At 37.9% G+C, this 72,089-nt stretch overlaps 1 long non-coding RNA gene across 1 annotated transcript; it reads left to right on the top strand.

Annotated features, from left to right (window-relative positions):
• Window positions 1-38,122: 38,122 nt before the first annotated feature.
• On the top strand, window positions 38,123-45,457 carry LOC131383508 (uncharacterized). Its single transcript, XR_009213590.1, has 2 exons — window positions 38,123-38,246; window positions 45,192-45,457. It is a non-coding gene; the product is annotated as an uncharacterized LOC131383508 (long non-coding RNA).
• The last annotated feature ends 26,632 nt before the right edge of the window (window positions 45,458-72,089 follow it).

The raw sequence follows: 72,089 nt of genomic DNA on the forward strand, positions 1-72,089 counted from the left end.
AAATATCTCAGATTAGGATGCAAATCCTATGAAATTTGAATAAAAACATGAACATTTAGATAAATATTTTCTTCCTGCAGGAGACGCCTTGAGCAAAGCCCCAGAGCCCTTGAGCTGTCTGTTCCCCTCCTCTGACATGATGGGTAATCTGATGGAAGCTCTGAGAGGCACTGCCTAGAATTAAGCCCTATATGTAAACAAAGCAAGGAAGAAAGAACATGTGCTATCAAATATGATTCATGATTCGAATCTATTTTAATATCTTATTCTTTTCACACTCTGAGAAACTATTCTGATAATGTGATTGTTTTGTAAAGGAGTGTATCTTTGGATAATATACAGATTTTATAGCTATTGCACAGTTTTAATAAGCAAAAGACTTGCTAGGTTGAACTGGGTTCAACCCAAACCACTGTACAATTTAATTCAACACAATATTCCTCTGTTTAAAGTGCATGTAATTGCCAATTTATACAGTCACCAAGACCAAAGGTTTGCTAAATAGAGTTCTGCAAACATAGTATGGAATGCTTTATCCCCAAGTGCCATAAACGAAGAATGAATGAAACTAATCATTAATCAATCGTGTATCTAATTCATTTCAAGGGCTTCTTTCAACTGTACAATTATCCAATGAATAAATTCAAATCCACCTGTGTCAGTGTTTTTCTAGACCTTATCACCGTAAGTTTTTAAAAATCCTTAGAAACTCAAGGAAATGTGTAAAATGAGATTGACATTATCTTAAACAGTATTAGATTGTTATTCCCTCTTCTTTCATAAAGATTTTCTTTATGGAGAGTTATTCTTAAATAGCACTGATATTTCTGAAAGTTTCCCCAAGTGCTCCATTCTTAAAGAAACTTTTATTTAAAGGATGAACAATACGTAACACTGCTTAGTGTGTGTGTGTTTCAGTGAAAATCATTATACTGTAAAAACTCATTCTACAACTTTTTTTCCCTCTAAATTGTAATTTTCGAGATGTAGCAAATATATTGCTGGGTGTAAATAGATCTAATTCTATTAACTGGAAAAAACGCTCAACACTCATGACAGAGGTTATTTCTAGGGACCTAGGGAGGGGAATGAGGCTTGGAATGCCAGACAAAAGGCATGTGAACTTTATATATAATGTATTATTTCTTGTATTAAATATTGAAGTAAATCTGGCAAAATGGCAATAATCATTGGATGTTTTCTTTGTGCTTTTCTGCAATTTTAATTTTTTTCTAAATTAAGTAAATATATTAAGGATTTGAAAATATAGTCTTATTTTCTCACTCAAGTAAACAAAGACAAATTGTCCTTTTATATGGGAAGAACTTGTTATAAAATTCACAAAGAAAGATTTCTGCTGGCTGTTTAATGTCTCCTTTGCTCTTCACTCTGCTTTGAGGGCTCTGGCCCCCATGCTCATCTGCACAGCAACATGGGTCCAGTTAGCTTCCCAGAAACCTGCACTGGACATTGATGCATATCTTAGCAGGCTCTTCAGGCACCCTGTTCTGTTCTCTGCATCCTTTCATCCCATGCAACCCCTCCTTAGTCACCCTGGGAAGAGGATGATCTTTCTGAAACTCGTGACTATGGACATGCACACTCTGGTATTATCAAGTGCTCTTTGTGGGCCCTTGATCAACAAGCGACCTTGAATAAGATCTTTCCCTGTGAGGGATGAAACTCCAAAGTAAAAGCAAGAAATCTGTTTACAAGATGGCAAAGCCCCTGATTCTATGTGCTTCTTCCCTCCATTCATTCAGTAACTCTTTTTAAGAGGCCGCTTTATGGCAGACACTGTCCTAGATGCTGGGGATACAGTGAAAAGATGAAGATCTGTCCTTGGAGATCCCCCCCTTACTGGGGAGTTGGTAGACAGGCAATGGACAAATTAAGTAAGTATCTGGTATACGAGAAGGTGGAAAATACTATGGAAAGTAATCACAGATACAAAGCACTTAGGGGTTGGGTGATGGAGGAAGGCTTCACTGCAAAGGCAACATGTGAGCATGTTGAAGGAAAAAGAAAGTTGTGATGCATGTGGATATCTAGGGATAAAAACATTGCAGGCAGAAGAAAAAGCAAGAGCAAAGGCCCTGAGGTAGGAGTATGCATGGAGTGCTCAAAAAACAGCATCCCAGTATATGAGGAATGCAGGGGAATGGCTAGAGAGATACCCAATTGCCAAATTTGCTCTCCTCTCTATGTGAATGCTGCTCAAAGTGTAGTTATCAGAACAGCAGCATTGGTCTCACCTGAGAATCTGTTAGAAATGCAGATTCTTGTGTGTCACCCCAGACCTACTGGGTCAGAATCTCTGCATTGTTTGTTTGTTTGTTTGTTTGTTTGTTTGTTTGTTTGTTTTGAGACAGACTTTCACTCTTGTTGCCCAGGCTGGAGTGCAATGGCACAATCTCTGCTCACTGCAACCTCCACCTCCCAGGTTCAAGAGATTCTCCTGCCTCAGGCTCCCAAGTAGCTCGGATTACAGGCATGTGCCACCATGCCTGGCTAATTTTTGTATTTTTAGTAGAGACAGGGTTTCTCCATGTTGGTCATGCTGGTCTCGAACTCCCAACCTCAGGTGATCCACCCACTTTGGCCTCCCAAAGTGCTGGGATTACAGGTGTGAGCCACTGCACCCGGCCCTGAATCTCTGGGGATATTTTAACTCTCCACCTGATTCTTATTCATGCTAAACTTCCCCAACACTCCTAATAACAAAAAGAAAAAAGCATCAATTTTTGGCTTCAAAAATCCTAAGATGAAAATGTAATTCTGTCCCTTACCAATACTCTAACATTGGATTCATTGCACAATTTGTCTAGGCCTCAGCTTCCTTGTATATAAAGCAGACAAATCCATGCCTGCTCATTTTAACCAAGAGAGTTGCTTTAGAGAATTTAAATATCAAATGTGATGGCAAATGTTAAAGGAATGAGGTGACTGTAAATCTCTTGACAAATGTGGGTTTTTATCATTGTGAACATAAGCCCCCAAGCCCATCCACTCTCAGGCATTTGTACTTTTCTGTACCCTCTACCCCCACCCCCTCATCCCCTACAACTACCACCAATGCTATTGGGCTGGTAAAGACTTGCCCACGGAAAGCTTACAAGTGAGTCTGATCTGGTTTTGTTCAATTTGGCACAGAGCCTTGGCATCAGAGACCGCAGCTGGTGTAGTGCTGTCATGATATATATGATACCTGTCCTCGCTTTGGCAGGCAAGACTCTTGCCACCAAGCGTTTCAGACTAGGATAATGGCACAACAGAGATGCTTATGGCACTTAGCCCAGAACACTTCCATCACTCTTTCTATCCCAAAGTATTTGTTATGTTTTATGCAAACGATACATGTTTGCTTGGTGTAGGCAGTGGAGAGGACATTGGATTTGCAGTCAGAAGAAAAGGGTTCCAGCCCCCAAGTTCACTAGATGACCCAGAGAGCTCACATTACCATTCAGAGCTTGCCTTTGCTATCTACTTCCTAAGTGGGTGAGAGTTATGGAAAATAACATACATGAAAGCTCTTTGTAAAAAATAAAGCACCACGTAAGAGAATAGGACAATGTCATCATAATCCAGTTCCTCAGTAGGTCAGTCACTCAGTAAACAGCTGACAAATGTTTACTGAACCCACAAAGTACCTGGCTCTGTGCCAGGCTCTGGGACACAGCAGTAAATGACAGAAGAAAACCACACCGTATGTGGCACTTATATTCTAATAGAAGAACAGAGAAAAAAACAGCAGCAAAAGTAAAATATGTAGTCTGTCCAATGGTAATAAGTGCTTTAGAGAACGATAAAGAAGAGGAAGCTGGAATGCAGGAGGACAGGGATTATAAGGTCAGAAAGGGTAGCTAGGAAAGACACTGCTGAGAAGGTGCATTTAACCAAAGACCGAAGGCAGGGATCGAGTCCGCCTCAGTGTCCCAAGCTCAAATCATGCTCAGAACATATTCAGACCAGTTCTAAGTCTGTTTGGCCTCTGGATCTGTGATCCAGAACACTTGCAGAATTTTCCTTATTTCTAGCCTTTTGTGCCATATTTGGGATAATTCGCTGAATATCATCGGTGCCATGGATAACTCATACAAAGGCACAAACCCAAGCCATGTGAATGGCATTATTTGAAAACTTTTTTTTTTTTACTGAGGCATCTGGGACAGTAGCTGTTGAATGAACTCCTCTTCTACCAACGCCAGAATCCAGTGACGTTTCACCACTATGAAGATGGGAACCACATGCTATACTTATAGACTAGAGATAAACTTCATGTCCTTCTTATTTTTATTGTTAACATTACTGTTTTGATTCTATCATTCACTCCTATTTGCTGAGCATCTATTATGGGCTTAGTATTTTGCAGCTATAATGAGAAGAGGAATTTAAAAAAAAAATGACTATGGCACTCTCACATTGTAGAGGTTCAGGATTCATATTTAGATATCTAGGTGAATTTTTCATTTCTGCAAAGGTGGACTCCAGAACCTAGTGTGAAATGGGAATATTGAGTATGCTATGTAATCAAGTAAGAGAATGTTTTTATTTTCCAGTGGCAGATGTGGGGGTTGGGGTTCAGGGAACCTGGAAATAGAAGGATCTAAGAGAAGGTGACAGGGACTATGGGGGCTGGTCCCAAGAGATGGAGGGCAGCCAGAGTTGAAAGAGTAGGAGAGTAGTGAGAATTCCCTGGTGCCAGAATGGGCAAGAAGTTTAGAAACAGTAAAAACTAACATTTTGTTTTAAATGTATTTTCTATTCCATGCTGTAGCTCTCCTCCATCATCAAAACCCTCAGCAAAATCTGCTGTATACAACAACTTTCCTATTATCTTTAGGGAATGAAGGAGAATGGAGCTAGATCTGTAATAGGAGCTACAGAAAACAAGATGGCAAACAAGGTCCCAGCCGAACCCAAAGTTGAAAACAAGAGAACCAGGCAAATGTGAGCACCCACCAGACCAGAGAATCCCAGGGACTGAAGTCATTTTATGTTTGCCTTCAACTTAAGATAAGTCCCAGATAATTGGAGGATGTGGGGACCAGGATGCCTCATTGCACAACTCCAGGAGGCACATTACAGTAGGTGTGCAAGAGGGCATGACACTCAAGTTACAAACACATCATTTCATTTAATCTTCACAACAGTCCTGGAAGAAAGGCATTATTATCCTTGTCTTACAGATAAAGAAACTGAGACTCCAAGAATATGTCCTATGTCAAAGTCATTATGTGTCTAACAAGTAGGGGGAATCAGTGTTAAGACTCAGTTCGTTCCAACCTCAAAATCCATTCCAATTTGTATATGACCTATTTCTATGAAGTGGTGAATGCAAGCGGGTGCCCCACAGACAGTGCTTCGCACAGTCTCTTACCTCTTCTCTAAGATCCTCATGGTTCTAGGTTCCCTACACCTCAATCTCCATATCTGCCATTAGAAAATGGAAACTATTTCATTTTATTTTATTTTATTTTATTTTATGGCATATTCAATACTTCCATTTCACACTAGGTTCTGGAGTCCACCTTTGCAGAAATAAATGTAGTTCTGCGACTTCAGAACTATACTTCTCCACCTCAATTCAGGCAGCAAGAACCTACAGAAACTTAAAAGGACCCCAAAATCCAGTAATTTTGAAACACCACATCATAGCTTACCCAAAAACTTTGCCTGTTTTTTATTCAGACCTATATGCATGCAAATGTATACACATAGGTCTGAATAAAAAACAGGCAAAATTAAGCAGACGTGTAGAGTTCATAAGTGAAGGGAAATTATGGTGCATGAAATACTCTGTTTGCTTCTTTCAGCCTTAGTCTCAAATCCAGACCCCACTCCATTTTAAATATATAATTCGGTTTTCTAAGACAACTCCAAAAGATCATTGTACTCTCCTGTTTCCCCTTCCCCTATGAAAGCTACAAATGCAATCAATTTAAATTATCACCAAGGCTGTAGACTGACTGTAGCCAATCAACTGTCAGCACCAGAGGAGTCCTGAAACCAAGTCTTATTTCCCTGGAGCTTCTCCACCTTCTCCATTATCTTCTTCTCTCCCCAATAACATCCTCGATATCTTCCATTCTGCTCGCAGTCAGTGCATGTGCTCCAGGCATCCAATACTAGCCTTCTCGACATTTTCATTTTCATGTTTATATCTTCGTTTCCATTCAGTCCTTAGACCCCTCTCTATGTGACTCAACCTTCAATCAGGACAAATGTTTCTTTGCTTCTTTGATGCTGTGAGTCCAGTGGAAATCAAGTGGCTGCAAACAAGTGTTCTATGGCTTGTCACTCTGACCAACCAACAAGGAATTTAGGCTTGTGACAAGTTGATTTGTTAAGATAAATCAAATCCCACCATGTGCCAGAGTACTCACTCTGAAGGACTCCCTGTCATTAGTTCCAGAGAAGCTTGTCCAGGCTTTAGTCATGATCTAAAATACTCTTCATCAAGCAAAGACAGAGGATGCTATTAGTGGTAACTGAGAAGGTGGACACATCCTTCTTCTTGCTAGGCTACCTCAGTTATTCTTAGACCACTCAAATAAAAGTACCAGATCCTTTATAAGCCCTGATACCTGTTCTCTGGAGGGAAATCTGTTTTTGATAGTTCACGTTTCCCCAGTTAAAATTTGCACATAAAAACAAGCAAGTGGAAGGAGGAGAAAAGAATGCTTTTTTTTCACACAATGCTGTTGACAATCTAGTTATTTCTGTGCTATAATAATCCAAGCCATGATGTATCTCCCACACCATGGTGGCATTACTGCAAGGCCCATCACCTTGATCACCTGCATAGATCTTTTCTATTTTATTTCAGGTTGACAGGAAAGTCATTATGCCACTTCTTTAAAGAAGCTGCATAATGAAAAATACACGAAGCACTTTGGAAGCTGAAAGAGTTTCTGTCTCCAAAATTTACTGGCCCTCTCTTCTGTGGACTGCAATCATCCCAGAGCTAATCAGAAGTCCTGAGGAGCTGATCTGTTAGAAACCAAACTACTTAAGGCAAAAAGGAAATATATTGGTTCATGATAGTGAAAAGCCTAAGGTAGCTCTAGACTGGCAAGACTGGATTCAGGTGTTCCAACACTGCTGTCAGAAAGCTATCTCTCTCCAATTCCATCTCACCATTGCACAGTGAGAAGGCTGCCAACAGCTCCACATCCATTTTCATCATCTCATAAAACCTACTGGAAAGAGAGCCCCTTCCCAGAAGTTCCAAAGAAAATCTTAGGATTGTCTGTCATTGCCATAGCTTGAGGAGGTGAAATGGCTAGACATGTGCTCATTCAGGAGCTGACAGAGAGGTTGTAGACTGAATCACATCAGCTGCAAATCACAGAGAAATGTTCCCAAATGTAATCGAGTTGTTGTTACCAGAAATGAGTGAACAGGTACTAGGCAAACAAAGACATAAATGAAGGTAGACAACCGGCCAGCCAACAGGCACTCGCTCATTTCCAGCTGACCCTAGAATTTGTCAAGTGTTCCATGCTTGGTGTTTTAGAGGCTCTGCAGAACCAGATCACTAAAGAGAGGAAGGAAACAGTGTATGCTACCAGCTGTGATAGAAAAGAATGGCATCTTTTGTTGAGGAGCAAAATTGCACACCCAGCCCCAAACCCCACCTCCATTCCACTGCCTTTTCTCCTCTTCCCTCCCTCCAGTTCACTCTCCAGCTCACCCTCATTCATCCCAAAGCTGCCAAGTCAGGTCTTTTTTTGTTGCTCTTTTCTTTTTCCTTCCAATGTGTCCTTGAAAATCATCTAAATCTAACATTCTTTTAAAGTAAGTAGCCTCTTATGGATGACTGCTGGTGAGTTCAGCTATACCAATAACTAACAGAATTTTACATTCCCAAGTATAAAACAATACACATCTGAAACCAGTCACGTCAAAATAAAGTTTTACATGCAGTAACACCAGAGCAAGGATCAAGAATCAATGGGACAAGCCAGATTTCTAACTGTATAAAATTGGAAGAGGCAGGAAAAAAACGCAGCAATTTGCTTCAGATGCTATATCTCCTTAAAGAGGACCCTAGATCTCACACTCCCTGGAGGATGATCCCAATGGCCTCCTGTGTTGGATACAAAAGAATCAGAATGTTCCTTCCTTCAAGGAAGGCAATCATATACTTGTTGAATGGTTATTAAGAAAGTCCAAACCCTAAATGACAAAAAATAGAGTTGGCTATTATGGTGAAGATTCTAGCTACTATAGCCAGTTAAAGAAGGAAGCTATATCACAGGACTACTCAAAGTTATTCAGCAAGGTCTGTCTCCCAATATGGGACAAATGTCAGTGTTATTAGTTATAGCTGATAGGATTCTTTGAGGACAAACTACTGAAATCCACAATGGTTAACTTAACCATAAAGGGGGTTATCAGAAAAGCTACAGTGTGGCCCACAGAATTGAAAGAATAGCTAAAGAATGAATGAACGTAACAAGGGCAAGACCTCTCCAAGGATCAAGGCAGCAGCAGAAAATTGATATCCTAGCAGGGTGCAGCTTTTCCATCCAGATATTACTGCTCAAGAGTTTAGTGCCCCAGAAGAGAAACTGATTGGCCCAGACTGGGTCACATCCACTACCTGGTTGTCAGGGGTGGTAGTATGTGGGATGTGGAGAAGAAGACACTTAGACACCTTGATTGACTGTTCAACCAAGGCTGCACCCAATATGGAGAAGGGATTCCAAATGATATTGGAGTACTATTACTTGAAGAAAAGGGCAATGGTGCTCAATAGAGAAGGAAAGAAGAGGGAAGGAAAGGTGCAACGAAGGAAAGAAGGGAGGAAAGAAGGATGGAAGGAAGGAAGGAAGGAAGAAAGAAGGAAGGAAGGAAAGAAGGAAGGGAGGGAGGGAGGAAAGGAGGGAGGAGAAATGGGAAAAAGGAAGAAAAAAGAAAAAAGGAGAGAGGGAGGGAGAGAAGAAGCAGGGAGAGATGAGAAGGATGGGAGGAAGGGAAGGAAATTACTTAATCTCTCTATATTTTAGTTTCCTTTCTATAAAATGGATGTAATTACTGCATCTACTTCCTAGAAGTGTTATGAATACCACGTAAAGCACTTAGCACAGGGCCTGGAACATAGGAAATGCTCAATAATTTTAGGCATTTATCCTAGATGGGAAGCCACAGAAGGGACACTTGTCAAAAAGAAACAAACTACGTGCTGCTCTGAAATAATTTCCAAATTATTTGTTTATTATGAACTTACTGAAAATCATCAAATGATTAATTATCCAAGATATACAGCAGAGCAATAGAAAGAGATACATAGCGCAGTGTGTCTCCAAACTGGAGAAACTCAAGAGCATCATGGCATATAAGAAATGTAAGTTGATAGAGTTGTCTACCCATGAAAGTGGGGTTGTTATCTGAGTTTTCACCAAGTATTTTAATGCATTGGTGAGTACTTAGTCCAGGGAGAAAGTCCTAGATGACAGACATCCCTGACATATCCAAAGAATAGCTGCACATGTAATCCCTCAGCCTCCTTGCATTACCCATTAACATGCCTGCTCTGCTACACCAGCACAAAGTTCCAAGTCTGTCACACTTGGCTTCTGCTTAAGTCTGTTTGGAGTGATGACAATCAGGGTCCCATACTGGCTGGCAATCCTTCCACACAGCTGCACTAAAGGAAACCTCCAACAGAGTAGGAGTGTTATTAGAGGCGAACCAGCCCTCAGTTTGCTCTTTTGTTAGGTCCCAATTAGGCACAGGCAAGAGTCAATTATGATGGTGTGGGGAGGAGAAATATTTCAGGTAAGAACTCCGAATTACATATAACCTCCATTGAGGCAAGCTGACCTTCTAGGAACAGTGTTCCTGTGCTGGTACCTCAGCCACGCAGACTGTCAACTAGCCAGTCCTTCCTATGCACAAAACTATGCATATACATGATATTCATCTGATGACCGTTTCTCAGCAAACAAGTGTATTATTGAAAATGGAGAACTGGGTTGAGGTGAAATGAGAAAGGGGGAGACATCCCCATCAGCCTGCTATGTTTCCATCACTGGTATTGGCTGTTCTGTTCCATCGGAAAGGGGAACTGCTCTCTTCCACATCATCATGTCATTTTTATTATGCCAGCAAATGATAAGGCAAAAACCCATCATCACAGACCAGCCTGTGAAAAACTAACAATATGAAGTTGAAAATGAAGAAGAAAGTCTTGCATTTCCTTTCACCTGTAGGGGAAAAAAATGATGAAGCCCAAGGCAAGCTCCTCACCATTGAGCAGTCCATCTTACTTTAAAATGTACGCATACAGACTGAACAGGAAGATTTCTGCTATGCACGGCAATTGTTCCATTTTCTGTATTTCATAACCTGCAATTTTGAAGCCATGCTTGGTACACACGCTTGTAAAATAGTCATATCAGATAAAAGCAGAGGGATGCTAAACTATTGGAAAATAAATCAAATTCTCAGCAAGCCGTTATATCCATCATGGTGCAGCAAGCGCACGTATACTTTAAGCTCTGCGCGCACAGTCTATCCATTGTAATGATTTGGGGTCAGGATCCTGCCACATGCATTTAGCATTCACTAAGAAGTAAACCCAGGAGTGTAGCAGGGAAAAGTGCCGAGCTGTAGCTTCTGGTCCTGGAAGTTGCCCTCGATGTATTTGTTTGAGTATAGCCATTGTATCTAAATAGCAAGGCAGAGGAGAATTAACACATGCATAGAACGTGACTATTTACAAGGAGCTTGCATGAGCATTATCTCACTTGATCCCCAAAAGACACTCAGAAGGTGAATGGAGAAAAGCACTCGCATGTTACAGTAGCACAAAGACATTTGGAAACATCTGTGAAATGTTGAGTAAAAAATCTGAAAACCCATCCACACCCACCCCCATTCAAAACTAGGGTGGGAGTGTTAGAATGATGTTTCAGCAGCGTCTTGTCCTAGAACCAACATATTCACATTTGACCACAACAAATATTCCATGTCTTTGTTTTTTTTCTTTTAACACAAACATAAGACTAGTTTATTAGACAATTGCACAGGACTTTGTGAAGCCTTATGTAAGCACCAAATATGAAAATTATTCAGAGAGAGAAATCAAAACTTATAAATATCATTAAACAAAAGAACTACACATGACACTGTATACTAATATGGAGTATTAAAAATATTTCAAAATGTTCAACGTAAAAAAGTGGAAAAATTTAAAAACCACAGATTTTACTTAAAAAAAAAAAAACATGAAGCTTCAAATTCCATGCCTGAATGTCACAGAAAAGCCAGTTTGTTCACAAGGCTACGTAATAAGTCTTAACCACAGCAATATAGCACTCTCCCAGAAATGAATGTCCAACAATTAGCCTCCAATTCCCTCAAACCTCCACTTCCTCGCAGGATGAATTCTTCCTTTTTTCTTGCTGCTTGCCAAGACCCCAAATTGGATCATCCAAGGCATTTTCTTTCCCCTGCTTTCCACTCCATAGTATTTGTCCTTCCCCTTTACTATTAATTGAAAACTCAACCTTGGAACCATGCTGTAAACCACGCATTTCACCGCTGGAGAGGATCACAGGATTCCATAATCTGACCCCTGTATTAATCAGCTTGACTGCTACAACAAAATATCATACACTGGGTGGTTTAAACAGCCAACATGTATTTCTCACAGTTCTAGAGGCTGGAAGTCCAAGATTGAGGTGCCAGCATGACCGGGCTCCTGGCAAGGGCTATCTTTCTGCCTTGCAGATGGCTGCCTTCTACCTGTGTCCTCATGGCCACAGAGAGGAAGCTCTGGTGTCTCTTTCTTTTCTTACAAGGGCACTAATCCCATCATGGGGAAATCCACCCTTGTGACCCTATCTAAACCTAATTGTTTCCCCAAGGCCCCATATCCAAACACCATCACACTGTGGGTAGAGCTTCAACACATGAGCCTTGAGAGGACAGAATTCAGTCCTTAGCAGCCCCATTTCCAATTCCTGATGTCATCCTCTAAATGGCCTTCAATGCTAGACAGCAGTTCTTCTACTAATTCCTGTCATATACTCACTCTCCTAAATTTATATATGAAACCAAAGAATTGCCCTGGCCGTAGCTGAGGTTATATAAATACAATGTTACTAATACACTTGTATGAAAGAATAGAACATCAAAAGTCAACGTATTAAAGAGCCCACACAACAAACTCTTTTCATGATTCTGAAAATCCCTTCAGGGGCTCTCCTAAAGTTCCAAAAATTCTCCTATAATTAAAATTGTTTTTCCCCAAATCTAGCATTTAATATAAATAAATATTGACTTCCTTTTCTGTTTTTACAATTTTGTTCTTGTTTGCTATTTTAGCAACTGCTTTTCTGTCTACCTTACAATATAAATGTAAAATAGTTCAGGTACATTATGGATGAAAAAAATTGTTTAGAAATATAACCATATTCATAGTATTTCTTTTAAGTGCTTTCTGAGTTTCAAATGAGCAAGTTTTGAAATAAACTTATAAGAAATAAATAATCTGTAAGTTGGAGACTATTCTATAGGAAGCATCATATTTTCCCACATAATATTTAAGATTTGAGGCAATATAATTAAATTTAGAAAATATTTTCAAATTTCATAAGGGGAAGGGAAATATATACAAGGATCAGATGACAACAAATACCAATGTGTCATTACTGATTCTTTATGAAAGTGGAAACTTCGCTGTAATACCAGGCTTCCAAATATGAATTAAAGAATGAACCTGTTCAACTTACTAGAAAAGTTGACACTAGCTCAAAACAACTTTTTAAAAAGTGTGTTCTAAGAACAAACTTAATATTTCTGTAGCATTTTGAACCAAGAAAGACAATCAATCAAAAAGAGAAGTATAACAAACACACCAGAAAGATCTAGAGATCATGTTCCCTTAAAGCATAGATGTGATCTGGCGGAAAACTTCCAGTTATCAGTCTGAAACTGCAGGACAATTCCAACAAATTTTACTGTCTTGTAGACCTCCTCTTGCCCAGAGCTAGCCAAGATAAGCCATGGGCTCACCTGTCACATTAACCTTAAGAGACACATCAGGTCCTGCTGAAGAGGATATTCAAATCAATCCACTACTGCTTCCTACACCCTGCTCCTTCCGACCCACTGTCAGGTTCTAAGAAATGACTAGAAGATCCAAAGTCATCTTGGGAAGGAGTGCTCTCAGCACTGGTTAACAAGTGATACCTGATCACCATTCACCTGGTCTTTTATTTCTACAAATTTCAACTCCAGTCCTTAGAAAGAAGCAGAACCGGGGGATGAACACCATGAACTGAGTTTTTCTGAATCCTGATAAATTTTCATTATCCATTTTGAAATCATTTTGCTTCAAACCTCAGGTACATATCAAACTAGGAGACTGAACTGAGAAGGAGACAAATGGAAAGAAAAGGTCTGAGACACAGGGCAGGCAAGAGATGCTTGGACGCTTTCAGCTGCTCCATCCCTTGAAAGCTTTGGCCCCACTGGGCTAGCAGCACTCTTACCTTCCTGGAGAAAAGTGCTTTTGATCCATTATTTTAGAGAATAAGAATATCACTTGTCATGTCCCTTTTTAAAAAGTCATTTATAAGTTAGTAAATTAATAAGTAGTTAATACAGCAACTTTAGTCAAATGGGTTTCACATCATATAACAAGTCTTTGAATTTTAGAATTTGAGAATTTTTGAATATGTCCTCTTTGCGATTATTGTAGTCAAATGTAAAATATTTTCCCTACACACTTAAAAATATGTCATGTAAATTATGTTAAATGCTTATGGTAAATATCTGCACTGGAAGGAAAAATCTGTTCTCAAAGAAATTAGGGCCTGAAACTTCATACAGATTCAATAAATACATGCCAAATGAATAAAGTGAAAGTGTGTATTAATTTGTGCTAAACCTAATGCTACATCTATACACATTTTCTCATTATGATATGATTTTGCTGTGTCCCCACTCAAAATCTCGTCTTGAATTTTAATTCCCATAATCCCCACGTGTCAAGGGAGAGACCAGGTGGAGGTAAGTGAATCATGAAGACGGTTTCCGCCTTGCTGTTCTCATGATAGTGAGTAAGTTCTCACGAGATCTGGTGGTTTTATACGTGTTTGGTAGTTCCTCCTGCATTCCTTCTCCTTCCTGCTGCCTTGTGAATAAGGGGCCTTGCTTCTCCTTTGCCTTCCGCCATGATTGTAAATTTCCTGAGGCTTCACCAGCCATACTGAACTGTGAGTCAATTAAACCTCTTTCCTTTATAAATTACCCACTCTTGGGCAGCTCTTTATAGTGTATGAAAATGGACTAATACAAATCATTTGGGTGCTGTTCTTATTTTATGAATGAGGAAAGAGTTATTTGTCCAAGGTTACAAAGCTGATCAATGATGTCACAAAAACTCAAGAAGAAACTATATGTAGTTGGGATGTCAACACAAGACCAATGTCCAGGAACATAGGTTCTAGCTCTGGCCAGGCCACCAGTTTTCTATAATCTTGAATATGATTCTTGATTTTTCTTATCCTCACTTTCTTTATCTAAGGTTCTCTTCCAGTTCTAAAATTCTCTAATTCTATAAATTTATGCCATCTTGCACCTGCATTTCAGTTAAAGATCTTTTCAGACAAGTGGCTGGATGAAATCCTCCCAGATGTGGTGTAAAACCACACAGTTCTTCTATCGTGCAACACTCTCGTATTAGTCATGCCTTGAGTGCACTACCTCGATTTTCTAATCCATGCAAGTGCTTAATTTGTTGTATGTAATTTGTTCTCTTTCAAGTTAATATCCCTGTATTATAAAAATCAATAAACACACATTGAAAATAATTACAAAGATATAAACCTCTTAGTTTGCAAAAATACGTTGTAATGCATGCATTTTTTCTACTCAGCTACATTTACTATGTGTTAAAAATGATGCTCTGTGCAATCTTAGACAGGAGAAAATGTTTCCTAGAGAAATTTCAAACATCTACACAAAAAAAAGAGAATACACATAATCAACATAACGATCTCAAGAATGGAATCAACAGAAATAAAATCACCTCCTTTGATTCTTCTGGGAAAATAGCTAGTTGAAGATAAAATCAATGGTAGCAAGAGGGGCGGCTTTGTCAGCCAGCATCAACTAACTGCTGTTCAGTGGGTGCATTTGTTTATGGCTTTATTACTAAAGCAATGCAGGATTAATAAAATTGTTTGAGGGCCTTGAATTTCTTACTCTATATAACTACTGACGCCAACCCAGGGTAGACTAGTAAGGTGGGCAGTTTGGCAAAACAGGCCCATTTAACTGGAGCTTTTCTCACAAGCTCTGACCACTGCCTCTAAGGAGACCTTAAAGTAAGACCCCAGTGGATTCAGGCATCCGCATTACAAATTGTACTTCGTGAGACACTCATTCAGGTCAATTAACTGTGAGAAATATTGCATATCTATCCTTTTCTGAATATGTACAAAGCAGATGAGCTTATTAAAGTCTTTAAGAAGTCCTTTGTAAAGATATATGCTTAAATTTGTTTATATCACATTCTCCAAATCCATTGCCCATAGGACCCCTCTTATCCAATATCTATTAACACCTGACAAAGTATTCCAGGGAACATGTTCTCTTTAGCCACTGCTAGGGCTACTGATTTCATAACATGAAGGCTGAACAAGAGAAAGGAGAAAAGGGACTACCATTCATGGATCACTTACAAGAGGCCTCACTCTGCTCTCAGGGTTTTGAATGCACAATTTCATATAATCCTCACAATAATCCTGTGAAATAATATAATATTATCTTCATTTGACAGTTAAGGGAACTGAAAATATATGTGAAATTGACTGGGAAAAGTACTTACAATTAAGTGAAAAAAATCAGATTATAAATATGTTTATAAATATATGCATGTATCTGTTATATATAGTCTAAATATTGTTAACTAGCAGCGTGTAGGGATTTTTAATTAAAAGACATTGGTTTCCCACATTTAAAACTGAGGAAGTTTCCAATATTTTTAAAAACCAAAGCTTTAGCAATGAGGGGACCCTTCTTTTGGGGAACCTCCCTCTAATGCTAAACAGTAGCTGTCTCTTTAAGTGAGGTTTGAAATCTCCACTTGCCCAAATTCCATCTGGCTCGCTTAACTCACACATGCCAGCTGTCTAGTCCACACAAACATTCAGGTGTCTAGTCTAAATAGAGATATGCCAAAATGCTCTGAGAAAAGCACTGTGGTTTGGCCCTAGGTTACAGCACATCAGAACAGCTCCTACCCTAACAGAGCTCAGACTATAGCAGGAAATACAGACAATTCCGCAAGCAATTTCATAATTGCTTGGAAAGTATTAAGTTGTAAAGTATTGAGAAAATGAAGGAATAACAGGAGGTCAGAATGGGAGCACCCAAAGAAAGTGATTTTTGAGCAGAGACTTGAAAAATTAATAAGAATTGTCTAAGAAAACAAAGCGGGTAAAGAGTATTACAGGAGGTAGAGAGTATTGTCGATGGACCCCACAAATACACTTTTTTTGAGCACTGTTACACATATGGAGTAAATGCAACCTCTACAAGCTTGTAATCATTTGGAGAGACAAGACAACAGGCCGTCAGAAAGAGGGCACACAATGTCGTTGATGAGTGTGTGGGTTCATAATTTCAACTTGGGACTCTGGCAAGGAGGTCTGCCATAGCAAAGTCACTCAGATCATCAAGAAAAGGGCTGAGAAAACAATATAATATGATAATAAGAGCAGACTGTCCCAAATGCACAGCAAATTCTGGTTCCCCTCATTCATGGCATTCTTGTGACTGAGGAAGTATGAGTGCCCAAGGCTCATACCCCCCAGGGAGTGCACCCACAAGGTGAGCTTGCGGAGACAGAATGTGTTTCAGTGAGCATGAGTGTGGGAAGTCACAGAGCCCACAGGAACGAAGGTCGGCCAGGGAGGTTTGATATGTTAGCGAGTGATGTATCTGTCACACTACAGCTTCTGAGAAGTTGGATCACCTGATCTTTCGGTCATGTCAGTACTTATCTTCCCAATCAAAAAGAAGGTTTGAATCCTTTTGATTTATGACCACTTAAAACGTTGCAAGAAACATGCCTGGCCATTTATGTTATTGTCTCATTTAATTTAATCACAAAATAGATCATTAGGCAGAAATTAGTATCCCATGTTATAAAAGAAGTAACTGAGGCTCAGTGGTTATACATCTTGCTGAATGTGCCATGGCAGTAGTAAGTGGCAGAACCAGACTGAACTTAGGCATTCCAAACCCAAAGCTCATACCCTTAGTCAGTGTTTTGCAAACTGTAGATAAAGACCCATTACTTAATAATAACACCTATTGAGTGGCTTACAATATAAGAATTTATGAGTGAAAAATGTAAGATAAAACACATTAAGTATCATGTTTCACATATAATAAATAATACTAAGTTCACTTGACCCTTGAAAAATATGGGTTTGATCCATGTGGGTCCACTTATACACAGACTTTTTTCAATAAATATATTGGAAATTTTGGGGGAGACTTGCACCAATTTGGAAAAACTTACAGTTGAACTATGTAGCCTAGAAATATTTTTTAAATTAAGAAAAAGTTAAGCATGTAACAAGCAAATAAAATATATGTAGATACTAGCCTATTTTATCAAATACTACCGTAAAATATACACAAATCTATTATAAAAAGTTAAACATTTATCAAAATTTACAAGATTTCATGACCAAGAACCCAAAAGCAAATGCAACACAAACAAAGATAAATAGATGGGACTTAATTAAACTAAATGGCTTCTGCCCAGCAAAAGAAACACAGCAAGCACCTAAGTTAAAATCAGATTTATTTCTCAAAATCACTACATGCCCGGTGTTCTAACTCATACTCACTCAGGACACCTGGCTGATGGAGGCTCTGCCTTGAAAAGCACTTTTACAATCAATATGGTACTGAGGAAGACACATAGAGAATGATACATAGTCTCTTAAAGCTTCCACATTGATATGACACATGTCACTTATATTTTATTAAGCAAAGCAAGCGATATGGTCACATCTAATTTCAAAAGTATAGCAAGTACCACTCTTCCATGTGTCTGGAAAGCAGAAACCCGGAAGTATTGGTCAAACAGCACTGTATCAGTCCATTTCCACATTGTTGATAAAGACATACCTGAGACTGGGTAATTTGTTTTAAAACAAGAGGTTTAATGGACTCACAGTTCCACATGGCTAGGGAGGCATCACCATCATGGCGGAAAGTGAAATGCACGTCTTACATGGCGACAGGCAAGAGAGGGAATGAGAACCAAGCAATAGGGGTTTCCCCTTATAAAACCATCAGATCTTGTGAGACTTATTCACTACCACGAGAACAGTATAGGGGAAACCACCCCCATGATTCAGTTATCTCCTACCAGGTCCCTCCCACAACATGTGAGAATTATGGGATCTACAATTCAGGATGAGATTTGGGTGGGGGCACAGCAAACCGTATTAAACACTAATGACTATCATAGGAATCTCTATCATGTAGGCAATAGTTGAGGCCATGAAGATGAATTAGATCTTATTCTATTCCCAGGGAAGAAAATGCCAACACATGTTTTAATAATATAGTGCCTATATTCACATTTCCAAACGTCCTACTCGTAGCTTAAATACAAAATATCCTAAACCAAACTATTTATCCTCCCTACAAAAATGAGTTCCCTGTACTCGTTTGGATATAATTTTGATTAATATCATCTCTATTCACTCAACTGCCCAGGTGAATCACTTTGGATTCATCTTTAACTCCTCCTTGGCCTTCAGTGGCAGACCTAATCAATCACAGTTCTGTCTACCCAGTAAACAGCTCATGAATCCATCCTTACTTCCTCATTTCCACTCTCACTACCTTGGTACCAGCCCACATCATCTCAACCAATGCCAACTATCCTAAATAAGGCTGTACTGATTTTATACAATTAACAAACTTGGAGATCTGTCTTATAAAAATTGGCTGTTATTGTGCCATAAATAGTTTCTATAATCTTTTTCTTAGTATCTTCTTGAGATTTGGCAAATATCTGTTCTTGAAAATGCCTCTTATATTGGAAAAAAATCCAGGTATAGTGATTGAAGAGGAAGAAAATATTTAGAGAATTCTTGACAAGAAAAAACAGGAAAAGAGGGGCAAGAAGAGTCAAGGATACTTATATGACTGCCCTGTCTCATGAGAATAGTCACCTTTCAAAGTTCTCTCTGCCTCTAACTTAGAGGGTTTATAGCTTTATTTTTAAGAGAGAAGCTGATTCCTTGTAGAAAATCTTTTATAGTGCTGTAGGAGTTGAAATCACAAGTCTGAATAGAATCTCCAAGGAAGATAATGAAAAAAAAAAAAAAAAACAGAAAGATGAGGAGTAAACTTGGAAGTGTGATGTACTGATGAGGGAGGAATAAGAAGAAAGCAGAGCCAGAGCAGGGCAGGAAAGGAACGACAGAAAGGTGGGAGAAGCAGGACAGTGAGGTGTGTGTTACAAGAAGGGTAATCGGCAGAGCTAAATGCAGGTGCAGTCCTGAAGAAAGAGCAGCTCTAAAGCTTTTGATTCGGTCACTGGGTGGTTGCATCCTTGAAGTCAACATTTACAATTGGAGGATGGAGTGCTGGGATACAGGCAGCAAGGAATAAGTGGATGGTCCCATGGCAGCAAAGGTAGCATACTCCGCCAAAAGTTTGGTAGTGTGTTAAGAAAGAACGACAGCTCTATGAGGCAACAAGTTCTAAAAAAGATGTCTTCAAAGGCAAGGAATATAAGTAGCATATGTTTCATGAAGGGGAAAGAAAGAGAAGAGGGATGAGAATGAAAATGACAGAAAGAAAATACTAATGAAAAAAAGATTAATTTCCTCTCATCTAGACATTCTCCTCAGCTACAACATAACTCACTGGTATGACAGCAGCTAAGGATGGGTAAAATCATATTTTTATCATTTCATTTTTTTCTGCCATAGCCCTTTAAATGTTTCCATTACTTCACTTAAAATTATTGCATATAATAACTTCAAAAAGAAACCAGTTCACATTAACAAGAAAGATCTATAAGGGAAATTTTGGAAAAGATCCCAAACCTCCTCCTATCCCCCCTCAAAAACTTCTACTGTTTTATTAAGAGTAGAGTTGTGTACTATTAATGATAATAATAGTATCATTATATACTATTAATGATAATAATAGTAGTTAACATTTATTCTTATTATGTATCAAAACCTCTGCTAATTCTTAACACCAACTTATGAAGCAGGTGTTATTAGATGAGAAATCTGAGACTACCACCCCATGTTTTCTTCTAGTACTTTCATAACTTCCTTTTTTAGCTTAATTCATTGAACCCTTTGGAATGTACTCCACCATAATTGGTGAGAAGAAAATCTAACTACATTTTTCAAATATCTACACAGGTGGTCCAAAGCTAATTCCAAAACTAATCTTTGAATAGTCCACTTGTACCACGTACTAAAAGCCCATATGTATTTAGACCTATTTCTGTGTATACCTGATTGTTTCTAGATTTTTAAATTTTGTTTAATTGATCTGTCTCCATTCATTTACCTACAACACTGTTTTATCTACTTAAGTTTTAAAATATGTTTTGATATATGGTAATGCTTTTCTCATTTCCTTACCATCATTATCAATATTGTTCTTGTTCTGAGTTTTGTTAGTCTTTATTTTTCATGTGAACTTTTTTTTTTTTTTGAGTCAAGGTCTCACTCTGTCACCCAGGTTGGAGTGCAATGGCATAATCTCGGCTCATTGCAGCCTCTGCTTTCCAGGTTCAAGCAGTTCTCCAGCTTCAGCCTTCCAAGTAGCTGGGACTTTAGGTGCGAGCCATTAACATCTGGCTAATTTCTGTATTTTTTGTAGAGAGGGGGTTTTGCCATGTTGTCCAGGCTGGTCTCAAACTCCTAGGCTCAAAGGGATCTGCCCACTTTGGCCTCCCAAAGTGCAGGGATTACAGGCGTGAGCCACTGCACCAGGCCTGAACTTTATAATTGAATTGTCTAGTTTAAAAAACAAATTCTTATTTTTGTTGCAATTAACTTAGAAAAAAATTGACATCTTTATGATTATTTCTATCTATCTGTTCAAGGTTTTTCAATATACTTATTGGCATTTCATGGAAGTGTTTTAAAGTTTATTTTGCTATTTTTTAATAGACCTCTCACATTTCTTCTAGCATGTACTCTTAGGCATTTCAGTATTTTGGGTTGCTACTGTAAATAACATATCTTCTCTTATTCTATCCATAAGCTATTAATTTATTTGTATTAATTTCTTCTCATTAATTACCAAATTTTTTCATTGTAGTGTTTTTTCAACTAATTCCCTTGGGAATTCCAGGTAAAATCTCACATTATCTACAAATAATATTAATTTTATTCCCTCCTTTTCACGTATCTGCTTTGGCTCATACTTAAATAATGTAAAATAATATAAGTGATAATGGACATCCTTAACATTTTTTTCCCTTTAAAAGGAATGTCTCTATTGTGTGCCATTAAGCTTGATTCTGGCTTTTCTACTGAGCCCTATCATATTAAGGAAAATTCATCTATTCCTATTTTATTAAATACATAGATATTAATAACTGCTTTTTTAGACTATAATTTAGATCCCTTAGCATTGTGGCAGATCTAAAACATGGTCACAAATTATTTGTCCCCTAGAGAAGTAAGATCTTTGCCACCTCTCCTGAATCTCTGCCAGCCTGTGACTACTTCAACCAATAGAGCACATGTACAGTGATGCTATGTGATTCTGAGGCTAGGTCTGGTCTGAATGTTTTTGTCCCCTTTAAATTTATAGGTTAAAATCCTAACCCCCAAAGTGACGGTATTAGGAGATGGGGCCTCTGGAAGATAATTAGGTCATGAGGACAGAGCCCTCAGGAATGGGACTAGTAACCTTTTAAAAGAGGCTCTAGAGAGCTAGCTAGCCCCTTCCACCATATGAGAACACAGTAGGAAACTGCCATCTTGCAAACAGAAAGTAGGCCCTCATCTGACATCAAATCTGCCAGCACCTTGATCTGGGACTTCCCAGCCTTCAGAACTGTGAGAAGTCAATTTCTGTTGTTTATGGCCAGCCAGTTTACGTATTTTGTTATAGTAACCTGAATATACTAAGACTGAAATTTGGTATTGAGAAAATGGATATGGGGCACTGTAACAAATAACTAAAATATAGAAGTGGCTTGGGAGGCCATGGAGGGCGGATCATGAGGTCAAGAGATTGAGACCATCCTGGCCAACATTGTGAAACCTCACCTCTACTAAAAATACAAAAATTAGCCTGGTATGGTGGTGCATGCCAGTAGTCCCAGTTACTCGGGAGGCTGAAGCAGGAGAATCACTTGAACCCAGGAGGCGGAGGTTGCAGTGAGCCAAGATCATGCCACTGCACTCCAGCCTTGGCAACAGAGTAAGACTGTATCAAAAAAAGAAAAAAAAGAAGTGGCTTTGAAACTGGGTAAAGATTAGATGCTGGAAACATTTTGAGGTGCATGCAAGAAAACGCCTCATTGCCATGAACAGACTATTAATGGCAACTCTGTGAGGGCCCAGAAAGCAACGAGGAGAACTGTAGAGAAAGCCTCAGTCTTCTTAGGGAACACTTAAGTAACCCTGAACAGAATATTATTGGAAACATAAATGGTAAGATCCTTCTGATAAGGTCTCAGCTGGAAATGAGGAACATGTTTTTGGACAATGAAGGAAAGGTCACCCTTGTTACAAAGTGGTAAAGAACTTGACTGAATTGTGTTCATGTCCTAGTGTTTTCTGAAGGTAGAACTTGTGAGACTAATCTCCTTATCAGGTGATTGTTTGGTCACACCTTTGGTGTTCTCTCTCACCATTCTATCTTATTCTTTACAATATCATAGGCTGAGAATACTTCAAATCTTTAGCTTTTTGCTTCCCTTTTGATTAATGTTAGGATGGCAGTCTTATGTGTAGTCTTTTGACCTCCACTTGGCCACACAAGAATGGGTATGGAAACTGAAACACTTCCTAACCAAGAGGTAAAGTGCTCACACAGCCTTTGTCAGGCTCATCACCTTGTGTGGAAAGATATTTTCCTGTTTCATACTCAGTAAGTATTCTTGTGTTCTGTTTCAGCATGTGTGTCCATGGTATGCAGGCCTATCCTCAGCTTTCACTATTTCAGGCTCCACAGAGGAGAGGTCTGTCCTCTGTGGCATAAGAGGGTGTGTTTAGGCAAATGGCCCTGCGCTGGCTGCCAGAAGAGACTCACTGACCCTGGGGTATCAATGCACATTATTGAAGCTGACCTTGCTCTATATCTTGTCTATGTAAGTAAAGCATTGCTATATCCAGTGCTTGACTGCACTGTGCTTTCCTTAGCAATTCCTATAGCAAGATGCAAGGGGCAGAAGTGTTTACAGTCCTCCTCTAGGATGCACAGTGTTCTAACATGCACAATATTCTTCTCCCCTGGAATTGATAACCGGTACACAGTGTTCTGTACAGAGTGTTCTGCCCAGTGATTGACAATTCCATCTTTAAATCATTTCTCTCATCTCAAATTTTACTAGAAACAGTCAAGAAGAACCAGGCTACTCCTTCAGCATTTTGATTAAATATTTTCTCAGCCAAATATTCAATCTTCCACTGCCTTGATCTTGGACTTCCCAGTCTCCAGAACTATAAGTAATAAGTTTCTTTCTTTTATAAACTACTCCATTTGTGGCATTTTGTTATAACCACACAAATCAACTAAGACAATGTATTTGTCTGTTCTCACGCTAGTATAAAAAACTGCCCAAGACTGGGTAATTCATGAAGGAAAGAGGTTTAATTGACTCACAGTTCCACATGGCTGGGGAGGCCTCAGGAAACTTATAATCATGGTGGAAGGCACTACTTCACAGAGCATCAGGAGAGAAAACGAGTGCCAGCTCGGGAAATGCCAGATGCTTATAAAACCATCAGATCTTGACAGGGCACGGTGGCTCACGCCTGCAATCCCAGCACTTTGGGAGGCTGACGTGGGCGGATCATGAGGTCAGGAGATCAAGACCATCCTGGCCAACATGGTGAAACCCCATCTCTACCAAAAATACAAAAATTAGTAGGGCGTGGTTGTGGGTGCCTGTAATCCCAGCTACTCGGGAGGCTGAGGCAGGAAAATTGCTTGAACCCAGGAGGTGGAGACTGCAGTGAGCCAAGTTGGTGCCACTGCACTCCAGCCTGGGTGACAGAGCGAGACTTCGTCTCAAAAAAAAAAAAAATCAGATCTCATGAGACTCACTGACTATCAAGAGAACAGCATGGGGGAAACTGCCTTCATGATCCGATTACCTCCACCTGTTCCTGCCCTTGATAAGTGGGGGTTATGGGGATTAAAATTCAAGATAAGATTTTGGGTGGGGACACAGCCAAACCATATCCAACAATTATAAAAGGCCATGAAGCTTCCTCCTTGTTCCCTGTGGACATTTGCTGTTGGATTGCCAATGTAAGAAGTCTGGCTGGGCACAGCAGCTCACGCCTGTAATCCCAGCACTTTGGGAGGGCAAGGTGGGTGGATCACTTGAGGCCAGGAGTTCAAAACCAGCTTGCCAACATGGCAAAACCCCATCTCTACTAAAAATACAGAAGCTGGGCATGATGGCACATACCTGCAATCCTAGCTACTTGGGTGGCTGAAGCAGAAGAACTGCTTGAGCCCAGAAGGCAGAGGTTACAGTGAGCCAAGATCCTTGCCACTGCACTCCAACCTGGGTGACAGCATGAGACTCTGTCTCAAAACATAAAAATTAAAAAAAAAAAAAAAAAAGAAGTCTGACAATCCTGAAGCCAACATGCTGTGAGGAAGCCCAAGCCACATGAAGAAATCATGCTCAGGGGCTCTGGTTGACAGCCCCAGATGAACCAAGGCTTCAGTCATCCTAGCCCGTGCACCAGCCATGTGAGTGAAGCATCTACAAGATGTTTCTAGTCCTCATCTATTTGTATCTTCCCAAAAGAGGTCTCAGATATTGTGCAGCAAAGACAAGTCATCTCTACTATACCCTGTCTGAATTTCCACAAAATCTGATAATTTGATAAAATGGTTGTTATTTGCCACTAAGTTTACAACAGTTAGTTTTGAAACAATTGAAAATCAAAACACATGTAATAAAACACTTTGTCTCATTTAATGATTTTTGACCTGAATTCTACTTTGTCTGATATTTAGATTGCAATCCTTAAGTTCTTTTTCTTTGAATTTGCCTCGTTTGCCTTTTACAACTTTTCTAAATCATTTTGTTTTAAGTCTTTCTTTGGAATATGGCTGTTAGGTGTTTCTTTAGAATCTAATCTGAAGGTCTTTCTCATGTAATAGTTGAGTCGGGCTCATTTATAATTTTTAATGTGATAGATATATTTTATTTCAGTTCACTTGCATTATTTTATATTTTTTAAGCTTAGTTTGGTCAACTTTGAGAAGGAAAAAAAAGAGGGAGGGATGGTGTGTCTTTTTGTGTGTATAGTCATTCTGCTCTTTGAGGAAGTTTGTATTTTTATTCTATTGGTTGCATTTATAGTTTTAACTTTTTAAAAAATCCTCAGTTTTTAAAAATTTTTAGATAACATCTATTGGTTTCTTACTCTCTCTCTCCGCTCTCTCCTCATCATCTCTCTCTTTCCCCTCTACCACCCAATGACGTATTATCTTTGTCCTTTGAAATAAGCATTTCACTTTTATTACTTCACTTATCAATAAAATAGTTTGATTGTCAGCTTTGCCAATGAGGACTCGGCAAACTTAATCTACCTCCCAACTTCTTTGTCTCTTTCTTTTTTTCATTGTAGTTAGTTGTTCATGTAGGAATGACATTCCTACATTGTCGTTTATATAAGATTTGTATTCTGTTCTGTTACCCTAATTTCCACAGTTGTCTTCGTCTTGGCTCTACTTTCAAATACAGTTAGCTTCATGGTCATAAAAGAATAAAGTTGGATTTGTATCTTATACCACATGGAAAAAATAACTTAAAACAGATCAAAGACCTGAGTGTGAGAGCTGAAACCATAAAACTCTTAGTTAAAAACACAGGGGGAAAGTATCATGACGTTGGCTTGGCAATAATTTTTGTATGTGACACCAAAAGCACAAACAACAAAAGAAAAAATAGATAAATTGGACTACATTAAAATTAAAAATTTCTGTGCATCAAAGAGAACAATCAACAGAGTGAAAAGATAGCCCACAGAATAGGAGAAAATATTCACAAATCATATATATGATAAGAGGCTGATATCCAGAATATATAAAGAACTCCTACAACTCAACAACAGCAGAAAAAAAGAAACCCAAATTTAAAATGGGCAAAGGATTTGAATAGACATTTCTTCTAAAAAGATATATAAATAGCCAATACACACATGAAAAGATATTCAACATCACTAATCATTAGGGAAATGCAAATCAAAACCACAATGAGTTACCCCCTGGCACCCATTAAGATGGCTACTATCAAAAAAAAAAAACCAAAATAAAAAAACAAAAAATAACAAGGGCTAACATAGCCAGAATGTAGAGAAACTGGAATCCTTCTGCATTTGTTGGTGGAAATGTAAAGTTTTGCAATTGCTGTGGAAAAAAAAACAGTATGGTGATTCCTAAAAAAATTAAAAATAGAACTATTATATGATCCAGCAATTCCACTTCTGGGTATATGCTTGAGTCTTGAAGAGATATTTGTACATCCATGTTTATAGCAGCATTATTCACAGTAGTTGAAAGGTAGAAGGAACCCAAGTGTCCATCAGTGGATAAATGGATAAGCAAAATTGTGGCATATACATACAATCGAATATTATTCAGCCTTAAAAAGGAAAGAAATTCTGAAACATGCCACAACATGGATAAATCTTGAGGACACTATGCTAAGTAAAATAACCAAGTCACAAAATGATTCTACTTATATGAGGTACCTACAGTAGTTAAATGTATAGCAGCTGAAAGTAGGATGGTGGTTGCCAGGGGGTAGAGAAAGGGGGATGAGGAATTATTGTTTAATATAATCGAGTTTTAGTTTTGAAAGATGAAGAGCCCAAGAGATTGGTTGCACAACTGTGTAAACATACTTAACACTACTGACCTGTACACTTAAAGATGATTACAATCATAATTTTTTGTTATGGGTTGCTATGGTTTGACTATGTCCCACAAAGTACATATGTTGGGAACTTAATTCCCAGTGCAACAGCATTGAGAAGTGGGATCTTTAAGAGATGAGTAGGTCATGATGGCTCCACCCTCATGAATAAATCATTGTTCTTATCACCGGAGTGGGTTCATGATCACAGGAGTGGGTTATGAAAGTGAGTTTGGCTTCCTCTTAGAGGAACTCACAAGTGTTCTCTCTCTGTGTGATACCTTCGGCCATGTGAAGATGCAGCAAGAAGGCCCTGATCGGGTGCAGCCCCTCAGTCTCGGACTGCCCAGCTTCCAGACAGTGAACCAAATAAATTTCTGTTCATTATCAATTACCCAGTCTGTGGTATTCTGTTATAGCAACACAAAATAGACTAAAATATGTATATTTTTCCACAATTAAAAATAAAATTTAAAAAGAGAGAGAAAAAACATATACACTAAAAGAAACTCAAAGATGTAATCAATTGCAATGTATGGCCTTTATTTTTAGCTCTTTTTAAACAAATTAACTTTTTAAAAAAATTATTTTTAAAAATTATTTAAAAAATTTTTTAATTATGAGGCAATCACAGAAATACAACCACTAACTGGATATTTTATGGGATTAAAGAATTGCTATCATTTATTTTTAGGTGTGATAATGGTATTGGCATTGTGTTTCAAAAAATATTTTTCTGTAATAGAGATACATACTAAAATAGTTATGGAAGAAATAAAATGAGGGATTATTATCCACAGGAGAATGGGGAGAGAATGACGAGATACAGATGAATCAAGATTGGCCATGCAAACTGTTGAAGCTGTATAATGGGTACATGAGATTTTATTACACTATTTACTTTTGTATATTTTCATTTTTCTCCTGATAAAAATTCCAGTTCCAGAAAGAAAAATAAAAAGCTCACTGCCAGTTCTTTTGCCACAGTTATACTCGATGGCAGAACTTCTCCCTTGAGTTGCTTATTCACAAAAGGATCCTAGCAACAGAGTTCCCTGAAATCTTCTGTGCACATGGGTGGATATAACACCCTTTACTCACACTTTCTTTCTCTGAGAATTTGAAAGGTACCACTTTTCCACCCTCTAGTGTTGAATATGGCCATGGATATGAAGATGAACTTAGCTGACTGTTTTCCCTTTCCAAGTTACTTCATCCATTTACTGCCCAAAGAATTCTTCCTTCATTTCTTAGAGTTCAATAATTTCACTAGGGTATTCCTTGTTGATGATGATCTGGGTCACTTTTCCCTGGGACACGCAGTGCCTTTTCAGTGTGTAGAGTCACATACTTTATTATCAGAAGTTTTTCTTGAATCATATCTTTAAACATTTGGGTTTTGTTTCATTGATTGTGTTTCTCATCTACAACTTCAATTGCATGTATCTGGGATCTCCTTTTCTTTTCTCTTATGTTCATTATTTCCATCACTGGGTTTTTATCACATCTCTCTTCTTCATGTTTCTTTCAGTTGTGTCATCATTCTGGAATTATTTATTTCCTGAATTTCAGCACATGTTTCGTATTTTTCATTGACTACTCACTTCTCTGTGTTCTTGTGTTTCTGCTTTGGTGTCTTCCTTCAACAGTAATTGCTCAATTATGACTATTCTTGCAGGAGTAAGATGGCATTGCATTGTGGTTTTGATCTGCATTTCCTCCATCATTAGTGATGCTCAGCATTTTTTATAATAGATGTTGGCATGGATGCGGTGAAAAGGGAGCATTTCTACACTGCTGGTGGGAATGTAAAGTAGCACAAGCACTATGGAAAACAGTGTGGAGATTTCTTTAAAAACTAAAGAGTAGATCTACCATTTGATCCAGCAATCCCACTACTGGGTATCTACCCAGAGGAAAATAAGTCATTCTACAAAAAAGATACCTGCACATGTATGTTTATAGCAGCACAGTTTGCAATTGCAAAAATATGGAACCAGCCCAAATGCTATATATATATGTAGCTATATATATATATAGCTACATATATATATATGATGGAATACTACTTAGCCATAAAAAGGAATGAACTAATGACATTCACAGTAACCTGGATGGAACTGGAGACCAGTATTCTAAGTAAAGTAACTCGGGAATGGAAAACCAAGCATTGTATGTTCTCACTCATAAATGGAAGCTAAGCTATGAGGATGCAAAGGCAAAAGAATGATACAATGGACTTTGGGGACTTGGGGGAAAGCCGAGGAGAGGGTTGCGGGATAAAAGACTACAAATTGGGTTCAGTGTATACTGCTCGGGTGATGGGTGCACCAAAATCTCACAAGTCACCACTAAAGAACATACTAATGTAACCAAATACCACCTGTTCCCCAAAAACCTATGGAAATAAAAAATTAAAAATAAATAAACAATGATGTCTGTAAAGTCTTATAAAGCACAGCACAAAGTGGATGATCAATAAATGAATACATTTTTTAAAAAGGAATTGCTCAAGGGAATTGCCTCATTGCATATGTTTTTATTTTAATTCATGGCAAATAGGACATGATTTTCATCCATTTATGAATGTCCTCCAGCTGCCAGTGATTTCACTGCTCTTTCCCACCATTTTTCATATAGGATCTTTTTATCAATGCCCTTTTTTAAAAACTTTTCACCACTGAATGAGTTACATTTTCCCAAACAAACTATTTTCAAGAGGTGTTTTACTGGTGAGGGGCCAGGTGGCCTTTCAGGCTTCATTCCCCTTCCTGTTGCCCCAGAAATAAACTGCTTCCTTCAAATACAGCTCATCTTTGGTTTCTTTGTTCAGCCCTCTCCTGTATTTCTCAGAGCCAAACCAGGATAGGAACACTTTTGCACCAACCCTGCAAACCTCAATTCCAGAACAGCTATGTTAATGTTAGCACTTCAGGTGAGTCTTGCCCCTTCAGGGTGAGTATTTTTGCTGGCGCTTCCTCCAATTGCCACCCCTGGGCTCTCTTGGTGTTGCCTCCTTCTGTTTCCTCCTTGGCGGCCACCACACAATTTCGGTGTCTCCTGGCAGCCTTTACAGATGTTGCAGAGTCTATGGTTTATATTTGCCTTTGAGCTTTTCCTTTTCAGTTTGTTTTTTGGTTTTTCTTTTGCATAATTTCTAGGACAGGAAGGGGGAAATGCTGCCATGCATAGCCTGGTTTATATCAGAAATCCGACAGCATTTTTAGGAATATACTCTTGAGAAGCTTTCTGCTTCCCATTTTATCATGGTTGACTTTAGTTTTGTTACCCTGATTTTAATGAATTTACCCTCTATAAAAATAGTTCGCTTTTTTCTCACATTATGTGTGTATAAAACTTGCTTTGTCCATTGGAGGCTTTCTTAGCAAGAGTAAAACATCTCATCTGGGAAAGCATAAAAATAATGTAAAGGGAATGATAAGCCCAGATGCAATAGAATTCTTCCACTCAGTCAATCCTGAAACGGGGGCAGGATTATTGCAAACCAACTTATGATGCCTTACCAGCTGCTGAATTGGATCTCGCTTTAACTCTGCAAGATGACGGGATGAACTTATTTTCTTTCATGTAATGAAACCAGGATCTTTCATGGTCAGTAAGAGTAGGGAAGCATCTGGATTCATTGACTGCAACAGACCTTAATAGTGTGTAACTCGCTGGGGGAAAATTGTGTGTATCATATTGTCATTTTGCATCTGTTACTCTGATTAGGATCACTGTAATACATTCAAATTCATTAATGGCGGCTACTTTGGATCCCTAAATAATTAATGGAATCATAGGTGTCTCCCTAAGCAACAACCCAATGGCACTGTGTATTAGGCAGCACTGTGAGCTCGGAATAAACAGCTCTGACACAGCGACATCTGTTTTGTCAGGCACCTCCTCTTGCACCAGCTTTCCTTAGCTGAGCTTGGGAAAATGGGCAGAAGCAAGAGTAGAAATCAAAGGAGAGAATCAAGTAGACTCTGTGCAGTGGTTTGACGTGAAATGCAGGATGCCAGGTCCCAACTTATCCCATGAATTAGAATCCCTGGATGGTGGAACCTGGGAATCAGCCTTTTAATAGACACCCCAATGATTCTTATGTGCCCTATAGTCTGAGAAGCTCTGGATAGACACCTCTCTCCCAAAGGAAAAAAAGACAGCAAGACAGGGAAAATGTTACGTTGTGGATCCTAGCCCACTGGGGTACTGTAATATAGTGTGTGAATTTTTCTTACCCTATATGCTTAATATGGTTCTAAGGCTTGAAGGAAAGAATTTCTCCTACTTCTGAAATATAAATAAAACATCCCCATGCCCACTCAATTTTGTTGATTTCTGCATGCACTCTGAGGATGAGCAGATGTCCCCATGTGAAGCAAAAATGTTAATATTCTGAGACTTCTCCCAGAGTAACTTAAAGAAATAAAAAGCCAATTTATTAGACTATGATTAAAAATGCACACACAATTAACTGTGGAAGTGCTTGTTTCCCAATATCCTGCGGACAACAATTTTTGGCAGATTTTTCAACTTATCTGCATTTCATCAAAGTAGGAGACTATACAAACAAATGGCAGTGGCATATCCTAGGGCACTAAGGAGGTCATGAAAAGATCTATAATCCACACAAATTGCAAGTGTTAATAAAGATAATGTCCTAGTCAGGAACTGTGAAGTTAATGTGTATTTGTAAATGTCTAAAGAGTAGATGGAGAGAAGAGAAAGAGAGGGAGAAAAGAAAGCAGAAAGTGAAGGTTGTAGAGGGGACCAGGAGAAAAGATGGAAGAACTCTGATGCAACTTACATCCCAGAAATCGCTCTGCTGTGGTTGCAGAAAGCCAGCCTGGGTTGTCTTTCTTCCTGGCTGCGCCACAGAATGCCCTCCAGAAAATAGCCATAAATGAGCTCAGTAGCCTCCCACTACCACAATTAGAAAATCAAACTATCAGCAGCATTTCAAAGTAAATGAAGGGAACCAGAGGATGAGTGCAAATTCCAGGTGTCTAAGTTTGTACTCACACAGCAAAATAATGCCATGGACACAGTGGGGCTAATACAGGGCAAGCAAGAGACGTCACTTGCCAATGAAAGTGGGTATTAAAAGAGAAGCAAATTTTAGCACTATGTTATTAATAGCCACCATCTGTCAGGTCTTACTAGGTGTCAGCATTTATTTATTTAAATTTAATCCTCACTGCAGTCTTTACAGATTGCACTCATTTTACTAACGAGAAAACTGCAATTGTAATAAGGATGCTCATCTAGTGAGCAGCGGAGCCGGATATGACTCCTACATGTCTAACTCCGATTTCCATGCTTTTAACCACGATTTTACTATGGAAGATAATGTATCTCTTCAGTGATATAGGGTTGCCCTCCTGGTAAGATATGCAGGAGAGTCTGCATCTGTCAGTCTGCACTCAGTTTGGCTGAATGAGAGATGCCAAGACGTATAGGACAACTCATCCGGCTTTGGACTTATGGGCAGCACACTCTTTGGATGAGGGCTGAGACCAGAAGTCAAGAATTTCTGGTTCCATTAAACCATAAGTTACATGTAGACAATAAATATTCATTAAATATATGATTTAATTTTGCTTTTGTCTATCTGTGTTCCCAGTATTAAACATAATATTGCCTGGTACATAGTAAGTGACCCCAAAAATGCATGATTAATGAGTCAATAAATACATGAACTAGTGAATAAATCAATCAGTGTACAGAGAAATGTGCATTCCCATACTCATCTGTAGGAAATTATTGCACAGAGAGCAATACACTGACCCTAGATCATCAATCTTTTCTTGTCATATGTGGGTCCCAAAATTTTTTCACAAGTAAAGGGAATACGGCATTGTCATAGTTACTTGTACAACAGAATGTGTGCTAACAGCAGTAATGAACAAAGCCCAGGCCGTGAGCAGTCCCAGGCTGATGACTCATATACCACCAGAGCCTTTTGTCCCCAGCCATTATTTTCCAGCATTTTCTTGCACTGCCCTTTTGCTACAAGAATCAATCTGGACTTAATCATTTGCTCTTTGACCTGAAGCATACAGATTTATAGCACACTTTTTAGGGCTATGGGATCTTTGTTTTGGATTTTCTATAGTTTAAAGATCAATTTTGACTAATCAGAGCTCATTAGAGATCAGCAAACCCTTCCAATCTCTATCTAGGGCCTGGGCAAGTGTTAAAAAATCTACATGATTTCTAAGTCAAAAGTCATTTCACAGGTAAATATAGGAAGAACCCATGTGTGGCAAATATAATTTCTAGTTGTGCAGCTTTCAATTGACAAACGCCTTAATGATGGAAAAAACAAAGGACAGAAGACAGACCTCCTAGGTTTCCAAAATGTTATCACTATTAGGTGTGTAATCTTAAACAAATCACTAAGCCACACTAAATCTCAGTTTGCTCAACTGAGTAATGAAGTGTTGAACTCTCTGCTAGGTCTATAAACACACACATGTCATTTTATTACAATCCATCTTATTCCATAAGTTTGCCTTGTTTATCAACAAGCTTGTGAATTACTTGAGGATGTGTCTTAAACTTTCTTTTTTTGTCTCTTCCATTGCTTCTAGAACACTGTTAAATACAAAAAGCTGATCAGCAGTGAACTCGATTGAAGTAAATCAAGGTTCCTTGTGTTTCCCTACCAAGAATATGAAAACCTTCCCAAATTTATGTAAAGAAAACTCTTCAGGAATCAGAACAATATGCTGCATTTCTATAGGGTTTTTCTTTTTTGTTTTATTTCTCAGATATGTGTGATCCCTTAAATACTGTGTGTGTGCATGTATTTAAAACAATCTGTGCTTCTTTCACTCTTGGTTAAAAATTTTATTGGCTTTGTACATAAAATTCCCAAAGTAAAATGTTCATTGAAAATGGAAAATACTCAATTTCTGTTTGCACTAAGTGGCTGACAATTAACAAATGAGTCACATGTATTCCCTTCCTGTAACTAATGCACTGCAAGCCAAATTCATCAATTACAGCAAGGACACAATATTCACTTTACCAAACACCCAAGTTTCTTAGCTGTTGACCTTTTTGTGTATGTGTTTGCTTTCTCATTCTCTTTCTATGTGTTCTATTCATAAATTGTGTCCAGCAAATTGTGGCAAAGATGTCTCCCTTCTCTATTGCCACTTTGCAATCTATACTTAACTGCAGGGTAACAACAATGGAAGCCATCACTAACAGAGCCAACTCTAGCCCTCTAAATCTGCAACTACAGCTTGGGAAAAATCTTGTATCAGGGTGTTACATGCTAGATTTAATGTGAATGTTGTAGTCTGAAATGAAAATTATTTGTACAGCTGGAATATAACATTTGCATAAGTTACAATTAAAAGGGAAAATATAATTACAAATTTTCAACTTAATTTGAATGGTTTTTAAAATGCTCATTTGGCATAGGCAACAGCTTGCAGGCAAACAGAACACACTCTCAGAGTTGCATCCCTTTGTCTGGGTAGCAGTAGTGAGCTCATTTTGAAGTGCTTGCTTTAACCCCTGAATCACAACAGCAACCAGCATTGAGAACCTAAAGTACAAGGCAATGTTTGTTTTCAAAATAGGCTTACAACATACAAAGTGATTCATAAATATTTGCATCTTTTAATTGTTTCTAAAAATGAAGTGGCAAGTGGCATCGCACAGGAATGTTATTTCTCCCGTGGAGCGAATGAGCAGTGGAATTTTAACTAGTTTCATTCCTTTTCAGTTCTCAGATCTGAGATCTTCGGTCACATCTCCTGTACAATGTTTTCCTCATATCACAGTCTCTTTAATGGCTCCAGTTTCTGATTTTTTTTTTCCTCCTTAATTACATGTCCTTTTCTTGTAGCTACTTCATGATGAAGGCATGTCATTCTTCTCAGAGACAGCCTTGGCTAGGTGTCCGTGGACCGAGTCCATTTGTTCATTTGTTTTTAGGATTTCTTTTCTAAGACGCAAAGGAATCCTTTTATTATCCTCACACACAAAAGTTGAAATTTTCATAAAATACTTCGTACAGCATGTTTACTTGAAACCCTGCTTCCCCAAAGTCATGATATCTGTGATTATTATGTAACATGCATTGTGTTGCATCAATGGGTTTTGCAAAAGAGAGGAAAAAGAGAAAATTATTCCACTCTGTCTTTCCCAGCAAAAAAGCATCCAAAAAGACATATAAATCAAAAAATTACTATTACTGTGAATTACACAATGAACTGTGCCTTTCTATTTTCCCGATCTTTCTTTTCACAGCTATCTCCAAATAATGAGACATCAGAAGATGCTCTTGAAAAAAAAATAAATTATAAAAGCTGATCCTTTGTTCTATTTACCCTAGAATCTGAAAAGGAAACTCCACGCCAAAGAGAAAAACATAAAGTAATAATACAACCCAATTTTATATTTTTCCTGAGAAACTACAAAGCTACTCAGTTAATAGAGAGTATTATTAAATAGTGTTTTTTTTTAAATCACATTAATCTCTCTTATTTTAGGAAGAACAAATACATAGCAATGAGAGGACCACCACACCACCTTCAGGAAAATGCTCCTTACAATGACTTGCTGAAACCAATGACAAAACCACATCATGCCCTTGTGGATAATCATCTTTAGGGCAACGGACTTAGAATAACTCCATCACTCTTAACTGGGATGTAAATGTAATACATATATATGATAAGTGCATATAAATGTAATTTATGTTGAAAAGAATTCCAAGGTTTTAATAAATATTATGCTGGGGTCTATAGCTTCTTTCCTAGTCCATCAGCTTTCCCATTTCTTTCCTCTTTGATGCATAGTGGACAATTGCATCAGCCCCTAGGTTTGTATTCAAAGTCATAAGCCAGTAGCAGGCCATTTCCTCGAATGATATTTCCAAAACGGTGAAGATTTGTCACTGGTGAGATCATTTTAGTTGCACATACCCCAATATTTATCTGCTTTTTAAAAAATATAATACACTTGTAATTTCACCAATTTTATCAAATAATAAGAATTTATCCAAGAATAAGGCTAAATTATTCCATTATAAATTGACAGAAAGAAAATATTGAGAAAAAAGCGCAGATGGTATGCAGATAGAACAAAGATCATAAAAGAGATAATGTAGATGACTAAAGTTTAGGAAACTGTCCTAGAAAAATCACTTCTCCATCAAGAGCTGAGCTCTTAAGGAAAAAAAAAAAGAAAAAAAAAGTACTCAAAAAATTTTTGGAAAAAAATTAAAGCCCCAGAAAAGAACCAAATATTTCTCATTTTTACTTTTCCCTTTGATTCATGAAAAACATTTTTCAAAAAGACCAAAATCACCACAGCACAAGGACTTCCCTTGAATGCAAAGAGCGGATCTGGAGAAGGCACTCTAGGGAAGATGTAGACATTTTTTGACAAGGCTCCTCCCAAGAAGCCAAGGTGTCAAGGAACGCCTCAGGCAAGTTGAGATGGCTAGGGTTGCCGCTAGCAGCTCCACAGGTCACACTAGGTCAGGACTGGAGTGACGCTAAGCACCAGGCGAGGATCGCCCACAAATGAGGGACACAACCAAGGGTGCGAGGGTGCGGAAACAGCCAGCCACCCTGTCTCCCAAGCTCCTGCCACTCCACATCTCGGGCTCCCTCTGCCTTCCTTTACCTTCACTCCCTCCCTTCCTTTCTTTTCTCCTCAACTGTGTTTCACCAACTGAACTGATTATAACTCTGTAAACTCTATTCTTATTATGGAATTTCTATCTGTAAAGTTCTTTGTTTTCTCTTCTGAGTCTTAAATATATGGGTGACTTCAAAATTTTATATTCCCAGTTCCCCAAAAAGGTTAGAATTCAGCTAAAAATGGTGATATGTTGGCTTTTACTTGTATATGGTTGTGAGATAGATATTTTGTGTGATTTGGTGTCCACTCCCACCCCCACCATTGAAAATAGAGTAAAAATTGGAGCTGAGAAAAAGAATCATTTTCCCTATTTGGTGGGAAGAGTATTGCATGCAATACATTACGGGAGTAATTTTGAGAGTGAAAAAAACAAGGAATATTCTTGAGAAGGATGTTTCTGAGAACCTTTGTGTTTTGGTGTTCTTTCTACTATCCTAAAGAAGTCACACCATTTCCAGTGGTAACCAAGGGAAATCTAGAGTTATTCACCATTAAGACAAAATAGGCCATTCTTAAAATGTTCCTTTACATCCTTTTTTATATAAGCTGCACCTCCCAGAGTGAATGTCAGAATCAATGGATTGGGTAGAACAGAAGTTTCCACCCTCATTTCCCCAGAGCCCTACCTTTGATGGGGGGCAGGGGTACCAAAGGATGAGGGAAAGGGGTGCTAGGAGGAATGATACCCAGGCTCCGCCACCTCCTTCAACCACCACAGCCCCACTTTTGTCTGTTTAATAGAGCAATCATTGAAAATTTCCTTTGAAAAAAAAGGGTCTCATGTTTTAAAAACTTGGAACATAATGGGAATAGAAAAACTGATGTGCCTGGATTAACCCTGGAAAAACAGGATACAAGTTATAAGAATGATGAATGTTTCTTCAGACTAATTGTTTCTAATTCCTCACAAGGCTCATGAAATTATATGCTGTTCTCCTGTGGGATCCACTAACCTTGCACCTTGTGAATCACTCTCCACTCCCCTCACTTTCAAGTCCTCAAGCTGGGGTGGTCAGGGGTTAGGGGAGAAGCAGGTGAAGTGGGGAGGGCACATAAAACAGATGGATTTGGCTGCTCTCCCCGGTTTTATATATACTTGCCAAAGAAGTAAGACCTCTGTTATGATAAGAGTAAGATAAGTCTAAATGTTTCTTACAGACAAAGTTGACAAGATTCAAAAGCGGTTTGGGTAAAAGAGACTCAATCCCAGAGGGGCATTTGATTCCCAAAGGGAAGAAGACATACTTCATCTGGAACATCATGATGTCACAGAAGAACTTCACAAGTGTGCCGATCAGAAGAGAGCCCTTTGAGTAAGTGAAATGAAGCATGAATAACTGCCTAATTAGTGGACATGAAAACTGGACAGTCTCCAAAGTCATCAGAGATGACCACGCTTGCCAGGCAGCTTACTAGACTAAGGGTGAGTCCATTCGTAATCATCCCAGCTGGGAGGTGGCTGGGAGATTTGACATAGGGCTCAGAAGACTGGCTAACCTGGATAAAGCCATTCAAGACAATCAGGCGTGACATCATCTCCATGGCTGGGGTCCTCTGGAGCAGTAGTTCTAGAACTTCTTGGGGCCACTCCAATATAACAACACTCAGGAATCACTTCCACTACTGCTGGGGCAGGCAGTGGGAACAGATGTAGAGAGGGTAAACTTTATTACAAGAAATGAGGAAAACGGAACTGATTTTGATAAGGGCCATTGGAACTGATTTTGATAAGGGCCATTGTCAATCATTAGTTCACATGACAGCCATGAAGGTAGAGTCCTGTCCCAATCAATATTATAAGAGGGGAGTCCACAGACCACCCACAGACCAAGGAGACATCAAGTAGCCTTTGAACCATAGATTCAAAACCTCCACTCAACAAGAATATCAGGGAGCTCTTTGATATCTAGCTTTTACGTGTTAAAGCTGTTACTAGATGCCTCTCCTTCCCACTCCTATTCTTGCCTAGAAAATAAAGTCCAAATTCCTTAGCATCAAGGCTCTTCAAAATCCAGCCCATTCTACTTTCTCAGCCTTCTCTCTTGCCATGCCTTGGCCTGTTCTCTGTCTTGTAAGGAATATAGGTTGCACTAGCCCCTTGGTCTGGTTATGTCCATTTCTAAAGTCTCTGGCAAAAACATGTTCATCTTTCAGGATGCAGTTCAAATTTCACTTCCTTCCCTACATAGTTCATGACTCCTTTTTGTAAAAGACACAGTTCAAGCGTCTATCTTAGCACCTTACTCAAAGAAGAGTCTGGGGAGAACAGTCCTTGCTTCAGCCTCAGTTCAGATGTAATTACACAGATCTAGCAAGCCAGTGGTGTGCACCCAGGAATCACATGGCATTGAGAGACTTAGCCCCAGGGTAACTGTGAAATAGAGCTTTGAAGTGTGGTATCAGTTTCTTGCATCTACCCCAAGCCTAGCCCCATGGACACAGGTCTAGGTCCTTATAGATGGATAATTAATAGCATGAATCTAAAGCCAGTTGCCTGGATTCAGATCTCAGTTCTGTTGTTTACTGGTTGCCTTGAGTGAGTCAGTTAACCCCTCTGGCCTCAGTGGAGATGAAAATAATATGGGTCTGTTGTGAGCATTACACAAGTTAATGTATGTAAAGCTCTCCCCACACTGCCAGGCACACAATGAGCCTACATTTAGGAAGAGAGATGGTGGTAAGTAAAAGTTTAAAATTCTTCAATTTGGGAGCACAAGCCACATTAATTCAGAACCACTAAGTTGAGAGAAAATTTAAAGAGGGTGATCTTCTAACTCCACCATCGATTAGAAGCAGCTTAGCTCATTGAAGTGGTGTCATCGTGGTGGGGCTGGAAGCAAGGGTAGTCCCAGCAGAAGGCTTGGGCACATGACAGAGGCCGTGGTGCTCAGATAGAGGTGGCAGCAGGGGCAATGGCATCACCAGATGGTCTTTGTGACACCCACAGGTGGTGTCTTAAGACATTCAAGGTGCTCAGTGAGTGCAGACTATGCAGAAGAAGTGACACAGAAGCCTGATGGAGGTGATGATACCCAGTGGCCATGGGACATTGTCAGCAAAGGCAGTGATGAACAGCATGAGAGGTCAATACTCCGGGACACCATGGGGCAGACGTCAGCCTTATTCACATGCCCATGGGAGAAATTCCCTGGGGTCGACCAGAAGTGCGTGGAGGTGAAGCTTTGCCAGGTCCTCACGAATCCAGTGTGATAAATTCCTCAAATTACCATTGGTGTGAGCTCATTCTTCCAGAAGAGGAATATTGGGAAATCATAGAAAGCACAAGCTTTAGAGTCAGTCAGGCTTGTTCTCCATTCAACTGAAAACACTTCCTGAGCACCTATTTCATGCCATAGGCTCAGCTCTAGTTGGTAGAAACACCACAGTGAGCGAGGCAAAAAGTGTCCTCCTCACAGGACGTTCACCTTACGGAGGGAGACACAGTTGATAAACAAGCAAATACATTAATGAGATGTTTCATGTGATAAGGGCTGTGAAGACAATAATGTAGGTAATGATGGATGCAGGAGATGAGTAGAGCAAACTACTAAATAGAGAAGCCGGGCTAGTCTCTTATTCACAGTGAGGATGCAGTGGCCAGAAGAGGCAGCCCAGGGAAGATGTGAGGTGAACCCTCTGGTATGAAAGCCTTGGCAAATTGGAGGAACAAAAAGAAAAAATAGTAATTCTACAACAAGGATCAGCAAACTCCAGTCTACAGGCCAAGTCCAGCCTGCTGCCTGTTTATGTCAATAAAGTTTTATTGAAACATAGCCACACTCGTCTGCTTATTTATTATCTATGGCTGCTTTCATGCTAGAATAGCAGAGTTGAGTAGCTGCAAGGGAGACTGTATGGCCTGCAGAGCCTAAAATATTTATCTGGCCGTGTGCTGAAAAGTGTGCTGATCCCGGTCTAAAGCACTGTAAACGAGCTAGAGGGAGAAGAGTAGGAGATGAATTTAACGGTTCAGCGAAAGGTGGCAAATTCTGCAGGGCCTCGTAAGCCATGGAAAAGGGCTGGGATTCTGTTCTGCATGTAATGGGAAGTCACTGGAAAAGTCCAAGCAGGCAGCACGTGATCTGACTTATGTTCTTACAAGGCCACCCTGGGAGCTAAAGAAGAGGAGATTTCCAGTCTTTGGAAGATGGACCATAGGGCCAAGAGGCAGCCAGAAAGTCTATCAGGTGGCTACTGCAGAGCCCAGTGAGAGACAAAGGTGCCAGGGATGGGGATGGTAGCAGTGCCAATGCAACGAGTGATCAAGGTGTATTATTTTAGGTAATATTTTAGGTTTAACAGACATGAGAACGCTTACTCCACTGTATAACCTTAGGCAAGTTATTCAAACACTTTAAGCCCAGTTTCTTGTCAAAAAAACCCTCAGAGCACTATTGTGTGGATTGAATTACAAAATACATCTGAGGTACCTATCAAAAAGTTAAGTGTTCAATAAATGTCAACTATGATTACTGTTCGTTGTTGTTGTTGTTGTTGTTGTTGACTGATGAGGCCTGCGGAAAGATCAGGTTGCACCATACAGCTCATTGTGTCAGTTAATGGTGCTCTTCTCTCCCTGATTAAATTTGTGAGTTCCCTGGAGACAGGGAAGCTCCGTTATTCATCTTCATGTCCCCAAAAGTGTGCCTGGCACATGGTAGATGTTTAATAAATGCTTAGTGATTAAACTATTATTTTTTAAGAAAGGAGGAGTATTATCTATTCTGCCATTTTTCACCAGAAGTGTTTTGTTTTCAGGATTAATACAGCACATTTTTGTGACACAGAACAATTCCAAAGATACAGAGGTAGCTGTCTCCAAGGAAAGCTGGTACCCAGCAAAGGAAAACTCAGATGCTATTCTTTGGAAAACCTCTAACCTGATAAAATATGTCAGTGTTTGCAATAATATATTGAATCTGGGCTAAAAATTCACCATGCACAAGAAATCCAATCTTATCAGATATGTATCAAAAATCTCTTCCATAGTGTGGATGAGAACAATGAGTCCAAAAATCATTGCTCTAATGTGTCAAGCTGTTTTCAGACTAATTTCAAAGCGGTTGGATATTCTGATCCCTTGCTCAGCCATATTGAAGGGTCCTCCATTTTGCATTATTACCTCCTTCCTTTCATTCATTCATTATTCTGCCTTTAAAACTAAAAGGAGTTGGATTAAAATTGAGACTTCAGAATTGTTTGTCAACTTTCTTATTCTTTGGCGTTACCGCTTACCAAAAGAGACTGGAAATCTACACTTCTTTAGAAGTTAAATTTTGTCATTATATGATAGTTTCAAATGAAATTAAATATGACACAAATGTTAAAATAAAAAATGACACCTGTAAAATACATACATAGTCCTAGGTGACATTTTTATTTTTAAAAAGTGGTTAAATACCGTAGTGGTCATACAATACAAAATTATAAAACCTTCAAAGGGCCACAAAATAAAATTTTACCAGTTGCATTTACCTGTTGCATTCAGAATAACTAAATGTATTCTTAACACATACATGTTGCTATATCTGAAAGAGGAACTCTAATTTCTTAAAAATTAACAAATTAACACTAGGCGAGAAATCTCTTTGAGGCAGTCACCGAATCACAGCAGTACTACACAAACTTACCAATAGCTAACAAACCCTAAAAAGAATGAGAAAATAAAAATAAGGAAATACTTAAAATAACAGGACACTAAAAAAGAGGATCCCTTATTATAGTAAAGAAAAGGCTGAAATCCTTGAAACACCAGGGAGCAGCCATGAGGAGGGATTTTTTTTTTTTTAACACGAAGCCTGGCATCTCACAAATAACGTATGTTCTATATTATGTGGCGGTTGCTATGGTAACAACCTTTATTTTCTGAAACAGTACACAGATGTGTACAACATACTAACTTACTGGTTATAAATTACAGCTTTTCCCATAGTTCAATAACTTAAGAATTCTACGTTTTTGAAATCTCAGAAGTTCTGTTGTTATTACATTTCTTTTATGAGATAATTTTCCTTGTACTTTCAAAATGAGAGTGCTCCCAAACAGACCAAAAGAAAGGAGCAATGAGAAAATGGGGTATCTCAGAGAGTAGCAGTGGACTGAGTACTGGCTACAGAGTCTGTAGGAAACCCACTGAAAGAAGGAGAAAATTACTTTAATGAATTAGATATCATGAACAATAGTCATGAGAAACAAGTCGCCAGCAAAATGATGTCATAAATAAAGTTATAAATCGATTTCCTATTATAAGGTGCCATATTTGCAGTTTTAAAATAAATGAAGATTATTTCTTAGAAGTGTTACAAACATTAATATAATTTTATAAGGTACAATAGTGTGGCTGCATGAATTAACCTGGTTTTTTGACTTCAAATGAAATCTTCTGAGTCTTGAAAAGACCAGAATCTGGGGGAACACTTATATTACTATATTTAATATGGGATTCGTATCCCTTTGTCAGGTTATAAAGCAAAAGACAAATTTTTACTGATTGGGATATTTTTATATTCTAACTTTAATCAACAAATACTTGAAAAGTGCCTTCTACATTCAGGGAGCCGGCTGTCCATGCTTAGACGCATATTGACATAGTGGAAACATAAGTTATAGGGAAGTTCAGTTCTATAGATGATTTTTTCCTATCCTAAAAATTTATATTATATTTTCCATGTGGATCTGAACATTTTCTTTAAATAGGTAGTTCACATTGTAGATTTTTTAGAGTTATCAGAAAGAATCCTCTGCAGCATTTATGAGGTGAGAGTTCATTACCTGGGAAACATTTGAAAAATAAGCTTGTATAGCTAGCATTTACAGTTAAAAACCATCTATCTTAAATAAGAAAAAAGATTTCTAATTATAAGAAAATTCTAAGTACCCTTACATAAAAAGTACCAAAGCACCCCTGATTTAGAAAGTCCAGAAACTGCACTGCTAATGGCTTTTCCTAACAAACATAAAACACTGGGAACTGCTATTTCAAGTCACAATACGGTTACATTCAAATTCAAAATTGTCTTATAGCAGCAATGACAATGAGAAACAATTGAATACTGTGCAGATAAGACCAAATCATTTTGAAAAGCCTGTACCATTAAGTGGTTGTTAAAATTTTTACTAATGATTTCCACACATACTCCTTTCTATATCTTTTAGAGATATATTAAAAATGGGACCATGACTAATCCATTCAAATCCTTACGCTATCAGACAGAGAGAGAGAGTGAGAGAAACAGAGAGAGTTAAGTCATCACCTAATGGGGGCTTAGTGGCTAGAACTCAGAACCCAATAGAAAAAGAATACTTCACTGCTAGGTGCATTTTAAGAGTATTACTTAAATTACATTTAAGTCATCAGATAATTATGAACTTTCTTCTCTTTTATATTTATATGGCATATTTATTGAATTGCACAGTATGCTTTTACAATAAAGTGCTTTTTACGTTGCCGCCTTTGTTCACCCAAAATAAAACTGACAGTTATCCTTTTATAAGCTATTCTGAGAACATTTTCTCTTCTTTGAAGCTGATTGATGCACTACTTTAAATGTTCCTGCAAATATCTTTTCAATTCCAGTTTTTGCATAATGTAATAAGAAGATAAAAGAATTCTATACTTCAACAAGAGACATTACAAAGCAAGTAGAGACATTATCAAGGGCATTAACATGCTCCTAATAGCAATAAAACCTTTTAACTGTCTGATGTAGAACATGCTCCCACCAAACCACCACATATTATGGTAATTGGCTCCAATTTCTGAATCTTACATTGTAAAGTTACAAAGAGTTAGGTGGAACTGAAAAACAAATCTCTAATACTCATCCTGTTACTGTTCCCATTATAAGGTGTTTACTTTTTACCTCTAAGGAGGACTGGTCTGCTCTGTTGTGCTGCTCTTTACTGTGCTGTCATATTTTTGCATCCTGTCTCATTTTTATTTCTACTCACTGATATCAAGACACTTTTTTTCCCAAATAACTCTTTTCTAACTCCAAAACATCACAGTAACACAAATAGCATTTTCCTGAGAATTTCAGTGTAACAAATGGGTTCTCTGTGCATGCCTGTGTCACGTCTCATTCACTTTATGTGTTCTCTCATCACAGGCAGATACAACAGGGAAAAACAGTCCATGAGGACGCTTTGATTTTTCTTTACAACGCGTTACTAAATGACATGAGTAGCCTTTCCATCCTGGCCAAGAGGAAATATAATTTCAAACTAAAGTTGAGTTCAGATTCTGTTAAATTAAATAGCAAAGAAACAGTCACTCTTGGTTTTATTCCTCTTAGACAGGAAGCAGGGCAGTGGGGAATTGACATGAGCCGTTCCTCGGTGATTAACCTGCAGTTTATGTTGTTTCTAGGTGACGTGCCCATCATGCAGGAAGCTTCTCCAAGGCTGGCGAGAGCAACTTGTCTGCTTTGAGAAATGCAGATCTATCAGGATCCAGAATCGGACTCTGAAAAAGCTGTCATTTCACGTCTCTAAAACAGCCTTTGATTTAATGTACAAGATGCCAAGAAGTAAAAGACAATAAAATAAAAACCAAAAAAGGAGAACTATTTCAATTAAGAAGCATTTCTATATCAATTCTTGGAAATCGCATAAAATAAAAGTTGCCAGAATCAATCTCTGTTTAAAAGGTTGATTTTTTTGTGGTGCTTACATACAACATGCAAGACTGGAAAAAAATACAAATTACTAGCACAGAGCAGCCAAACTTAAAAAATCCTTTCTCATTAGAGAGATATCTGGTTATTAAATTTTCCTAATGGATCTAGGAAAAGTGTTTTTATGGCTGAAGCTGAGGACTGAGGAAAGAAGGAAAGAAATAAACCCCCATACAGAAAAAAAGTCACAGATGTAATCTCCAGTTCTATATGAAGGAGTTTCATGCATTTCCAAAAATTTCATCTTTAATTGACAATAATTAAAAGCCTCATATAACATTCTAGGAATCAACCTTTTATTGCTATGGGTTTTCAATTATGTTTGAATGCCTTTTTCAGATAAAGATAAATATTTCTTGAAAGAAATATACTATCACCCTAGTAATCAAATATCCTAAAGGCGAATTGAGAAAAAAATCTTTATAAAATTTGAGGCAACCTTTTAGTTAAGAGTATAATAATATTAAATAAAGATATAAGCATTGCCAAAAACAAATAAATAAAGCTCTTCTAAATGTGACTTCTTATTATGGAAGACATCACTTTCATTTTCATATAGGGTTTTTTTGTTTTGTTTTGTTTGGGGTTTTTTTCTCAAATTTATTTTTTAAATTGACAGATAAAATCGTATGTATTTACCGCATACAACATGATGTTTTGAAGTCTATATACACATTGTGGAATGGTTAAAGCTTGCTTATTAACATATGTTCATTTGTTGTTAAAATATGCTGTTTAAGAAACATGGGTTACACTTGCAACTTTACTCCTGTCCTTAAAATTCTTATTATGCATTTTATTCCACATCTTTTATTGAAAAGGCTATTGGGCAGGGAAAGAAAAGATAAATTTATTTGCTATCCCCCAAAAGGTTTGTATATATCAGGGGTATACCCCTTTCAGTGGCCTATTTCTGGCACCTTTATTTTTTAAAAATCAACTTTTTCTGAAGGGGACTATTTAAAGAAGAAAATCCACTCCTTCATCATCAAATCAAGAACTTTTCTTAAAGTAAGCCTTCCACAAGCAGTAAGAGAAACAGCCTAAGAACTTCCTCCAATCAAAAGAAGAAAAATAACAAAATCAGCTCACCCATGATTTCCTTAATATACTTAAAAGAAATAAAATCCCATTGATGCCTCTAAAAATAAAAATGAGGAAAGGGCAACTTTATTGATTCCCTGCAAACCAACGAGCATGTAGCTTATTGATAACACTAAACACCATCTAAGCCTTTAGTGATTTTCAACCAAAAGTCTGTCTCTGAATGATGGTTTAAATCATTGTATTAATATATTAGGGGAAAATTACCATGGGAGACACTTGGAAATTAATTAAAAACCCTGCACTCAGTTTGTTTGTGAGAGAAGATAAATATCACACATGGGAAAAGATGCCTGACAACCGCCATAGTTTTCAGATCCAAATTAGACCCTGACAGCTATGTCTTTGTATGACTCTCCTTGGGGTATGATAAGCAGAAATATAGAATATGAAGATTTCTGATAGAAGTATTTATTACTGACACTTCCGAAACATTCCATGTGTGGCATCAGCAAAGCATGCTTCACCTCAGACAGAAATGTCAGGTTTTCTTCCAAGATTTGTTTTTTTCTGTTTCTCTTCCCCCATTCCCATCCCTCCCTCCCCATCCACCACTACCCCCCTTCTCCTCCAAAAGATGATCTCTTTTTAGAAGTTCAACAGCAGCCCCTGGTGGAACTCAGCAGTTGTTTCAGCCTGAGCACAGTTGTTAAAGCAATTCCATTCATCTTGTCAATAAAAAGAAAAGTCTGTACATGTGTATATTACCCCATCAGTGTGCTGTTCCTGCAGGTCAGGGATCAGTATACGACCCTGAATGTAAAAGGCAGTGCTGTGTGATGGTAATTTCAACCAATTTCGGTAGCTGGAGTTTTGAAAAAATATATATATGTAACAAACAATAAACATCTGTCTCCAACGTCACATTCATTTTATGCATGAAGACCAATAATTAACTGCTCGTGAATAACGCTTACCACAGAGTGCGTCAGAGTGAAGAGGCTCCACACATATGAGGGGGTGATCGCTATTTTGTTTGGCTCATGTTGTGACAGACTCAGCTTTGTCACTTAGCAAAATGAGCTATACAAAGTGACAAAGAAGGGATTCCTCTGGGTCAGAGCTCAGAAAGCACCACAGTATGCTACTGCACCATCAGAATGGCAAGCTAGGCTTAACAAGAAAGCCCACCAACATGCTCTTCAGAGAGACCGTCTCTATTCCTTTAGGGCTTGGTTGGCAGCCCCATTACTATGTGGGGCAAGGGGGAGATGTGTGGCTCTTTGTTTGCATTAGGCCGGGTCAGTCTCTGCACTTCACAAAGGTGCCTGGCAGTGGGGCTCAAAGCCAACTCCACTCCCTCTGGAGCCATCTGCCTAGAGAACAGTCACTTCTTTATTAGCACAAAGGCACACTCCTATTGCTAAGCCCCACGACTTTGGGGTTGCATCACACCAAAGGAGTTGCCTTCCCAATTCACACAGAGGTGCCATATAGGCTCCTCGTGGCTCAGATGCTAGGCAAGGAGAAGGAGACTTGCACAGTGAAGAAGATGGCTCTCCTGCCAGAGTCTCATGTGTGCCGGAGTTGAGGAACACAGTGGGCATTAGCCCTCCAAGAGGCTCATGTTAGGACACAGGTAAAATGAGAAATTTACTCAAAGACTCAAATGTCTACTTGAGTAAATTTATTCAATGTGTATTTTGCTCGTGTATTTTGACTTTTCTCTTCTTAAATGATGAGTTTATTAAGAGGAAAAGCAAACAGTACTTTTAAGGCTTAAAATAGCTTCATGATTCCGTTGTTGGACATTTAACCAACCCAAATGTCCAACAACGATAGACTGGATTAAGAAAATGTGGCACATATACACCATGGAATACTATGCAGCCATAAAAAATGATGAGTTCGTGTCCTTTGTAGGGACATGGATGAAACTAGAAAACATCATTCTCAGTAAACTATCGCAAGGACAGAAAACCAAACACCGCATGTTCTCACTCATAGGTGGGAATTGAACAATGAGAACTCATGGACACAGGAAGGGGAACATCACACTCTGGGGACTGTTGTGGGGTGGGGGGAGGGGGGAGGGACAGCATTAGGAGATACACCTAATGCTAAATGACGAGTTAATGGGTGCAGGAAATCAACATGGCACATGGATACATATGTAACAAATCTGCACATTGTGCACATGTACCCTAAAACCCTAAAGTATAATAAAATAAAATAAAATTAAATTAAATTAAATTAAATTAAAAAAAGCTTCATGATAAATGCTAGGATTGAAGAAATATTATTTTAAGTGAAAACATGGTTTTTAAATTTTGAAAGTATTGTACTTCATATTAGCCCTTCGCATGACCCTGAAGCCACTTAAATCTCTGGACTGATCTCATGTGAAGCTAAATCAGGGAGCTGATGTTCTGAGACCAGAGAGAATCCCACAATAGGCCACTTACTGAGTGCCTAGTGGATGTCATGCACTGGGGAGGAAGAGGGATAGAAAGAAATAAGGCTTAGTCTCTAATGAATTACAAACTAGTAGAAGAGACCCATGTACCTAAATAATTTTAATACAGTGTGGGAACAATGTGCAGAGTCCTAAGAAATACATGGACTCCCTTAGCTCAGCCAAGGGGTCAGCAAAGGCTTTTTACAAGGAAGACGCTTGCACTGACTTAAACAAAGATTAGAAATTAGCTACAGAAAAAAGGGGGAGAAGACATTAGAGGGCAAAATAGGAGAAAAATTACTATGTCCCAAGGAGTGAAGGTGTGAAACTACCTGGTATATCCAAAGAACTCCAGGCAGCTTGATATTGCCAGAGCATGAAGCATGGTATGAGAAAGATGGGAGTGAGGCAGGAAAGACTTGGAAAACCTTCTCTGCCCTCCCAGAGAGATGGGATCTGTCCTATGGGTCATAGAGAACAATTAAAAGACATTATGTAAAGGAGTGACCATATAGGCAAGGAAGGACACTGAAGGTCAGAAGACTGACCAGGAGTTTGTTGTGAAAGAGGATAAGGACCAAGAGAAAGAGGATAGGGTCCTGAATTCTGGTGGTGAAGATGGGGCTGGAGAGGAAATGGTAAGTATAAGAAATATTCAAAGGTCAACACTGAAAGGAGATAATGTTTTATTGGATATGGACCCTCAGGGATGGGTCTTAGATAACTCCTAGCTTTCCAGCATAGGAGACAACATAGATTATGGTGCCATCAACAGGGTTAGAGACTGCAGGGGTTGGAATAGGTTTGAGGGGAGAAGATGACACTCTAAAGAAGTACATCTCAAAATACGTCCTCAAAAACCCTCGACTGGCCTCCAGACAGCTCCTTGTAACATTGATTATTAACACTGTCCTTGAATGTCACAGCTGGAGAGCGACCTAACAGATCATGAAGCCTGGTCACTTTCAAGCTGTATGCCGTCAAGTTGAGGGGTGCTAGGGCAGGTAGGACTCCAGGCTGCCTCCCCAGATGCAACCCAGGAGGGTCTACTTTTACCTAGTGTGTATATTATAATTCTTCATAAGACTTAGATCACAAAAAGAAAATCACAGTTTGAAAACCACTGACCTCTTCCTTTACAGAGAGGAAACTGAGACCCATGGAGGTGAAATAATTTGTCCACAGATACAAGTCTATAGCAGAGGCTGAGCCAGATCCGTGACACAGAGTTCACCACATGTCAATTCCAAGTGTCCTCCATGCTGTGGCTTCCTCCATGAAGCCACTGCTTTTGCTGTGTTTTTTGGAGCTAGCTTCAAAAACCTCCTTTTTAAAGAAACTCAGCAGCTTCTTCAGTTGTAGTTATTTAATAAATATTCATTGAACATCTTCTGCATGCCAAGCCTTCTTTTATCAAGAACACCTGAGCATCTCTGTTTGGATTCCCAGTTGTAATTTTTGATTCTTTGGGGGTTCTGACAGGGTCTTCAACTAGTGTTCAACTATAACTGGATGTGGTTATGACCAAGAGGGGTTTTAGTCCCTAGTATACAAGGTTATTATCAAAGGCATGGGTTTCCTAATTCACTGGAAGATTACAGCTAATTTATATGTTTAAGGTAATTTTCGAAAATATGTTTTTAAAAATCTATAAATTTTCTAAGGTATTTTAAGATTCTATTCATAATTTTTTTAAAAATTACTTTTCAGATGTTACATTAATTTTTTCACATATACATATAAGAACTCACTAGAAATAATGCCCCAAAACTCAATAAGCCTAACTTTACAAAACTTAGAACTGGCATCTGAAATAATTACATGATAGATTGTTTTCCAAAAAAAGAGAATTCAAATAAAATAAAATAAACTTGATAACCCCTTCCTCCCCATCATACTAATTCAACAGCTGCTTGTACTGACAGGGTAATTCCTAAAACAAGGAAAAGAAAATCCTTGCTCAATCTAGAGAAATAGAGATAAATGTAGCTAAGGGGTTACAACACCCTGTTGACCTCTTTCTAAAATATTATCCAGTCTTGAGAATCTTGTCCCAGGACTCCCAGAAGAGAGCAGCGGCTTGCTTCGTTGTAAAGTGTGTGAGTCAGGGTAGAAACAGGAGCCAGCCAGAGAAAGTCCTCCTGCTCATGGACTGCCAGAGATGAGATTCGCACAGGCCTTTTCAGGAACATTATATACCATCTTGCTGCAGGAAGGAAAACCACTGCTCAGTCTCTCCTGTTGGGGAATTCATTCTTCATCTTATGAAGCTCTTTAAAATATAGAGCCAAGGAATCAGTCTTTCTTCCACTGCCTCTTTATACTTCACCACCCAATCCCACCCCATTTTCTTTCTGTACTCCTCCCATCTGCAAATAGTTTTTAAAATCAGAAATTCTGTGTATATCAACAAGTATAAAACCCGGCTAGCCGGGGTAGGTTGCAAGAACAAAGAAGGGGAGAAAAAAGGAGAAAATCCAGGATTATGGTACAAATGGATTTCAAGACTCACTCATTACAGCCTATTTCTTTTTCTTTTCTTTTTTTTTTTTTCTTTGAGACAGGGTCTCACTCTAATCATGCAGGCTGGAGTGCAGTGGCATAACCATGGCTCACTGCAGCCTTAACTTCCCAGGCTTAGCTGATTCTCCCACCTCAGTCTCCTGAGTAGCTGGGATCACAGGTACGCACCACCACACCCGGCTAATTTTTTAGTAGAGACATGGTTTTACCATGTTGCCAAGGCTGGTCTTGAACTCCTGGGCTCTAGAAATCATCTGCCTCGGCCTCCAAAAGTGCTGAGATTGCAAGTATGAGCCACCACACCCAGCCTAACCCATTTCTTTCCAGGTGAGAAATCAGTGACTCATCTAAGATTACCCCACCCACTGTTCTCACATAGTGTTATTATTGAGTATAGGAGACAAATAAGCAAACAGGAAAGTTTTAAGGATCAGGGAAAAGCTTTACTGGCTCCACAGGCCTGCATTTCCATCAGTTTCGTTTGCATAGGAAAGCATATTAGTGAATGGTCACAGTGAATCTTAGAGGGAGCATGCATATGGTTAGTGCTTATCCCCATTACCTCTCGAAGCCCAAGGAAATTCAGAGTTAATATTCTTTTGAGATGATCATGTTTTGGATATTTTGATCTGGTGTCCTGGAAAATCTCATTTAACAGCAGTTTTGTTGATTCACTCAACAAATGTTAATTAGAACCTTACTCTACACCAGCCCTCCAAAGTCGTGAGCAACAGAGCCCAGGTCTTTTACTCTCTTGCTTATCTGTCTTAACCTTGTCACTGCATGGTCATGGTGCTGGAGCCATATTTCTTTCCCAAACCCAATAAATGGACCTATCAGCTTTTTCTTACAAAGTGGTTGAAAATGGCTTAAAAATCTCTTGAAGCTCATGTTCTGTGTCATAAATAACAATATTGGTTTACCATCTCTGTATCCCTCCTTCGGGTGTTCTGGTTTCCTTCTTTCTGAGAATTCTTCTGCCATGTGGACTGGCCTTGTCTAAATGCAATGACACTGAGTTACACATTAATGGAACTCCACGTAGCACATGAAGCCTCAATGGGAGCATTTAACAAAATGAAATGCTTTGGTGAGCTCTTCAAATTCATTAGAGTTCAATGATCAAAGATGTCCTGGAACAGATAACTAAATATGGATTGGAAATAGGAGGTAGATAGGTCACAGAGTCTTCTGGCAAGTCCTTGGAAGCATCTGATCAAATGTCAAAGATCTAAAACCTTTAGTATGACTATGAAATTAGTATAGGCCCACATCCCTAGGAGTGAAAAAACTTACACTGGGTCTAAAACATTGTCGATTACCTATGAAAATGCAAATTGTCAAATAAAAAAATGGAAAATGTGACCCAGCTCTGGGAGGCAATGGTCCTAGAGATTAAAAATGTGGCTCATCTGGTCCCTAGAGTAGTCAAATTCATAGAGACAGAAAGTAGAATGGGGGTTTCTGGGGCTGGGAGGAAAGGGGACTGGGGAGTTATGGTTTGATGGGTATAGAGATTCGGTTTAGAAAGATGAAAAACTTTCTGTAGATGGGTGGTGGTGATGGCTGCACAACAATGGGAGTGTATTTAATACCACTGAACTGTAAACTTAAAACACAATTAAAATGGGAAGTTTTATGTTATGTATATTTTAACACAGTTTAAAAAGTGGAAGCTGGGCAGGAAAGAAGAGTATAATGGATTGTCCATATTAATTCATTCTGCCTAGTTCCTAAACCAGAATTTACCCACATGAAGATTTTGAGCTTTGGCTTCTTCATATATAAATGTTAATCATGGTGCCAAATTCACAGTTGCTTGAAAAGATCAAATTAATTTTTGAATGTGAAGGGGTAAAGAGGCATGTGGCCCATCTAAGTATTCAATAAATATTACCTCTTATTACTGTATCTCTTCTGGATATTTCAACTTGCTGTTTATTACTATGATTAAAAAATTATACAATGTCTTCAATAAGTTTGTGAAAATTTCCTTTAATTACCACATTAGATATAACTTTTTTGCATATAATGCACCATATGGGGAAAAAAGTGGTTTTGAAATATTGTTCTTGCTTTCTCTACTTTTATTTTATTAAATTTAGTTAGGATAGGGTTAAAAGTCAAAGCAAACATCCTATAAGCTAGCAGTAGTCGACTGACACCAAAAAAGTCCCATTGGTATGAGAAACTGATTGCAAGTAGAATGGTCTAAGGATTCCTTGAAACAAATCTTATAACAACCCATGTCTTTCTCAATTACCAGAATGCTCTGTAATACCTGACAAGTATTTGTCAAGACAATATACATCAGTAAATTTAATTACACATTTATTGAGCTTATATTTCATACACAATATTGTGCATGGTGCTCTAAGAAAAGTTACGATGTAACATACATGTCCCTGTTCTCAAGGAGCTTGCTGTCATGAAGAAAAGTCAATTTCCTCAGCAAGTCTTGATTACATACTTCTCCCAAGACAATTCTGAATAAAGGTAAGAAAAACTGAAATTTTTTTCCAAACTGTAAGAAACCTTTGATTGAATCACTGTGTCTTATACCACAGCTTAGAGGATATATTTTCCTTTATGCATTCCGATATTTGAGAATAATGAATTCAAAAATTACTGGAAAAAGAAGATCTGTAATTGACTGCCTAGGGAAACTATAAAAATCCTTTCAAAATTCCCACCAGGAGTAGAAGCGAAGTGGATTCAGATACAGTCTGAAATCTTCCCAAGCTTTCTCCACTGGAATTCTAATTAGTGAGACCCCTTTAAGCAATTTTAAAGCTGCTTAATTTAAATACAGGAAGTGTTTCCTTAGGCTCCCTAATACTTTGGCAGAGTCGATCCTATTTCCTGAGATTAAATAGAAGAAAATTCTTTCCTCAGTAGATTGAACCACACACAATAAGATCATTCATTAGAATGTTCATATAAATTCAAAATATACCAGGGGAAGACCAAATGTCTTCTTCAGAAAGGGTAACAGCCTAGAAATGCTAAGGGGAGCCATGACTGGTTTTACTCTTGAGTTTTCGCCTTTGCGGAATATAGGTTCCCCGGGAAGAATTATTGAAGTGACAACTCATTTTTCACAATGAAACCAAGTACAAGACAGCTAAGATAAATTAATTAATTATTAAATATTTAATTCTAAATAAAAACCATCTGTCAATAGTTTGTTTTTTAACAATATTTATTCATGAAAATAAAGCTGTACCTTCTATAATGTGATTCTTACTCTACTTTGCACCACTTAAGACTTAGCAATAGGAAAATCTCATAAACTTTAGGAAGTCTGCATTTTGATCTGTCAGGGAAAGGGAAAGCTTAATACCAAAACCTGCTACTCAAATGCCTGATTGGTAAGGGGAGTGCAAAAGGATACCTCTAAAACTTTTGTATTGTTCCATAAAAGAAAGAGGAACACTTTGCCATCTCTTGCCATCCTTCTGTAAATTTACATCACCTCACTAAATTTGATAGCTAAATAGTATTCTGATGGTTGTTGAGACTTGTGTGTCAGATTTAAAAACATTATTGTTGAGGCTTACTTTGATGGTAAGATTTTAGAGGCCTATTTCCCTGCTAAACAAATGTATTATAGAGTGATGGATAACAGAGATTCTAAGGATTACAATGAGAGATCAAGGAGTTCACCTGCAATATCTATTGCATTGACAGCCGACTTTATTGAAGTTTCACAATATTAACTGCCTCTCTGTGGACTGGCTTAACCAAGTAGGTGATTATCAATTTATCACCAGTCAAAACACAGATTGCTTCATGTACGGTGTCTGTGGCATAATCATGTACCTTGAATCTCATCAAACTCGAATGATCCTACTAGGATGATTCTTATAAGACTGAGAAAGAAACATTAGTTGGGAACTTCTCTAATGAAATTGTGTCTAATTCTCAGTTTGATAGAACATCATTTCTGGAGCCTAGATTAAGAATTCACCATTCCAAAAGGGGGTAAAGAAAGCCTGAGAGATAGAATGGAGAGAGAACTAAGGTTATTCACTTCCTCTTTTTGAGCCTTGCTTCCTTTAACAACTCCTCACTCCCACTCCAGGGACAGAAGGCAAGAAATTGAACAGTCCTCAAAATCCACTCCAGAGGGGAAGAACTGTGCCCTGAAACTCCATCTAGCAGTATACAAACTGACTGAATTGCATATAGGAAATTATCTGGGATAACCATGGACCAGCACCAAGATGCCTGCATGACCTATTTGGCCCTATTTTCAATACAGCAAGAGCTTTTAAGTTTTATAATTCCACTCTATTTTCTGATTCTATCTTTTAACAAAGTCTGACCTTTCTCCACATATTGAATTCCATTAGCTGCTATCCCAATTAATATTTGTTAAAGGCAGGCAATGAGAGAGAAGATTTTGGCCTTAATTTTTTGTCTGATCAGGGCACAAATAAATAGCTACACTAGGCAGGGAACAGTATAGCTTGTAATCCTAGCACTTTGGGAGGCCGAGGCAAGAGGATCACTTGAGGCTGGCCAGGAGTTTGAGATCAGACTGAGCAACATAACGAGACACCATCTCTACCAAAAAATTTAAAAATTAGCCTGGTGTAGCGGCAGACCTGTGGTTCCAACTATTTGGGAGGCTAAAGTGGGAGAATCACTTGAGCCCCGGAGGTCGAGGTTGCAGTGAGCTGTGATTGTGCGACTGCACTCCAGCCTGGGCAACAGAGCAAGATCCTGTCTCAAAAAAAAAAAAAAAACTACACTAGCAAACACTAATTGACCACTATATTGACCAGGCACTATTCTGAGTACTTTTTCTATATTAATTTGTTTAATCTTCTAACCCTATGAGGAAAGTACTATTATTTTTCCTGTGTGATTCTTGAGAAATTTGATGAATAGAAATATTAAGTAACTTGCCCAAGATTACCCAGCCTGCAGACTGAGCCCTGGTGGATGACCCTAGAGCCTTATAAATTCTAAAACCCAATCTCTTTTCAGTCATACACTGATTAGATCAAGATTGAGTTTCTTTGCCCTTATTCTAGCTGCCTACCATTGTATAAAGTAGAACCTCTAGAGGAGTCATCTACAGCTTCTTCAATTTTTCATACAAAATGTCTGGCACTCAATTTTAAAAATGCCAAACATACCCAGAAACAGGACAAAAAGTACAAAGACAATAGAAACAGGGCCAGAGATGATCCAAATAATACAGTTATCAAACTTGGATTCAAATGTTCAAAAAACAGAGGACAAGAAAGCTTCGCCAAATGGAATCTTAAAAAAATCAAGTGAAAATGCTAGAACTGAAAAAAATATAATAAAGCTAACAATTCAATAGATGAGTTTAATAGTAGATGAAACACAGGTGAAAAGAAGATTAGTACTGTAAGATATCTCAGAAGAAAATACTCAGACCAGAGCATGAAGAGAAAAAATAAAAATATAGAGAAGAGTACAAGAGACACACAGGAGATGGCAGAATCCTAACATAAGTGTTCTTGAGGCCCCGGAAGAGAATTAGAGAGGAAATGGTGGCCAAACCAATATTTAAAGAGAAAATGTCTGCGAATTTTCCAAAACAGATAAAAGATGTTAAACCTCAGCAGGATAAATACATTTCTAGTCACTTCACAGTGAAACTGCCAAATGACAAAGACAAATAATAAACCATAAGAACAGCCAGATAAAAAAGCAAATTGCCTTCAAAGGAACTACAATGACAACTAAGTTCTCAACAGAAACCGTGGAAGTCAGAAGAAAATAGAATAACATCTTGAAGTGCTGAAAGAAATTGTTGGCAACTCAGTAATCTATATCCAGTGAATACCTTTCCAATTTAATACAAGATTTTGTAGATAATACAGATTTTTGTCAGCAGATCCACACTAAAAGAAATACTGATGGGAGTTCTTTAGACAGAAAGGAAATGATCCCAGCTGGAAAGACAGAATTGCAGAGAGGAATGAGGAGCAACAGAGATTTAAATATGAGTATAAATATAAATGGCTATTGACTACAAAGTAATAATAATATTTTGTGGAGTTTAAAATACATGTATCATTAAAATGTATGACAACAATAACTCAAACAGACAAAGGAAATAAATGAAGTTAATAAGTTCTTAAATCCTAGCATTGTCTGAGAAGTGATAAAACTACTAATTTATATTAGACTCTATTAAGTAAAGAATGCATGTTGTTATATCCAATAAATATAATTCCAAATATATCAGTAATTACATTAAATGTAATGGACTAAATGCTTCAGTTGAAAGACAAAGTTTATCCAACTCACAGAAAAAATAAAAATTCAACCATATGTTGCCTAAATAAGCATATCTTAAGTATAAGGACACAGAAAGGTTGATAGTAAAAGAATGGAAGGAGAGATATGTAAACACTACTATCAAAAATAAAAAAGGAGATTTGATAATGGTGTTTAAAAATTAATCTACCAGAAAGATAAGACAATTTCAGATTTGTATTCTCTCAAAAAATGTGCAGCAAATATTGACAAATCTAAAAGTACGAAGAGATAAATCCACAATGATAGTGGATACTTTAACACATTTTTCTCAGTTACTTATTAAATGATCAACTAGAAGGTATCATTAATAAACTTGACTAAATATATAAAAAGTTATGCATCTAATAAGGGAACATGGAACATTTATCAGGACTGACCATATGCTGGGCCATAAAACAAGTCCCCAAGTTCAAACAAATTTCAAAATATTGAAACCATTAATGTATTCTCTGACCTCGGTAGAATTAAGCTAGAAACCAGTAATAAAAATGATAACTAGAACATCCCACAAATATTTGGAAATTCGTCAAAGAAAAAATCACAATGGAAATTAGAAAATATTTTGAACTGAATGATAATAACATAACATATCAAAACTTGTGGATATAGGCCAAGTTGTCTTAGTGGGAAAAGCCAGTGGCAGTGGTTACTTGGGAAAAGAGGGATGATGACCAGGAGGCAACACAGGCAGGGCCGCTTGGGAGCTGGCGATGTTCTATGTCTTGCAGGAGGAGGTGATTACATGAGTGTTTTACCTTTATGAAAAATTCCCTAAGCTACGTATTTATGCTTTGGGCATTTTTCTGCATGCATGCTATATTTGAAGAAAAAGTTTACTTAAAAACAAACTAGAAATTATTCTTGACTCCTGTTTTTCTCACATCCCACATTCAGTTCATCAACATTTCCTGTTGGCTTTAATTCAAAGTACATCCAGAATCTGGCCATTTCTTGCTACCTCCCTAGCTACTAATCTTGTCTGAACCAACAGCATCTGTCTCTCTTCATTTCAGTTTCATGACTACTCTCCCTGCTTCGGCCCTTGTTTCCTACAGTCTTTGGTCGACACAGTGACCTGGTGAACTGTTAATGATGAATCAGATCGTGTCACCAATCTCCATCCACCAAATTGTCCAATTGGATTCTTATTTTGTGCACAATAAAATCCAAAGGATTCTTATGATCTTTGCTCTACATGATTTGAAACACCATCCCCTCTCTTATACCACCTCCTACCACTACCTTGTGTTTGCTCTGCTCTAGCCCTACTGCCTCATCATTCTTCCCAGGCAGGCCAGGCACATTCCTACCCCATGACATTTGCACTCACCATTCCCTCTCCCTGTTTCTTCCCCTAGATTCACAAAGCAGGTCTCTCCAATATCACGTTCTTCTGTGACCATTATCTATCATTTTAATTCCCTCCACTCCAAACAACCTCCAATCCCTCTTCAATTTAATTCACCAAATATTAATCCAGCACCAGTATGAGGCAAGTACTGTTCTAGGTGCTCAGGACAAAACAGCAAACCAAAACAAGATTCCTGCATTCATGGGGCTTGCAGTCTAGCATGGTGAAGGAAACAAACAATAAGCATAAATGCATTAATAATTATACAGTGTGTTAGACGTATATAAATCCTACGCATAGAAAACTAGAACAGGGTAAGGGATATTAGTGACACTGTTCAGAGGGGATGAGAAAAGAGTTGTAATTGGAAATAGCACGTTCAGGGCAAGCTTTAGTGAGAATAACATCAGAACAAAATTTTGAAGGTAGTAAGGAAATTAGCCATGCAGATGCAGGGGGAAGAGCTTTCCAAACTGGCAGAACAAATGCCAAGGCCAAAGGTAGGAGTGAGTGTGTCTGACATGCCTGAGGATCAGGAAAAAGGCATCCATGGCTACAGTGGTTTGTAGGGTGAGCAACTGTCCAAGTTTGCCAGGGACTCAGGGGTGTCCTTAGTTGTGTGACTTTCAATGGTAAAGCAGGAGCATCCATGGCAAACCAAGATAGTTACTTGGTCATTTTAGATCGATATAGTTTTTGGAGGAGAGGTCAGAGAAGTAACAGAAGGAGGACGGGGAATAGGGGTTGGAATAAGGACTCTCATGAAGAAACATGATAACCATTTTAAGGACCTGGTCTTTTAGAATGAAAAGAGTGGGGAGCCACAGGAGAGTTTTAAAGAGAAAAATGGTATGATCTGACTTACATTTTAAAAGACTTGGTCTGATTGCAGTGTTGAAAATGGGATATAGAAGGACAAGAGCAGAAGAAAAGTCACCATCTTGAATAGTACTGCAATAACCCAGGCAAGAGATGATGCTGGCTTGGACCAAGGAGCTACCAGCAGAGGTAGTGATGAGTGGTCAGATTCTGGATATATTTTGAAGGTTAAAAAAAATTTCCTAACAGGTTGGATGAGGGATAGAAGAGAAAGAGGAAGGATGACTTCCAGAGTTTTGATCCAAGCAACTGGAAAAATAGAATTGCCATCAGCTGAGTTGAGAACAAATGAACATAGAGCAAGTTTGGAGAGAAAAAAATTAGTTCCATATTATGTCCTCTTTTCTCCTTTATTTTCCTCCATACCTCTTACCAACATTGACATACTATATATTTTACTTGCTTATCATCTGTATTCATCCACTAGAATGTAATCTCCAAGAAGGCAAAGACTTTTGTTTTCATTCACTGCTATGTCACCAGCATCTAGAATAAATGTATTCATTCCATAAACATTTATGGAGTACTTCCTAAATGATTAGAACTGTGCTAGGCTCCAGGAATACAATAAGCACAATATATGTTCATAGGATTGCCAGATAAAATATAGAATAGCCAGTTAAATTTGAATGGCATAATGAATAATTTTTAGTATAAGTATTTTCTATACTCAAATATTCAAATATGTAAGTTCCATATTCAAATATCCAATTATGGGACTACTTATACTAAAAATTATTTGTTGTTTGTCTGGAAAATATATTTAACTAGGAGTCCTGTATTTTTATTTGCTAAATCTGACAACCCTATGTGCTTTCTTCCTTCAAGGAACTTAGAGTATGATAGGATATATAGACAAAGAAACAATCTGTATATAATAACCTAGGAATCCAGGACGCCTTCAGAGCACACAGGAGGAATAACAAATAAAGATTCTAAAGGTGCATCCAAGAAGCTTCCTGAAAGAAGTAATATGGCAACCGAGAGTAGCATTATCTACTGGAAAAAGAGAAGAAAGAGCATGCCAGGAAGATGGAACAACATGAGCCAAGCTTGAAGGCAGGAGAGACTATGGGGCACCCAGGAAGCTGAAACTTGACCTGGTATCCTGAATGCACCTAGAGAATATGGCGGTGTGAGATGGGAGTTGAAGGAGTTATATCACCACAAAATATTGCTGCAATACACACTTGGCTGAGCAATTACTTCACCAGATATCTAGACCGAGGCCAGAAAACATAAGCACCTACAGCCAAGAGCAAGAGCAGCAATAGCGACTGTCTTCCCCACCCCACCAGGCAGTTGTGGCAGCAACCACAGAGGGTTCTGAGCTTCACTGCCCACCAGCGGCACTCTGTCAGCTTGAACCATCATGACCAAGGGCAATATGAAGGACAGCTTTTGTACAGCTCATTCTGAAGGGTAATGTTGTCCCCACCTCCCAGGCAGACAGAACAAAGACTGATTTCTTAAAAACAGATAAACACCATGAGGATTTTGGGGAGGGAGGAAATCCCATGGAAAAGACTAGAATTTACTTAGCAAAATGGGCAAAGGTTGGAGCCCTTTGTGACCCTATTTTGAATCCACAGGACGGGGAAACTCTTGTGACATTTGGGTTCTACTGGAGCACATGTTCTCAACAAGGGTGATCTCACCCAAAGAAGGAGAAACTGGTTCTTGAGGGGGAAAAAATCTTCGATATGATAATGGTTTGTTGCCTTCCAAAAGGTCACAATGCATAAAAAGATATACAAGTCTATCTGCAGGATTAAAATTCCACCAGAGAATGGAGTAAGGGGAAAAGTGAGGAGAATTAAGGTGGAAAAATGTCTAAAAAGGCTATCTGGGGGAAATAATGAGAAAAACTGAGAAACATTAAACTAAAACAAAGTTCTACTTGAGGGCTGGAGACCAGGACAGCTTAAAAGATGTGTTGTCCTGGGAGAAGAGTAGGGGGCAAGGATAGGAAGGAGTGGAATGGAGGGCATTCTGAGTGGCAGAAACAGCGTATGCACAGGCTTGGAGAAGGTAAACAACATAAAATGCAATAGCATGGTCAAATAAGATAAGGTCTGAGAAAGGTTTATTGGATTTAGCAATTAGGAGGTCACTGGCCATTTAACCTCCTTGTGCTTCAGTTTCAATACTTGTTAAATTAAATTGAAAAATAATCTCTAAGGCAACTCACAGCTCTAAAGACTCTTTCGCCAGGTTGGATCTCTTTACACACAGAGACACACAAACATATCCACACACTTACACGCACTCCCAACACACATGCTCGTCTTTTTTCTTAATTTGATTTTCCTAACTCTCTAAAACTATATATGTCTTTGGAGAATTCCAGTTCTCTTCGTTTAATTATAACAATGCTTTGAAAAAAATCAGTTATGAGAATCTAGTGTCCTGATAAAGTGAGTTGCTGAACAATGAACTGGTATATATTATTTCCTATAAACATTTCTAATGCCTTGTAAATACCTTTTATAATGTAATAAGCTCTTTAGAATGTGGATACCAAATTTTATTTCATTAAAAAAAGATTTTAAAACTCAGATTTACTCAAACAAGGCAAAAAAATACTTTCTCTTAAAGCTATCACTCCTTTATTAAATATTTACGAAGTGCCTACTATGTGTTAAATAAGATACGAGTTGGGGAAATATCAGTGAGTAAAACAAACAGTCCATCGCTTCCAGAGCTTAGGAGGAGGAAAGTGAGGAGGAGAGTAATTGAAAAGTTGATGATGTTTGCACAACTTAGTCATTGCTATCATGGCCGCATTGGTAACATATCTGAAGCTTGCATGTTCCTGAAAATAGAGCCCTGAGGAACAGGTAAAGTATCACTAAGGGGCAGCACATACAACAGTCACTCAGGAAAGGGTGTCCTTAACCATTTTGGAGCCATAAACCCCTTCTTGGATTCCTGGTTTTAATATCTAAAATAAAATTACAAATGAAACCAATTATATTGGAATACAGTCATTTTTTAAAAAATCAACAAGATAGTAAATATGTACTTCTTTATTACATTAAATAACAAATCAGGCAGCTGTCCTCATACTTACTATAATTCTGAGGTAGTGACAAGCACAAATGACATGGTGAGGTACTTGCACCTCTATAACATGTTCTGGAAATATTTGTGATTTCTAGAGATGACAAAGTCACAGATACAGCTAAGAATACTATGGTTGTCACCTACATTCATAATTGAACAATGTTAAATTTCAGTTGGAGGTTAATTAAAGATTTTTTTCCTATTGAAATTCACAGATTCCCCTGAATTCCATCCAGAGACCTGTGGAGTTGGAGGTCTGTGGCCCCCTGTTCTAGGGCATTAAGCTAAATCAGGATTTTTTTCTTTCAATAACATATCTCCATGGTCACTTCTAGAGCTACAGCTCTATCATTGGGACTGCTCAAATGTGTCACTTGTTCATTACTTGGGACACACTGCCATCCCATGGCTCCTCTTGAAGAGTTGAGCATTAATAACCAGCAACAAAGCAGCCTTTTAGGGCATTAGACCAAACCTGCAAATTAATGCACCGGTTCATCACAATTCATTAATCAAACTCAGACTGGGTTTAACAACAGATTATTAAAGACTCAAAATTATATCCACAGAAAAAAAAAAAGCAGCTCCCAGAGGGTCAAATGTAATGTGAATGGTTTTGCATAAAACCATAAACCTGCTATTAAATTAAAAACAGAAAAAATTATGTCCACTCCTTATCTCCAGGCATTTTTTTTTTAAAGGAATGCTACACTAATTTATTTCTTCGCTGTTCCTGCTTACACGGTAAAAGACTAAAAGGTTAAAATCAATGGTTCTTTGATGTTTGGTTGAGCAACTTTCACTAACATGTTCTGATTGAGGTGAAGAAATTAATAAAATTATTTCCATAATTCATTACTAATGGGAAGCTGTCGATGCTTTCAGCTGACAGTTCACACAAATTCTCCTCAGACACTGAGACGCCTCATGGTGACTGGCTGCTGGACTCACTCCTTCTGACTGTGTTCAGCAAAGCAGAGCCTGGCTCCCTGGTCGCCGTTTCCTGATCTCTCACCTCTGTGTGTTTGTTCTTGACAAACAAGTCTGTTCTCTCCGTGAACAAAAGCAGAAGAGGAAAACAATGATTTTAATTTTTCTTTCCCTTCAGGGAATTTAGGTAGCCCCTCTGGGGAATCTCGATGACTTGTAAACATTCAGAATGCTATAATTTGGCAGATCGCAGTGCTGCAACCAACTGTGCAATGAATTTTCTTAAAAGGTTAATATTTTAGTGCAGTAATCATAGATAAAGAGCATAACAATAATAAGATGTGTGGAACAAACAAATTTCAAGAACTGTGTGGTTTCGCAACATCTTTGCTCTTTCCCCATTAGAATTGAATCATTCGTTCTTTCTGGTTTTGCAGAGACAGATGCAAAAATTACTAGCACACATGCTGATTAAGGTAGGTAAGTGACATTTCTGGAAACAAAAATTTTTATTCAAATTATGTACCTGTTTGATATTTATAGGGTGGTTTTGTCTTAGAACTGCCTGTTTTAAACTCCAAACTCCTAAATAGCGAAGACTAGATCTCTGTTATGTATCTGAAGATAATTAATAACTTCTCCTTGAAGGTAAGCTCCTGTACATTGGTCATACCAAGATGGCATCAAATAATATTATGGGTGAGGCAAAATATACCAGAAATCACATAATATTTGATTAACATATTATTCTATTATATATGTGTGTGTATTTACATAAACACAGAATAGAAACAGTCTAAAATCAACGTCTTCAAAGCACTTTATAAAAACAGTGAGATTCTAATACAACATGACTCAGGTTGAGATTTGGGCTATATTGTTGTGGTTACATCATGAACAGCAAATGCAGAATTCAATGTTGTCACCTCCTCTCCCAACCCCCCGTGCTCTTTCCTGCTGGCTCAGAATCATAATCCATTTTAACACGACATAACAGACAGCCTTGCCTAATTGCTTAGTGATCACTTAAAATGAAATGTATTCACTCTATCCAGATACAGAACGTGGAACATAGTAGATACTACATAAAGATTTATTGAAATGAAAAATGAAATTCCCTCCCCTCTTTCCAAATGAAAACACACTATGTTACCATTATTCTTCCAAAATTAACTTAATCACCACTGATTCCCACAAAGCGTTATCACAGAGATTAACTGCAAGTAAATTCTTCATTAAAATATTTTGGATTAATGCACTGAGCCCTGAATTTCATGCAGATGTTTATGACTCCATCATGAGGGAGAATGTATGTATATACCAGAAGAGAAAAATTATACTTACTTGAAAACATGGCTATAAAACTCATATCATAGAAACTAGGGACATTGCAGGCCACCAAGATATCAAAAATGAAGTAAACTTTAACTTTTGAATGATGTCACTCTGTGCAAAAGAGTACTATTGAGATTCCTTACCTCTCTAAGGTGACATAAGTGGACAAATAATAGTAATAGCTACAGTGTGTAAAGCTCTTACTCCGGAACAGAAAGCTGCTACTTAGATGACATGAAACAGAAGCCCATGATGTAGATGGAGTGGGTATTAGCATGACCCTTCACAGAGCAGGAACTTCAGAGAGCTCAGCAGCTCACCTAAGGTCATACAAGGGAGTTGCAGAGCCAACACGCAGTTACATCTGGCTGACTCCAATTACTCCCTTCTCCTCTCTCATCTTTTCCCATACATGCCCTCCACTAGAGCTACCTCAAATGGAAAAAACAAATACTGAAGGAAAGATCTGGCCCCATACATATCTTTGTGTCAGTTTTCCTTAGCCTACAAAATGGAAGTGTCAAAATAGCAAGTGCTCAACAGTTTGGGCCATGGCATCAGATTGTCTGGATCAGCTTCCCAGTTCCAGGACTTCCTTGTGCAGATGATTTTCTTATCTTCTTTATGCCTCAGTTTCCTCATAAGTAAAATGGTTATGGTAATAATAGCAACACTGTGGGACTGTAGTGATAATTAAATGAATTAATAAAGAGCAAGTGCTCAGTCCTGGACACACAGAAAGTGCTGAGTAAGTATTTAAGTGTTGGGTGCTATTTTTAGCTCTTATGGCTATATTAGAAGACAGATTTGGTCACCCACAAGTCAGCTTGTTAGTTGATCAGCTTCCAATCATCAAGTTTTACTGAGCATCTAAAATATTGCAATATAAACAACAAAATAGCCTGAAAGTAGTCCTAATCTAAGACATCAGGTAATAAATTCTTTGACAGACAGTTTGGCGATTCCTCACTAAGTAATCAAGAAGGGGTCATTAATGACCTTGGAAAAGAATTTCTTTTAAATATGATTGGGAAAAGAATAGCTTATTACAGGGGGTAAGAAAATGGAATAATAAGGAAATTGAAATAGCAGTATAGGTGATTCTTCTTGGCATTTTGGTAGTGAGTGCAAGGAGGGAATTTACTCAAGGGCTTGAAAGTACACAGCAAACAAGAAAGTAACTTCAACATCAGGGATATGTGACAGTTGTAAGAGAGAGTAAGGAGTTGGGGATTATGGCAATACTTGATGCATTCCCATGACTGAGTGACCCAGATGAGTTGATCTTTGCTACCCATTTTTATTTTTTAATTAATTAGGGTTTTACCCCAAATCAACCATTTTATCTTTCTGGGCTTTAGTTTTTCAACTCTTAAATAATAATGAGGGGTAAGGGTGAGTGAATAGTTAACAAAAACACAACAGGGAAGGAACAGTTGCCATACATTTTGTCCGTGAAATCACTAGAGCTTCCAAATTAATATATTATTTGATAGTGTAGGAAAGAAGGAACCAAGATTTACCCTTGCAATGTGATTTCCAATGCTCAAATGTAGAAATTAAGGCCCAAGATCACCCAGCCAGGAATCACAATATTGAGATTTGAACCCCCAATGGAGTCTCTTCAGAAGTCTGTTATTTCCACAACTTCAACTTGCCCTTCTAATGATAGGAGAATTCAAATAACATTTTATTACTAATATCTCTTAGATGTAACTAGTTTTTATACAACTATTAGACACTTTTAGCCCATTATATATAAGAATAGTAAATATATTGATAATATTCTTATTTGTAAAAACAGCTTGAAATAACACCTTCTATACTGGCTCCAACATATGATAAAACTAAGTATCTGAATATCTTAGCATTGTTATTAGAACTGATGCAACACTAAATTAAAAATGACCACATATAGAGCACCCACACCCACATAACCTGAATTAGTTCTTCGAAACATCACACTCATTGAGTGAATATTAAACATTTGCATTCCCTACTGTGGGGAATCTTTTAACTACAAGCAAGGGGAGGCAATGAACTCTCTAGATACTGGGGGCAAACACTTTCTAGACCTTTTCCTCTTGGTTGGAAAGGCAAAGGGATTTTGTTAGTTTATGGGAGAAGATAATGAGAAGAAAGAACACACAGAAGTCTAAGGTAAGCTGAACAAGGTATAAATTCCTTCTTTGTAGGAAAGGAATCTTGCCCTTCATACCCTACCTAAATTACTCCCAGGTAAAGATGTCTAAGTGACAGAGGTCTTCACCACAAGTCAAATCTACATGACCACAGGTAAACACAGCTGTTGAGCCTTATTTCTAAGCTATATTTCATAAAATTGTTCTCTCTGGATCAATAAAATGCAAATGCTAACATTATCCTGTTAACCATCAAAATAAAAAGGACCTTGAGAATAAAGTTGTCATTCTTAATTAAAATGGTCTCTTTAATTCCTTTACTCTAAATAACTAAAGTAGATACTAATACTGTAAACACTTAATTGACTAAAGAAAGATTCTATCCATACCCCCAATTAGAGAACACTTAATTTATATATGATGCAGCTCATAACTATTTAGCAGTATGGTTGAGATAAGTCTCTTTGGCCTACTTTTTAAATGATTAAATACTCTCCATCCAACTGAATGGATGTCTTCTAAGTTGCATTTTGCATGCTAAAACATTCTTTAAATACATAGGCCATCACTCAGATTTAAGAGGAAAAAAACCTTAGTGACAGTACATTCGTTATGTCTTTATTAACACAGGACTTTTCCATAGGGTTATGTGCAGCTGAAAATGAGATTCAGTTTAATAACAAAGCAAGCATTTCTAGCACTACAAAAATTATAAAATTTTAATGTTTCATGTGTTGCTTAATTGTAGAAAACTCTGAAAAGAATAATATCCTTGAAATTTACTATGCAAATACTCTTAATTTATGACAAATAGCTCCTTAAAACACAAGTATTAAATCTCTATTAGATTTGTTGAGGTAATGTACTAATATGCATCACTAAGGTCTTAAATTTCTAAGTAGCAATGCTGCTTGTTAGATGCAAATAAGGATTACCTTAATTAAAATACACTATCCACAGCCTCTCAGCAGATTTAGCTCAGTCTTTATATAGGACAGGTTCATTATCTACCTCAAGTTAATAAAAGTATGACCTACCGTGGTTATTTCTTTTAAAATTTAATTTTAATTACTATTTTGTTAATGGAAATAAAGCACAAAAGAATTGTGAGTATCATCCGAAAGCAATTTTGAAAACTTAATTAAAATACCTCTTGAAAGCTTCAAAAGGAATTTAGCACTTACATGGTTTGATAACTGATGGCCTTACAAATACAGCGTTAGATACCAACTCTCTAAAAAAATGTTGAATGAAACGTACTTTAGAACTATAGCGCTTCCTTAGTCTGCATCTTGAACTAATGGTCCAACTAAATAGGTGTAAACATAAAACTTTTAATTCAAAATTTCAACATTAGACAAAGGCTCTTAACAGAGAAATGAAATGAATAACCATTACACAATGTCTTTACAATACATAAACCTTAAGTGCATTCAGAGTTTTTACATAAAACTATAATCGTTTAATCCAGAAAACTGCAGGTGTGTTCAGTTTGTCTTCTAGCCCTTCAGGACCTGAATATAAAATTAAAAGACTGGTATATGTTGTATAAAATTCAGTACCAGAGTTTTATTAGGCAGCTTCCACTTCCATCTAAATTTCAAAGGTTTACACATATATTATTGATCTTATCTGTGAACATATTGGTTCAGTTAGGAGCCTTTAAACATAACACAATCCATAGATTTTATTGAGATTCACTACTCCTCATGAAAAAGATAAGAATATGAGATGGAGGGTATAACAAAGAGCATGCTCCAGGCAAGAAATACAGTCTTTGTGATATTCAAAATATATTTAGCAGCTCTTATATTACAAACCTAGCAATGTTATGGTTCATACTGCAATGTATATTTTTGTATCAGACTACTTGACTGCTTCCAGTAAGCAAAATCCCTGAATTCATTAGCAGTAATAAATTTTTCTTTTTATGATTATTTAATGGAAAAGGCATTTTTCCAGACACCACTCCCAACCACGTCCAAAAGAAAAACAAATCCAGTACACCCTTCTATTTAGCATAGAGTCATGAATCTAATCTTTAAAACTGGAATCCTAACTTCAGAGATGAAAGAAATTGAATTTAAAATGAAAAATGAGAACATATGACTAAAATAATGAGATATCAATTAAGTTGAGATGCTACTGAATTTCTGTAATTCTATATTAAGCTAGAAATGTGATTTAAATTCACACCCACAAATTTGACCTAATCTAACTAAAGAAAGTCTGTAAATATAAAAGAGTATATCTTTTGCTACTTCTTTTTATTCGCCACACAGAAAATTGCCAATTTACAAGTGAGTTGTTTTCTCAGAGTTTATTTACGTGTCATATTTTTGAAACTTAATATGAATATTACTCTGGAAGTAATAAATGAAGATTAGGTTTATCCTGAAAAAAAAGAATCTATAAAAGCTCAATTTAGGCGTATAGCATATCTGAAATATTTGCAATGAAATATAGCAGGAAGCAAGACTATTTCATACTAGTAGTTAAAGAAAATGGAAAGTCAAATAGAATAAAAAGAATAAAAGATAGTTTATTATTCTTAAATGCTCTAGGAACAATAGATTTAATTGGATGACAAAACAACATGACATGATATGTTTGTGAGCATTCTGAAAAGGACTTCTGAGCTTTTTCAAGGTCTTTGGAAGTGGTTACCACCAGTTCTCTATTAGGGCCTAATTTCATGTGACTACATAACAACGTGTATTAGCTGTTCAGTTATGGTAAATTTTAAAACTATCGCCTTTCCCTTCCCTTATTACTGGTATTCCCTAATATTAATGTTGTTTTCATCAATAATGATATAATGATAAGAATAATTTTTAACTTATAGTTGGGGTGGAAAATGAGCAATAACAGAGAAAGATTTTTCTGGAGATAATTAAGCATGCATTGGAAGAGAGGAAAGGGGGAAGGAAGAAATAATGGAAAGGAAAAGAAGGGAGAAGGGGGTTAAGAAGAAAGTGTGTACATGTGAGAAAATAGTAACTTGAGGTCCATTGGTGTATGGAGTTTTTTGTTTGTTTGGCTTTTATGTTTTTGTTTGGGGTGTGTGTGTGTGTGTGTGTGTGTGTGTGTGTGTGTGTGTGTGTGTTGTGTGTAAAACAGAGAAGAAAAGGAAAGAGCAAGAATAGTATGGTTTCCTAACACTATCCTTCCATTTAAGTTAGTTTTTTCACTTCAGTTGTTTCTTTTGAAGGCAAACATGCCGAAATAGTGAATGATCCATCTGATCACCCTTAAATACAAAATATAGTGGCTTATGTTTCTAGAGTAAAAAGCATTGAGAAGGGGCATAATAAATAAACCTTAGAACAATTCAGCAGAATTTTTGCATGAAACCACAGTGGTTTAGCTATATTATTGCAAAACATTTTGTTTGTATTTTGGACCTCCAGGACCCATGCAAATTATTGAGCTGATAATGTACTACATAAAATTCATTACTAGAGCTATATTAGGCAAGGACAAAAAAAAGTCTCAGAGCCTTTAACATGCTTATGTGCATTGAGACTCCTTAAGAGTGTGCAGTGCTTCCGCGCGAGTCTGAACTTCTCTCAAGGGGTTCACTCTCTGTAGTAGTATTCTGTGAAACACATTCTGGGAAGAGCTGAGTTACAGTCAAGAATGAGACAAAGATTCCCACTAGCACCCCTATTGCCCAGTGATTCCCCACTAACACCCCTATTGCCCAGTGATTCCCACTAACACTCCTATTGCCCAGTGATTCCCATTAACACCACTATTGTCCAACAGTGTTTTGGAGGATCTAGCCAATGTAGTAAAACAAGATAAAGAAATGTGGCATAAATTGGAAGGAAGAGACGGTATTATCATTCTTTGCAAATGATATTAGAAAATCCAAGAAAATCAACTAAAAACTATTAAAACTTATAAAAGAGTTCAGAAAAATACAGAAAAACACAAAATCAATAATTTTCACTTATGCTAACAACAATCAGTTGGAAAACATAATAGAAAAAATATTCCACTCATAATAGGAATTTAAAAGAGAGATCACCCAAAAGAAAAATGGGCAAAGAATATTAATAAGCAATTAACGAGAATATGCAAATAGCCAATTAACATATGAACAGATGTTCAAACTCAATAATAATCAAAAAATATAAATTAAAACAAGATGCCATTTTCCCCTTATGAGAACTGAAATGATTTAAAACGTGGGTAATACCATATCTTGACATGAAATGTGGAGGGAAAAGATATTCATACGAGTAGTATTACTCAGAGTCCAGACAGGAAACAAAGATTACATTAAAATAGGGTAATTTGAAGAGCGTTTAACAAAAAGATTATTAATATGTGTGTGGGTAGGGTGGAGAGAACCTATAAAGGACCGTGCAGTCCCCAGGGCTACAAGCAGAAGGACAAAGCTGAGCAGACAGGCTCAACTACCAGGAACTGTGACACTGGGTCAAGGGAGGCAGCCACCGCTCATCAACCCTGCAGAGAAAGCCAGGAGAAGCAACACCTCAACTTAACTCTCCTCTTTCCTTCTCATCTCCTGCCAGTATCTCTCATTAAT

The sequence above is a fragment of the Hylobates moloch genome, unplaced genomic scaffold (assembly GCF_009828535.3).
Source record: "Hylobates moloch isolate HMO894 unplaced genomic scaffold, HMol_V3 SCAFFOLD_5, whole genome shotgun sequence".
Classification (NCBI taxonomy): domain Eukaryota; kingdom Metazoa; phylum Chordata; class Mammalia; order Primates; family Hylobatidae; genus Hylobates; species Hylobates moloch.